The sequence below is a fragment of the Hemicordylus capensis genome, chromosome 4 (assembly GCF_027244095.1).
Source record: "Hemicordylus capensis ecotype Gifberg chromosome 4, rHemCap1.1.pri, whole genome shotgun sequence".
Classification (NCBI taxonomy): Eukaryota; Metazoa; Chordata; class Lepidosauria; order Squamata; family Cordylidae; genus Hemicordylus; species Hemicordylus capensis.
The window spans coordinates 301,155,070-301,226,998 of NC_069660.1; the positions used below are offsets into that span (position 1 = coordinate 301,155,070).

The 71,929-nt window shown below is 47.2% G+C and overlaps 1 protein-coding gene across 3 annotated transcripts; it reads right to left on the reverse strand.

Annotated features, from left to right (window-relative positions):
• Window positions 1-896: 896 nt before the first annotated feature.
• On the reverse strand, window positions 897-50,280 carry HAS2 (hyaluronan synthase 2). Of its 3 annotated transcripts, XM_053242645.1 has the most exons (5): window positions 49,638-50,280; window positions 21,117-21,743; window positions 6,692-6,793; window positions 2,275-2,608; window positions 897-1,013 (listed from the first exon to the last, which is right to left on the reverse strand). In XM_053242645.1, exons 2-5 carry the CDS (start codon window positions 21,741-21,743, stop codon window positions 991-993), a joined length of 1,086 nt encoding a protein of 361 aa, XP_053098620.1. In that variant the 5' UTR covers window positions 49,638-50,280; the 3' UTR covers window positions 897-990. The 3 variants fall into 3 exon arrangements, with proteins under 3 accessions (XP_053098620.1, XP_053098619.1, XP_053098618.1); XM_053242644.1 differs by having other exon boundaries at window positions 897-2,608; window positions 21,399-21,743; XM_053242643.1 differs by having other exon boundaries at window positions 897-2,608.
• Window positions 50,281-71,929: the final 21,649 nt, after the last annotated feature.

The window sequence follows — 71,929 nt, forward strand, 5'->3', positions numbered from 1 at the left end:
TGCCCATGTGCATGCCAAGTCAAGCGTCTATCACCACTGGCACAAAGAAAAATAAAGAGGAGGAGGTGAATGGATGTGCATGAATGAGTGTGGGGTGGCATTCAGTACCCTGCCTAAGGTACACTGAGGTCATGGGCCATTACAGGGTAGGCTAGATTCCTATATTCAGGGAGCTGCTTGCATAGGGAAGCATTAAAATGTGATCCTACACCTCTACTCTTAAGTGGTATGTACATTCAATCACCACAGAACTCTTCCATTCTGTGGCATTTTGTAGACTAAGTGCCTGTGAAGTAGCCCTTAAAGAGCATAAATGAAGCTTGTCCCAATTGTCCAGTGACTCCATATGCATTCAGGATTTTTCACCCAAGTTCACAGGATTTCAAAATCTAGCACTACTGTTCAAGTACTGGGGAGAAGTAAGAAAAATGATCAGTTAAAAAATGATCAGTTCTGGGCGATGTTTCATAAAAATAGGAAACATTGCATTAGGCACTCAAGTTCTTGCGGGGGTGGGGAAGGCTATTAAGGTACATTTTTGATGTGTGTAGTCTGCAAGAAGTTTATGTTCCCTTGTACAATTTTTTTTTAGGGGGGGGGATGGAGGTGGAAATTGCACGTATCTATCCCTTTGGCCTTCATGGGCACAATCCCCCAGGAAGTTCATGTATGCAAACCCAATGAAATGACTGGGAGCTATACATGAGCACTTATGCAGTTCCCATTCATTTCAATGGGGGTCTTCACAGCACAGCTTCCCATGGGATTGTGCTCCTCTTTTTGCACACACAAAGATTTTTGTCTCTGAAAACTGACAGTGATGCTGGTTTCTTCCAATAAAATCAAAATCAAAAGCGCACCTTTAAATACTTTCACAGAAATAACCATTCATCAGCTTAAAAGTACAGAGAGACATTTTATTCTTTCCATTGTGAAAAAAATAATATCAAATCAGCATCCATTTTCACATTGTGGGCAGGTTTTTGCTTTTTAAAGTAGGAGTTCTTCAAAACCTATTTAGAAAAGAAGAGAAAATGTAAGAGTGATGGGGAAGAATGTAGTGTACTTTTTGGCAGAAATATAAAATAAGAGATTTTTTTTTTTAAAAAAAAACTGATTTAAGAAGTAAACAAAGACAAATAATTACAATTATATAAAAATACAACTTGGTCATCAAGCCTCATAAAAATTTGACTTTGGAATTTCGTTTCACATACACAGACACACAGAGACATACACACCCTTCCTAGAAAAATCACAGAAAACACGCAGTTCATAAATTAGTTTGCAAGGGGCTAACAAATTCTTTGTTTGAGTCTCCAAAACTCCCTTTCTTCCATGTCCGTCCACATGAGCATGACCAGTGAGGTATATAGGACATTAACACTTTTGGGCGTACGCATGACAGAAGAAAGTGCATCATCAGAGACCACCCACAGGAATGGGTTGAATCCATGTAATTTTGTTCTCCCCCACCCCACAAAAAGGCACAACCACATTTTTTCCCTTGTTTTTGCTTTGGCTTGGTCATGAAATGATTTGTGTTCAAGTCCCAGCAGCAGTGATCCTTTTCCACGATGGTATCTAATTCAGTGCCACAAATGCTAGAAAGTCACTTAAAAAACTTTCCTTGGGTAGCAAAACAAAAAAACAAACAAACAAAGACACAGTGGTCAAATCATACATCAAGCACCATGTCGTAGTGTTGTTCTTTCTTCCGCCTGCCACATTTGGTGATGAGAACTAAGTACAAAGTCAAAAGCATCACCCAGTAGCACGCATAAAGTATCGTGCCAATGATCAGCACTGTCTGTTTCGAATCGGAAAATGGCTTTTTGGATTCCTTGTATATTGTGAAAATAACACCACCTAAGAGGATTGTAAACCAAATGGAGACTGGGATGAGTCCTATGAAATTCACCACAATGGTTTTTCTGCCCGACGTGCCCCACCCTGCCTTGTTTATTGTGGCGATTGCAAACATCTTGGCTGGAAGTAAACTTGACATGTACAACACTGAGTAAAGGGACATAAACACCATGACAACGTTCCCTCTAAGGCAGCTGGCGAAGGAAGACTTTATAAGGCCCACAAGCTGAACCGTCAACAAGAAAAGGAGAATGTTCCACAGTTTCCCCCGGTAAAAAAGCTGAATGACGGTGGCAATGAGAAAAAATGGGAAGAACCCAGTGATGACTGCCTCATAAGTCATCCACAAGTGATGCTTATGGAACCACATTGCATTGTACAGCCACTCTCTGAAGTAGGACTTACTCCAACGGGTCTGTTGGTTCAACCACCTGAGATATTCTATAGGCGTTTCTGTAAGGCACTTGGATCGAGCCGTGTATTTGGTTGCATAGCCAAGGCTCAGGACTCGGTTGGTGAGATGTCTGTCATCTCCAAAGCTACACTGAGATCCCATGAATTCTTGATTGTACCAATCTTCCACAAATTCGTGGAGCAAGGAGTTCCTGTACATCCCCAAAGGTCCACTGATGCACTGAACGCAGCCAAAGTAGGATTGGCAGGCTCTTTCGATATTGAAGGCCATCCAGTATCTAACGCTGCTCAGAAAGGAGATCCACGAATCGTACTTGTTCAAAATCTACAAGCAGAAAAAGGATGATTTAAAATTAGTTCCTAAGAAGAACATATGGTGCCTTTTAAAAAGCCATAAATTAAATGCTACCAAATCATGTTACCCACATCTTTGGAAAAATATTCTGACCGTTTTATGTTTCTTCCTTCCATTTTTTTTCATGCACTTTGTTTTTGGCTTTCGTATGCATTAGACCAATATTCCACATGCTTGGGAAAGTGCCACATATTTGTGGCAGTAGCTTTCACTGCTTTAACTCTAACATCCTTAGAGTTTGGGGTTCTCCAGGGAGAAGATCAATAATGGTAGACAAGTCTTAGAAGACAGGTTGCCTATCACCACTGATCTTCCCCTGCAATGGGCTGTCACAGCAAAGCATTACACAGGAACATAGGAAGCTGCCATATACTGAGTCAGACCACAGGTCCATCTAGCTCAGTATTGTCTACAGAGACTGGCAGTGGCTTCTCCAAGGTTGCAGGCAGGAATCTCTCTCAGCCCTATCTTGGAGAAGTCAGGGAGGGCACTTGGAACCTTCTGCTCTTCCCAGAGAGGCTCCATCCGTTAAAGGGAATAGCTTACAGTGCTCACACATCAAGTCTCCCATTCATACACAACCAGGGCAGACCCTGCTTAGCTAAGGGGACAAGTCATGCTTGCTACCACAAGACCAGCTCTCTTATGAATTCACATGACACTGATGTGACCCATTCAACCCAGTTAAAGATTTCTGTTCCTTTGATCAGAACTACAGCTTGCAGGGTTCCATGGGGAGAGGGAATGACTATTCAACTAGTTTAAGTATATGGTAAAGATAAGCAGTCTGTTAGGGATGTTGTCATTTGTTGCATCATTGATTGAGCTTTCCCTGGAAAAACTTCCCAAGTGTGCAGGTAATTCAAGTAAGTGACATAAGAACAGCCCTGCTGGATCAGGCCCAAGGCCCATCTAGTCCAGCATCCTGTTTTGCACAGTGGCCCACCAGATGCCACTGGAAGCCACAGGCAGGAGTTTAGGGCATGCCTTCTCTCCTGCTGTTACTCCCCTGCAACTGGTACTCAGAGGCATCCCACCTTTGAGGCTGGAGGTGACCCACATCTTGTGCACACAAGCACTCACTTCTTTAAAGTCACAAATCGGTGGCTGACATGCAGTGCACACGCGGAGTTGCATGATGGACGGCCATTATATCCAATGGCTGTCTACGCAACTCAGTTTGTGAAATTTATTTTATTTTATTTGTTTTATTTAACATATTTTTATACCACCCAAAACTTACATCCCTGGGCTGTTTACAACAAGATAAAAACAAAAGTAAAACATTAATTAAAAACAACAAGAAGAAATTTAAAGCACAACCATTTAAAATTTAAAAACAATATTCTAAAAACAACATTAAAACAATCAAAACAATATCAGTTAATAGCCTGGGCGAACAGATGCATCTTTAAAGACTTTTTAAAAGTTATCAGAGATGGGGAGGCTCTTATTTCACTAGGGAGCACATTCCAAAGCCTCGCATTTCACGCATTTGTGAAGGAGCACTTGTGCGATTAGGTGAAATTCTACACCCGCAGCACCACTTCATATATTCATGCTTTACATATTACCAATTACCACACAGAAAGACATAGCATGAAGCAGAACATCATTTCGGCAAAGAAATGAAGCATAACATCATGTAAGTGTTTTTCTTGTTTCAAGTATACAGATCAAGCAGCCTATGGCCTTATTAAGATGCAACACTGTCTGAGGCACACTCACTATGCTCTTGACGAGTCTCGTAGGCACCAGATAACAGCGCTGGCTGCAACATAAGGATTGGCTGAGGGAAGGCTTCTCTTGCCATTTCATTGGGAAGCACGAGGCCCATTGTGACGGGGTAAGTTCACCCAATAATGCAGGGCTGGCGGGCAGCAGAGCAGGTGAGAGGCAGTCGATTCGACCACTGAGCTGTTGTACAGCTCAAGAGGGGCAGGGAGTAAGTCAGAGGAGGTGCCATTAGACACCAGGAACTCAGATGCTAGTGGGGCTTAGCAGCATGGGCCACCAGGGATGATAGGTTAACCCTGCAGGAAGAGGAGGGATCGCAGACAGTGGAAGAGCAGGATGTGGAAGCTGTGATGCCTGCAGGGGCTATTTAAGGGGAGCTGTGCCATTGATGAGGAGGGCTGAAGTGCAATACCAAAGGGGACCCAGGCTTCCAGAGAGGGGCTCGGTTGGCGCACTGACCATTACCTGGAGGATTCAGGTGGTTTATCCCCCTTCCCAGGACTCTGAGGCATGAGCAAAGGCACTGCAGAAGCCAGACCTTGACAAACACTAAACCATGGGTTAGCATTACGAGCACAGGACTCAGGTTTGTGCATTCTCTCTTCCCTGAAGATGCAGCAATTGCATCTCAACCTTTACTGGTTTAGCAACAAACCATAGTCTGATGTTTTGACTAAACATCCTTCTCCCCAATCTCTCTTCCCCCTTTTAAAATTGAGGTCAGATGGGCATCTTCCTGCTTCTCTGGTGCCCCAGTAATCTGCTGCCTGAGGCAATTGCTTCCCCTTTCCTCATGGAAGGGCCGCCCTTGGAAGCTTCCGTTTTCGGATACGTTTATTTATTTCAAAGTCTTTTAATCCCATATTTCCATTTTAGAGAGGAGGGGAGGAGGGATGGTGTGAGCTTCAGGCTGTTCATGCTCACACTGCTAAAACATGGGCAGCCGTGTATCCAAATGCAGCCTGTATATCCATGTGCATTTGTGGTAGGAAAAAATCTGTATGCCACACTTTACATATTAATATGTACTCACTGACCGGGCACATAGCATCTGTGCCCCTAGTTTGACTCTTCACCACCACCCCCTTCAGCCCCTTCTTCTTGTCTTCCGGTGGGCGTCTCTGATGCCCGTCCGGCCCACTTCTCTTCCCCCTCTCCCCCGCTCATGGTTTCTCCTGCCTCCTGCCACCGCCTCCTCTTCCTGGCGGCCGAGCCGCCTCCTGACCCCGGTGGGCGCGCAAGCTGCTGCCTCACCGCGGCTGGGCCCGCCGCCACCGCCTCCTCGCCGTGGCCGCCACCATTTCCCCCGGCAGCAGCTCAATGGCCTCCTGCTGCATGTGAGCTCCTGCCACCTCAGCCTATCAGGTGCCTCCACCACCCAGCCAATCAGCTGGGCGCTGGGATGCACATTCTAAAGGCGCACCCAGGAGGATTAAATATATAGATATACTATTTCCTATATGAAGATTCATTTTTTGCCTAGCAAATCATATACACAAAGGGGCTTTGAGTGTATTGACGGTGGCAGATATCTATACATTTAAAAGATATTTAATTATCTTAAATGTACCCGTCGCTAATCCCATGTGTGGCAGCTCTTGCAAGAGTTTGCGAGCAGCTGCCTGGATAGCGTTGGGGACGGGACAGGGGAGAAAATAGTGGGGAGCAGGAGGTGGCGGCGGGCCAGCCTGGCCGTGAGAAGGAAGAGGAAGAGGCGGCGGCAACTGCCTGGAATGAGCGGGCAGGCGGGAGGGGGTGGCGGGCTGGCTTTCTGGCTGGCTCACCATCCAGAAAGTGTGGTGGGGGTGGGGGGAGAAGTGGACTGGGGGAGAAGAAGTGGAACAGCCAGAAAGCCAGGCATGGGAGAACAGGCAGTGGTGGGTGGGTGGGCTGGCTGGAGGCGCAGATGCTTTGCACCCAGCCCAGCTAGTTGTAATTAAAGCAGCATGGGTACACCAGGAAGATGCATCTGTGCTTCTCCTCTTGCACTACACCCATGCACATACATGCAGGTGAGTAATTTTCGGCAATCTTCTCTGCCTCCAGAAGTGCTCTGTGCCTTCCGGAAATATGTTCCTGAGGGCCACACCGTCCTCAGGGACTTATATTTTTGGAAGGCACAGGGCACTTACACCAAAAATCACATCTCCTCCACACGTGTGGGTGCAGTGGCAGTGGGGAAGCTCTCTGGCTGCATTAAGAACAGCTGCCCACTGTGGGGGATGCAGCTTCCATGCACATCCTCAGTGCATTAGTCAGGATGTCTGTCAGTCTTTACTGTGAAGTCCAAACATCAAAAAACATTTCTATATTTACCTGTACATCTCCCCCGACACCTCCAACCATTGGATCTTCTTCTAAAACTTTCACCATTTCTACTGATGATGCTGGATCTAGCATTGTATCAGAATCGCACACCTGTCCACAAGACAGACACATGGCATTAATAAGGATATCAGAGTTAGGCTTGTTGAAAAGCAAAGCTTTGAGGCAATTAAGTGGCCTAATATACTTATTGCCTGCTATTGCCTACTGCTGGTTTTTTTAAAAATACATATATCACTTTCAAAATTCTGAGTTTCACTAACAAATGTTGGATTTCAAATCAAATCTAATGAAATGGTGTTGAATTCTTTGAGAGCAAATAGCAAGTTGTGGGTGGCAGACCAGGCTGACTAAGCATTTTGGAAACTGGCAAAAGTGACCCAACCTGACCTGGAAGATTGAATTTTGTGGAAAATTAGAACTTTCTGAAAATCTCAAACTGTTGTTAAAAGAGTGCCTTCTTCTTCATGAACCCAGCCGCCTATTAAGAGGATTGGGGGAGGTCTGGTTGCGGTTGCCACCAGCTCGTTCGGCTGTGACCCCAAACGGGCCTTCTCTAGGGTTGTCCCAGGAGGATTTTGGAACATGCTCCCAAACAAAATTAGATTCTCCTCATCTCTGGTTGCTTTTAAGAAACACCTGAAGACGTACCTGCTCCTAGGTTTTAAAGTTTACTGATGGTTATTTTTAAACTGTTTTAATTGATTTAAAGTTTTAATTGCTGTTTGTGTTTTTAAATTCATAAATTGTCCAGAGATCTGTATAATGGGTGGTATTAAATATACTAAATAAATAAACAGAATAGAATAGTAGTAGTAGTAGTAGTAGTAATCTCAAAATTTGCACATTTTCACAGTGCAGAATTTGAACCCACTGCATCAAAATTCGGAGGGTTTTGTGACATTCATCTCAGCTTGCCATAAAAACTATCGCTTTGGAATCTTTCTCATTACTTCTTTTCAAAGGATATTTGTGTCAGACAAGCGGGCATATCATTCCATGAAACAGCAGTCAGGCGGCTATAAAGCCACATCTGTTCCCAGAATCGGCTGTATTTATTTTATTTATAAATTGGCTGTATTTATAAATCGATTTTCTTTGTACAAGGAAAGTGTTCTTGAGAATGTGGCACTGAGAATGACTGTGTGTGTGTGGAAACACAACCTTTGCGGGTGTTCTGCACTTTTCCTGATCCCGTTTGACAGAAGGAAACCGGATGTATTTGGTGCCCCCAGTTCAAAAGCTTCCCACTGTCCTAAGGGGGGAATGAATGATGAGTGAACCTGCAGATGCTTATAAAAATTGGCAGAGGGTCTGGGAAGAAATACGATAGCTCTTTTACTCACAGAAGGATTCGCCATTCATGTGCGATATATATGTTGGACTCCAGAAACTGATTCTGCCATCCAGGTCTCTTTGAACTTGCTTTTCATGGGGCTCTGCCGTTCAAAACACTCACACAGAACTGGTTCTCATAATCACTTACTCCTGTTTTGAACATTTAATATTGCTCTGTTTATTATTATTGTATTCTCATGTTGTTTAAAGGATTTTTTTAAAAAATTAAAAAGCTGATTTCTAGCATGTTTAACATGTATTACAGATAGAGCCTCCTTCTCCTTTGAAAGCAGTCTTTGTGAATATAAGTAAAAGTGGTCATAACAAATGACGGCTGCTTTGGTTATGGGCCAGAGCTCTCTGGGGCATTCACATGCCATGAGTGGAGGCGACTCCAATCTCTTATGCACCAGAGAAAGCTGTGAGAGTGTGAGTGTGTGTGTGTGTGTGTGTGTGTGCACTCACATTAGGACCACTAGCTTTTGAACCAGCCCCTATAGCTCTTGTTACGATTCTCAACTGCTAGTACACTGCTAGTGACGTACACGGATGGACTATTTCCACTCACATATATGGACTAGTAGCAGGAATTTTTGGAATGGTCCATAGCAGTGTTCTTCATTGTAAAGCCCAGGGGCCAGTGGCAGCTGCCATCAAACCTAAGTGTGGCTTCCTGATTAATTGTTCATTGAGCTTGTGTGATGCTTTGGCCAAAGCTGAATACTCTGCACAGTCCCCTGGCACCATGCAGAGATGACTTTGTGCGTGTGTGTGGCCAGGGGTGTAGCAAGGTCAGAGTGGCCCCAGAGACAAGATTTTAAAATGCCCCCCCGCTCACAGAAGCTCAGCTCATGAAGTTGAGAAATCTTAAAAGAGGCTGAAGAGTGGTAACAAAAAGCATAGTAAAATGTGCCACAATAGAACTTCATCCTAAATTATTTTTTAAAAGGTTTTGTAAATTGTGGACGATACAAGTCATTTAATGGTACTAGAGAAAGACATTCTGTACTGGTAGCTCCAGGACTTAACACTCACATCAATTTCGGAGGATGAATACAACTGAAGGAAGCCCAGGCAGGTGAGTGGCTGGGGGAGTCAGTCATGTGACTTGCCTCGGGGGGGGGGGCAAGGCAGTGGGCCCTCAGACAACTGTCTCCCCTTGCCCTATTATAGTTACGCCCCTATGTGTGGCGGAATTGTCAAACCACTGGTTCATGCTGAACATACACTTCCAGCGCAAGCTCCATGTTCCCTCCAGGTGCATCATCTGAACCCACCGACGTCGGATTCCCCAGCTGCTAGTACACTTCACTCAGGAACGCAACATCCGTAACCTGAATTTGAAGTTCATTACAGATGTTGGGTTCCAGGGAAGTGTGGCTGGGAAACTCGACATTGGTGGATCGGGGCGATACACTGGGAGTGGAATTCATGGCTTGCACTGGTAGTGCTCACTCGCTGGGAACCAGTGGTTGGCGAAATCTGACTTGCTGCCATGATGTGTGAAGCCATCTATAGAAAAAGGAATAAAAGGGAACACAAGAAGTGGCTTTACACTGAGTCAGACTAACGGTCCATCTAGTTCAGCATTTTTCACAGGCCTGCACAACATAAGCCAGCGTGGTGTAGTGGTTAGAGTGCTGGACTAGGACCGGGGAGACCCGAGTTCAAATCCCCATTCAGCCATGATACTAGCTGGGTGACTCTGGGCCAGTCACTTCTCTCTCAGCCTAGCCTACTTCACAGGGTTGTTGTGAGGAGAAACTCAAGTATGTAGTACACAGCTCTGGGCTCCTTGGAGGAAGAGCAGGATATAAATGAAAAATACATAGATACATACATACGTACATAAAATAATGCCCCGGAGCCATATCCAGCCTATTGGGATTTTTTTTTTTTTTTTTGCTGGCCTCAGAGGTGGCCCAAAGTTTTGTGGTACCTGAGGTGAGGTGCAAAATGCTGCCTTGCCCCATGGCCCTGGAGGGGGGTCAGGCCCCTTTCAGAATTAACCTTTGCAAGCTTTGACAGAGCTCAAGGGGCTGGGAGGAGGAAAGGTTGCTCTCAGCCTCCTCTTCTCTCCTCATGTTGCAGGTAACTAATAATTGCTTTCATTCATATTTTAATGAGTTATAATTGCTTCCATTTATATTTAATAATTAATGTTCATGTAATCATTATCATGCTCAACATTTTATCTTGGCCCCAAGTCATGGTTGGTTCCAGCCCACTGGGGTATTTGACTTGTGTACCCCTGGTTTAGTCCCCTTAAGTGGCACAGTGGGGAGATGCCTGACTAACAAGCAGAAAGTTGCTGGTTCGAATCCCCGCTGGTACTATATCAGGCAATATAGGAAGATGCTGAAAGGCATCATCTCATACTGCGCGGGAGGAGGCAATGGCAACCCCCTCCTGTATTCTACCAAAGAAAACCACAGGGCTCTGTGAGAGCCAGGAGTCGAAACTGACCTGACGGAACACTTTACCCTTACCCCTGGTTTACAGGGGTAACCCTGGTTTACACTGACTGGCAGCAGCTCTCCAAGGTTTCAGGTAGGAGTCTTTCCTTGCCCTGCCAGGGATTGAACCTGGGACCTTCTGTATGCAAAGCAGCTGCTGTACCACTGGGCTATGGCCCCATCCCCACATTCTTGAAATGCTGACAAGATTCATTTTATAATACTGGTACAAGTGAGCAGCCTAACTCCTGTATTTGCCACCAGCACTAGTTTTCAAACCAAAGGAATGAGTATTAAATGGGGGTAACTCACCTCCATGTATGCCACCCTGAGCTCATTGGAATAATAGTGGTATACAAGTGTGATTAGGGGCTTACATACTGCTCAATGCTCTGCCGATGCACGCTGGTTCTGTGTAAATCCAAACCCCATCGATGCTGCTAGCAAAACCAGAGAGGCTCAAGGCCTCCTAAGGATTGTGCCTGCACTATAGGACACTTCTCGCATAATTCCCGACAGGAATGATGTAGGAGAGGCATCCTACGGCACAGGAGCCATGGAGGGAGCCATGGAGGTTTTCCATGTTTGCTAATAGCATTTAGGGGTGTGCACAGAACCACTCCAGGTGGTTCAGTTCGAATTTGAACTGAATTTGAACCAAACTACCCGGTCTGTGAGCTGGTTCATTAGAACTGGCCGGCAGTCCGATTCGTGCACTAGAACCAGGTTGAACCAGTTAGGCCCGGTTCTGCATGCTTGCAAAGCAGTATCCGGCAAGGATTCCCCTTTACAAGTAAAGGGGGTACCCTATGGGGTTGGAAAAGGGCGGGCAGGAGGTCACCTTACGCACTGCGGTGGCAGGGCTTGTGGAGGCCACTAATGGCCTCTGCGCTTGTGTGGAGGCCCAAACCAGGCCCCCGATGGTCCATGCTGATGCGGGGTGGGGAGAGCCAGTGGAACTTAGGGGAGCTGCCACTGTCCCCTGCCATGTGGAAGGTGACCTCCCGCCCACCCTTGCCCAACCCCATAGTGTTCCCCCTATGCTCCAAACTGGATCAGCTTCAAGCTCAAACCAGTCAAAGCGGGCAAGTTTGAATCGAACCCAGTCCGATCCAAACTGGTTCTGCACATCCCTAGTAGCATTGACACAGTTTGGACTCACAAAGAACCAGTACACGCACCACACTCTTCCAATAACAAGGCACTGTGCAGTATGTAAGCCATTATTTATTATTATTATTATTATTATTATTATTATTATTATTATTATTAATGTGATTAATACAAGTAGCTGGCATGAGTGAAAAGTATTTCTTTGTGCAAGACATTTTGTTCAAAACGCAAACTTCAGGCCTAGTAGAATATGGCGGGGCGGGGTGGGGGACGGATGTCTGCCAGATACAGCACAGCTGGTGAATAATCCCTGCCTGCAGCTTGTATTTTGGAATTGGGGGAGTGGGCCCTGCCTAATTCATTTTTAAGTGAACGGTGTCACATAGGCTTTAAAGGCCAAGCTGCTTTTACCGTGAGTGAGGTAATGCAGCTGTAAACCATGAAGCCAGGACTACTTGGCTGAAGGATCTCGCTTGTTTGTATTTCTAAGCATTCCCCCACCCCCAGCCTGCTTTCCCTCCCTGCTTCTTAACAAGTTTTTATAGGGCTTTAAAATCTCTCCATTTTTGTGGACTCTGCCAATCCTTTGAGATACTCTTTGAGCAGTAATAGTGTACATTCACATGCAGGGGCCTCTGAGTTTCTCACAGGATGACGAATGGCCTTCAAGCCCTGCGTACATCTGGCCAGAAGGTTTTTTCAGAAGTCAAGGGTTTTTTGGAGAGGCTGTTTTTTTAATAAGAGATATCTATTATAAATATCAGGGATATGTCACCCCTTGGTGCATGTATATTAATGGGAACAGACAGGTCCTCTGGTACTGTGACTACCATGTTGCAATCCAGAGTTGTTAGGTATTCCTCCATACCTTGAACAATGCTGCTGAACTGGGACATCGTGTCTGCAATTTCTCCTGACCTTGTCCACCCTCCTGGTCCATTTGTCCAGGTCTTCCTCCCTACCTGCTATACAGCACAGCTGGAGTCTTGCTCATGACAGCAGAAAAGGAGGGGAAAGATACAAGAAGATTGGAGGAATCAAAAAAGGAGAAGCTTTGTGGTAGCAGGTGCTAGGAACATAGGGAGCTGCCTTATACCAAGTCAGACCATTGGTCCATCTAGCTCAGTATTGTCTACACTGACTGGCAGAGGTTCTCCCAAGTCTCAGCTAAGAGTCTTTCCCAGCCCTACCTGGAGATGCTGCCAGGGGTTGAACCTGGGACCTTCTGCATAACCTTTGTACAAGCATCTCTGTGGCCTCTCCTTTATTCATCTCCACACCACACTCTCAGACAACCTGTCAGTGTGTGCAGTGCTTCTGTCTTTCTCTCCCCCTTAGGAACATAGGAAGCTGCTTATACTGAGTCAGAGCATTGGTCCATCTAGCTTAGTATTGTCTACACAGACTGACAGCAGCTTCTCCAAGGTTGCAGGCAAGACTCTCTCTCTCAGCCCTTTCTTGGAGATGCTGCCAGGGAGGGAACTTGGAACCTTGATGCTCTTCCCAGGGAGGCTTCATCCTCTGAGGAGAATATCTTGCAGTGCTCACACATCAAGTCTCCCTTTCATATGCAGCCAGGGCAGACCCTGCTTAGCTAAGGGGACAAGTCATGCTCGCTACCACAAGACCAGCTCTCCTCTCCTCTCCCTTCTAGCCAACATCATACAAACTCTTGTCCTGTGAGGCTCTTCCCCAGCCAGCCCCTTGCACGGGTCTCCCTTCAGCCTCTCCTCACATGACCCTCTGCATGCAAAGCAGAATAGATGTTCTGCCACTGAGCTGTGGCTGATCTCTAATTCAGCAGCAATTTTAAAGGTAAGAAGAATGCCTACATATAATATAATATAATATAATATAATATAATATAATATAATATAATATAATATAATATAATACAATTTCTTTTTTACGCAGTCAGACAGATGTTAGTGACTGGTTTTGTTTTATCCAGACACCGAGTCCTATTTATTAATTTATTATTATTATTATTATTATTATTATTATTATTATTATTATTATTATTATTTCAACAAAAGTGTTCAAAGCAGTTTACATAGAAAAAATAAATAATAAATAACATGGTTCCCTGTTCCACAATCTAAAAATAAATATAAGGTGGACCAGTGGCACCCTTACCCCTGGGCTTCAGGGCCAAAGTGCACGGCCTACACCCCCCCGGGGGGCCCCCAAAGCCACCCTGGGCGGTGTGGTCACCGCTGGCCCACAACACTGCACTGGGCAGCCGAGTGTGATTATGACCTGTGCCAGGCGCTTTAGAGACAGAGGGGGAAGGGGGAAAGAAATATGTGGGATGGGAATATGTTAAGTTGCGTGTTGAAATGTTTCTGCTACTGCACATCTGCATAAATATACCTATTTTATATTCTTACATTCTTGTGAGTCCAGTTGCTGCTTGTACCCTCAAGTATGCATGTGTTAAAAATGCTACAGTACATGTCATGGTATGTGTGTGAGCATATGGGGATGATGCTTAACTTTCACCCGGGGGGGGTCCCTCGAGCATGGGGGGGCCCCTCCAAAGGCTTTAGGTCCAGGCTCCGAAATCACCTAAGTGTACCCCTGAAGTGGACAGCAGCAACCAACCTTTGGGACAGACTATGTGCTGTCTGCTGGGCATGTGCAGGGCATCACACTTCTTGAAAAGAAGGCATCAAAGTCATATTTCACTTAGGGTGCTGAAATCCTAGGGCAGGCCCTGTGTGAAGCTGCCCTAGATCTGCCCCTTGGATGACCAGGCGCTTTTTCAGATGGCAACTTTACCACGACTTTACTTTGGGAGGGTGTGTGTGTGTGTGCAGGGGCGGAGCTATAATTGGGCAAACGCGTTCAAAGAACCCGGGCCATGCCCAATCAGGAGCCGCCATGCGCAGCCCTGACACGCCGCCCCCCCCCGCGTCTGACATCAGATGCGGGGGCGGTAGTTTAGCTCCCAAGCGGGGGCCGCGCGGCCCCTTCGGGAACTAAACAAAGGCTGGTGCTGCGTTCGCAGCGCCAGCCTAACTAGCTCCTGAAGGGGCCGCATGGCCCCTTCGGGAGCTAAGAATGATGCTGTGTTCGCAGCGCAGCCCAGAAGCGGCTCCTCCCTGCAGGGAAGAGCCGCTCCTGGGCTGGGCTGCGAATGCAGCACCAGCCTTCGTCTAACTGCTGAAGGGGCCGCACGGCCCCTTCAGCAGTTAAGCTGCTTCTCAAGGCTCCGTTTGGGAGCCAGACCACGCCCCCCGCGTCTGACGTCAGACGTGGAGGCGTGGCTATTCCCTGCTTCTGACATCAAACGCAGGGGGCGGGGCCGCACACAGGCCGCCAGCGGGCTAGCTACACCCCTGTGTGTGTGTGTGTGTTCACATATCGGCCAGATTTGACCTGCAGTCCATGTGATATTTCAGAGCTATTTCAGAGCTTCACACATAATTCGGGTTTCCTCCTCCATACTGGAACCTTGCCTGATTTAAGGAAAAAAAACTCTCTTTTTGCATTGGAATATCCGTTATGTCCCAGACTCACAGTAAAGCCTTGTGGCAAACCTGCGGTCAAGCCTGCTGTCAAGCCTCCAGATGATATAATTCTCAACCCCATCCTCCTCTCCATCAGTCGATGGGTGGAAGGAACCTTTTATAGGAGGGACCTCTTTTGTGAGCAGAGGGAATGCAGTGCATTTGTACTTCTTCATACTGTGCATAGTTAATGTATGGTATTCTCTACCACAAGAGGTGATGATGGCCACCAGCGTAGCGTAGATGCTTTGAAAAGACATGGAGGACAAGTCTACCAGCGACTAGTAAAGATAATATGCCTCTGAATGTTTTACTGGAGAGCAATGCCAGAAAAGGGCTACCTACTGAAATGTCCCACTTCTGAACTCCCCTGAGGAATCTAGCTGGCCACTGTTGGAAACAGAGTACTAGACTTTTGGACAGAGGTATTTTTAGAAATGGGTAAAATTACACAACAGAGGTTAGATATGAGACCAGAGTTGGCTCTGTTAAATGTATTTTCGGGAGCTAAATTGGCATTATTGTCTCAGGATCTTATAGGTTTCATATTAACTGTGGCTAGATTATCCATTGCACAACACTGGAAGCATAAACCATGTCTCTGACTTCTTGGTATCAGTCTATGTGGCGTATTGCCATATCTGAAAAACTGACCCATATTATTCGCCTTCGAGTGGGTCAAGCTAATTCTAATGATTTTTTCATGACATGGTCAGATTTTATTCTGTTCACAAATCAAGATAATTTTAGTCATTCTCCTTCATCTAATTATTTACATATCTGGAAGGATGGTTAATGGATGTCATTATGTATCAGTTTTACTTTTCATGTTTATGTATTGTCTTATTAAATAAATTTATTCTTTAAAAATTCAGACATTTTTAAAGCCACTTGTGAAACTGCCCCTGATCTTACACTAGGGTTGCCAACTCTGACTGAAGCTATTCCTGGAGATCTCATACCCTGCCCCCGCCCCCGCCGCTCCCCACCAAGCCATTTAAATTTCCAGGATTGCTTTCAGGAGATAGATGCTGATTCCTGGATGGGGAGGAGAGCTTGCTGGTCTTGTGGCAGCGGGAACGAATTCTCTCTTTGCTAAGCAGCATCTGCCATGGTTTGCATTTGGATGGGTGCCTACATGTGAGCGCTGTCTGCTGTAAGATATTCCCCTTAGGGGATGAGCTGTAGCTCAGGGCTAGAGCATCAGCTTGCATGCAGAAGGTCCCAGGTTCACTCCCTGGCATCTCTAAGTAAGGTTGGGAAAGACTCCCACCTGAAGCCTTGGAGATCCTCTGCCAGTAACTGTAGACAATCTGGAGCTAGATAGACCAATGGTTTGACTTGGAATAAGGCTGCTTCCTTTGGTCCTCGAGACTCCAAGCCATTTCTGGTGGGCAGGCCGTTAGGCTGCTTAAATCCCACTGAATTGGTTACTCAGGTATCATTTCCTTTGAAGGTGGAAAAGCAGCTGGGGGAGGGATTTTGAGCAGAAAAATAGACAGGGGGGAGCTTAAGCTGCCTGTTTCTTCCCTGCCATTCCTCTTCCTAAAACTTGCAGCCTCATGAGGCTTCTTTCATTTTAAATGCACACAGAGAGAAATATACATGTGTCCACATCTCATATCTAGGTTGGTCCTAAAAGATCCCTAACAGATCCCTGCAGTCTCAGGTGTCAGGGTCTGGCTGACTGCCAGGGAAGATCACAGGACAAAACGGAGCTGCTGCAACAGGATACGGCTCGGAAAGTTCCTCTTGACCGGACTTGGCTGCACGCTGTCGACACGGAGGTTGACAAATGTTGCTTTTCAGCAGTGAGTAGAAAGCTGGTGACGTAATTTATAGTGCAAGCCGAGAGCTCCCAGCTGACAGGAAATCAAGGCTTATCAGCCCTCTGCAAGAGGCGTTTGCTCCTCCTAACAGTCTCTAGTTGAGTCCTGCGTCTCGTAAGACGCCGCTGTTGTGGAGTCAGTGGAGGTTGAATGCATAGCTCCTCTTCGGATTGGTCCTTCACGATTTCTGCTGTCTCAGGTTGTTGTGCCTGCTCTGAATCATTAGCTGGATCTGCCACAGCCGTTTCTTGGAAACTGACAGCCGGGCTCTGCCCCTCAGACACTCCTGCATCGGCTGGAAAGTTGACAGCTTCCCCTTCCTCCTCGCTGTCTGAGATTGAGGGCGTGACATCAGGAGGCTTCTTTCATTTTAAATGCACACAGAGGGAAATATACATGTGTCTGCATCTCATATCTAGGTTGGTCCTAAAAGATCCCTAACGCAGACCTGGATACAAAGGCAGGGAAGTTGAAGGAAAGGAGCACAAACAGCAATGTACTGAGAAATGGGTAAGTATATGAGGCACAGGCCTGAAGGGAAATGAAGGCAGAGTAGGCAGAGGATGTATTGGGAGATTAATATAGGGGGGAGTGGGGGATCTTGAAAATATAATATGAAACTGGTAGAATATAGCAAGGTCTACTAGTCTGACATTGCTAGGCCGAAGCTATAATGTTGGCTGGAGGTGGGAGAGAAAGATGGGAAGGATGTGGACAGGCAAGCGGGTTGTGGTGTGGGGTTGAATAAAGGAGAGGCCACAGAGAAGCTGGTGGAGAGGTAGAATCTCACACATGGACCAGGAACAGAAGGGTGGTTGTGAGGGGATAGCGGGATGGATGGACAAGGAAAAAGAAAGATGGGTTTTTATGGGCCAAGCAGTCCAGAGCCCACCAGTGTGCCAGGGCTTAGACGCTCCTGTGCCTTTAAAGGTTGCACACGAGGGGAAATTCTGTCAGGTGCAACTTTTCACAGCATTGCAACACAGTGTAGGGAAAACTTAACAGCTGATGAAGCTCCCCCTTCTATGCAACTGTTGAGCCCTATTCAGACACTCAGCTGTACAAATACACAGGTGTCTGTGCACTTCTACTTGTCTTTTTCTGAATGGCTGTATTTGCATTCATTTTAAACATGAACCTGGGTACAGGCACCCTCAAATGCAGGCTACAGATAAGAAGTGCAGTGCTGTACCCACGTTTAACACATGCGCATAACTGAATCTGTGTATAGATCTGTGCTTGGGTACACTGTAGGCAGATTGTCCGAGTGCTGAACAGAAATGTGTGAACAGGGCTTAGGGTTACTGGAAGGTATAAATGCAAATGGAAGAGAGCCCAAGAAGGAGGCAGAGGTGTTCGTGTGCATGTGGGTGCGTGCATGCACTAGGGGGGTGAAGTTTGCAAACTGATTTGATCTAACTAGCCACTACAAAGAAGGGGCGAGTTGCAAAACCCAGAGAAGGCTAGTGACTAGAGTCTAGCCAGTGTGAGAAAGATGTGAAACTGGAATGATGTTCAACAGTTTCCCCCTCTCTTTATCCTCACGAAAGTATTGTGAAGTAGGTGGCACTGGGTGACATTTCTCTTGCCTCTCACCACAACGACAACTTTGCCCCAGAAAAGACAGGGCTGCAGACTGCAGTGACAGCTGAAACAAGACCATGCAAACTGCAACCCACCCTCTTGGGTTCAGCCCCTTCAGGGCCCAGGCTTCCCTTCCTTCCATGGGCATTATTGCCCACTGAAAGCCTCAGATGCCAACCACACACACGTACCCCTTCATTTTCCAGATGCTTATGCCAGTGGCCATTATGGGGAATTGTGCATGGTGATAAATGCATAGATTTGCCTTTCAGCATCTTCCTATATCGCTGCAGCCTGAGACAGTCTGGGAAACACACCAGCGTGGAGTCAAACCAGCAACCTCCTGCAATATAAAGGAAAGCGTGCCTTCTAGTTGATTTCGACTCCTGGTGCCCACAGAGCCCTGTGGTTGTCTTTGGTAGAATACTGGAGGGGTTTACCATTGCCATCTCCTGTGCATTACGAGATGATGCCTTTCAGCGTCTTCCTATATCGCTGCTGCCCGATATAGGTGTTTCCCCTAGTCTGGGAAATGTACCAGCGGGGATTTGAACCAACAACCTCTGGCTTGCTATTCAAGTCATTTCCCGCTGCACCATTAATATACATGAGTATTAATAAAAGACTAAAAAGGAGGTGGGGTGGGCGTGAGGCAGAACATCAGGAGAAGGAAGAATGTGATTTTTTTTTAAAGGACAATCATATCCTGGTTTGTTTGTTCCAAGATGACATATAGCTGCCTCTGGAGCCTGATTCAGATACTATACTGTATGAGTGTACAGTATTTTTGCACTCATACATCTGTTTGTGTGAATGACTGTATCTGCCTTCATGTTAAAAGTGAACCTGGGTACAGGCCCCTCAAACGCATGGTACAGACAGGAAGTGCACTGCTGTATCTCTGTTCAACATAAAGTGAACACATAAAGTGAACACTTTATGCTATAAAGTGAGCACTGTACCAGTGTACAGATCTGTACCTGTGGACACTGTACACTCATTGTATGGGTGTTGAACATAACGTGTGAAGTCTGTACCAGTTTACAGATAGATGAAATCCAAGTAACCCATAGACCTCATTGGAAGATTTGGGGACACACTTTTGATCCCAATACATTTACTACTGGACCAGGACATAACAGTGTCCATTGGCATCAAAATGGTTCTGGGTGGCTCCTTGGCCTACTTTAGAATCACTAGTCTCTGTCATTCACACTAGGGCAGCATTTTTCAAATTTCTCACAACCCATTTGAAAGCAATCACTTATCCCCACGAACCAGAAGAATAATTTTTGCACAGAAGAGTTTTCATAAAATCAAAGTTGGGCTATGGCATTTAAACTACTTAATGTTAAGTGGTACATCAGACAAACGGCATTATTTATAAAAGAAGATCAGGCTGAGTTTCACTTACCTAATGTGATGGGCCATTAAAAAAATCATTTAGAAGGGGACCCAGTGCCTAATATCTTGTGATCCGGTACTGGGTCACGACATCTATTTCAAAAGCCACTGTGATGGGGCCGAGGGAATCTTGAGTAGCCCAAGCCTGGAAAGCATTTGGGCTTCCCTGACATCTCCACTGCCCAGGCAGAGTTATTCAGGGACAACGGGGGTCACAGGGAAGGTGTGTTGGGGCAGAGGTCATAGTGACAGAGGACGTGCTTTGTATGCGGAAGGTGTCAGAAGGTGCCTATCCTAGGCATTTCCAAGTAAGACTGGGAAGGGCCCTAATCTGAAAGCCTGGAGATCCACTGCCAGTGAGTATAGGTACCCTGAGCTAGCTGGATATTGTAATCTGGACCTAGCAGCCTCAGGCTACCACAATGGGCCGATGGTTTGACTTGGTATATAAGGCAACTTCATAAGTGATGGTAATATCATGTGTAAGGCAAGTGACAACAGGAAGGGGATGGGGGTGTCACTCAAAAAGGTAAAGCTTTCCATCTAGAACAGGGCTGTACAACTCTGGTCCTCGGTGCTGTTGGAATACGACTCCCAACATCCCTGACTACTGGCCACTACGTCTGTGGATGATGGGATTTGTAGCCCAACAACAGCTGAAAGGCCAAAGTTGTGCAGCCCTGATGCAGAAAGTCCTATGCTCAGTTCCTGGCATTTTTAGGTAGAAAGAAAGTTAGAGAGCTACTCCCAGTCAGTACAGCAAATACCCATTTGGGTGGAGCAATGGCTTGACTCAGTATGAAGCCGTTTCCTGTATTCATGAGTGCCAGAGAGACTATTTGCTGTGAATCTGGATCCTGCACTGGTGTCTAGGTTATTTAGGCTTTGGAAAGCATCATGAATTCAATAATTATGACAGAGCAGAAGCAGGTTCCACCCATGTCTGTTTAGGCTCTCCTTGCCCCAGTGTGACACGCCATTGTGTACCATCTCACGGTCTTAGCTGTTTAAGAAGTTAACACTTTTCAACAGCTCCGCTGTTTTCCACGGAGAGTGAAAGGGGCACTCTGTTCACAGAGGACTAGGATGGCCTATGCAGCATCCAGCACAAAATGTACAAGACTTGCTTTCTTTGGAGGCATGTTTGACTTGGCAGCGAATGAGGGCTTTTAATACCTACCTGCACATAATCCACACTTCTCCCCAGTGCTTTGAATGCTGTATACATTACTTCTCTTTTTCCGCCCCATTTCTGCATGATGCAAACACTTTTGTTGGACAGGACCAGTTGAGTGACATGCTGCATGCTCTCTTTATGGGAGTCTTCAGTCTCGTCTGGGCCTTTCTGGTGAAAGTTATTCCTCCAGATGTAAGTAGCAGACTTATCCCTGCCCATGATTTCACTAAAAATGTCCATCATGTAAACGTCATCTTCCGAATTCCCATCAATCACCATAATCACCTTAATTCCGGGGTAGGTGAGCCTTTTCACGGAAAGTAAACATTTCCTTAAGTAGTCGGGATCCTCTTGGTAGGCAGCAATGCAAAGGGCAACAGTTTTGTTCAGCTTGATTGGCGTCTCAAGAGACCGTTTCATTTTCCTGTGTTCGAGAAAGGCAAACAGGCTTTGGATGATGAGGTGCGATGCTAGAATAGCGCCATAAAGTCCAAATGAAAAATAATAGTTGTCTGTTTGGATAAACTGGTAGCCGACAATGTAAGCAGCTGAGATTCCGAGCAGGAGAGACACCCCAAACAGTGTGGTTCCAAGTATTCTCAGGATACATATAAACCTTTCGCAATGCATCTGCAATAGACCAGGAAAGAGCATTGTAACTTTAGTACTGTTTCTCAGCAAAATCAATCATCTCCTAATAGTCTAGGGGAGCAGGCTTATAAACAGCCAGTGTGGTGTAGTGGTTGGACTGGGACCAGGGAGATCTGAGTTCAAATCCCCACTCAGCCATGAAACTTACCGGGTGACTCTGGGCCAGTCGCTTCTCTCTCAGCCTAACCTGCCTCATAGGGTTGTTGTGAAGATAAACATAACCCTGCACACTGTGCTGGGCTCTTCAGAGGAAGAGCAGGATATAGATACAAAAATAAATAAATCAAAGTTGCAGCCTGAAACACAGTTACAAGCTGTAAATTTTGATTTGAGGAAAAGTGGTTATAAGGATGTGAAAAGGGAAGCAATCTATTATCTCATCCTCCTATCTGTTTTTCCTCATATCAGAACTTACAATCTGAAGTGCTTGTAAATATGCCTCAGGCTGCAACTTTTATTTATTTATTTTTACATTTCTGTCCCACTCTTCCTCCAAAGAGCAGACCAGATGGCATAAAGTGGCCACTGGGTTATACAATTATGCACAAAATTACTGCAAGCATTGATTGAGGATCTGGTTACAGTTCTGCCCAACTGATACAAAATGCCAGCACCTACTGACTGACTTTGGCAACAGCAACAGGACAATCCATAATATTTTGAACTAGAAATCTAGTTTTCCACCAGGGTTAATTCAGTTTGAAAAATGAACCAAGCATGGCTGCAAGAAGTCCTATCCTTGATTCAGTAGTTATCCTAACTTGGGTTTTGTCAATAAACTTCATTTTGCAATTACTACTTAGTGTGTTCAGTATCTATAGATTAAGTGCCACCCTTCTGCTGAGCTATGAATTTGGGCAATTATCACCAAATTTCAATCACAGCAGAGTTATGAAGTCATTCTACATGTTAGAAAGTGGCATAAATGTCTGTTTGCAGCCACATGTACAGTACCACAGTACATGTGGCAGGGAATCCATGAACAATCCCAGATCCTTTCATGTCTACCGAGGACTTGATACTCAAGTCATTGTCTCTCCCTGTCTGTTTCCCATCGGATGGTCTGCTCCCCAACGTCAGCCCCATGCAAGTGCATGGGCTCCAAATAACCAGAGTGCGTTTCTGGATCAGCATCATGTGCCCTGCATTTCATTGTTTTCCTAGGTCAGTGTAGCCTGAATCACATAGGGTACAACTGGTGGACAACTGAAAGCAGCTGCAGAGAAGACTCAAAGCAGGCGAAAGTTCTGGATGCAGTTCTTATCTCCAGAACAGATGTGTGTTCAAAGTTCTATTGAACACATACGTATTTTATGTTGCACAAGCCAGAAAATCAAAAGAGCAGAACAAATCAATTTAAAAAACAAAAGACAACGACATTTCAACTAGATAATTATGAATACTCAATTTCCTATTCCAGGAATAAATAGGAGAGACACCATTAACTATGAAAGTAGTGTGTGTGTTTTTAGTTAGAATCATAGAATTTTAGAGTTGGAAAGTATCTTCGAGATCTTCTAGTCCAACTGCCTGCTCAGTGCTGGAAACTACAACAGCATCCTGGACAGATCCAGGCTGCCCAGTCCTTGTTTGAAAACCTTAGAGAAGACGAGTCTATCCCTGCACAAGACAGACTGTTCCATTGTCAGAAAGCTCTTAAAATTAATTCCAGTGTTATACATCATGATCAGGTATCAATGTCCCCTTAATCATTGTTATGACACTCAAAGTTTTAGATCACTGCCCCTGTAAAATGTTGGCCTGTACCCCCAGAACTTCTTCACAATGATGAGCCCTCCGGTATCAATCTCGAACCAGGATGGTCTGTCCAGAAAGTCTTAGAATCTGTGAATCTGATAGAGGTAAGGAGTTTGAATTGGGAGACGGAACAGACCCATTCAATGGTGCCACAAAGCACAGCTTCCATCTAGGGTGCTGCTCCTTTGAATAACCTTTCAACTTCAGTTGAAGGGCATCCAGCAGGATGCTTCTTGCAGATAAAAGGACTCAGGCTCAAATTACACATGACACCAGCAGACCCATCTGTTTAAACTCAGGCCTGCTCCCTCTCGCCTGTGGCTGACTTGCCTTCCTGTGGTCTCTCTCGTGTCACATTTTAAGGCAGTTCACACACAGTCAAAAACTGGGTAGAATACTTGCTTCAGGAGCAATTTCCAGTTGTGTGTGAGCAAACAACTGGGTAGGAGGCAGGAGAGTGGTCATGTGAGTGACAGGAGCTGGGGAGGACAGATTTTTCTCCTGTCTCATTAAACAGCTGAGCACTGGAGCTGGATAGGACAGTGCCCCTCTACTCAGCTCCTCTTGCACATAATCCTGCCTCCCTCTTCCTGCCTAGTTGTTTGCTCCACATATGATAGAAAAATCAGGAGCGTGCAGAACTCCCAAAGTTTATGGTTATGAGAACAAGCTTTCTCTCCTGGTGAGGGTACAATACCAAAAACGAACTCACCTTGGAGAAAAGTGCCGAGGGAGAAGGACTGCAGTGAGGTAAGGAGTGGGCAGGGAAAGTTTAGCTCTGCCTGTGGACCCCTTGTTCTTATAAAAAGACCACACTCATCCACCCAGCTTTCTTTGTGATTGCAGCAAATCCAGGTTTAAATACATGGATCTGCCCCCATCATGTCAAATTTGGCCCTCCAATGGCCAAATATTTGGACTGTGTTGATGTCATCTCTTAGGAGCTTTCTCAGGTCTTGCAGACCCTGATCGCCCAGGGGTTCTCACACTTGGTCTCTCAGATATTGTTAGACTACAGGTCCTATCATCCCCAGCCATTTGACTGGGGATGTTGGGCACTGTGGTCCAACAACATATGGCCCAAGTTTGAGAACCCCTGCAACAGGCAGCTGCTTGTAACTGGCTCTGCTACTGAAGACTTGTTCTTACATCCTCATCCTAGAACTGGTGGGTCCCAATCCATCCACACTATTGCAAGTGCCGGGGTCGGGCGGGGGGATCACCATCTGTTTTTGACAGTCTTCACAACACTAATGCAAATTGCCTGTATAACTATTATTCAGAAGTGGCACGCACTGCGGACAGTCAGTCTTCCCTTTCCCATCCACCTGCTGCTGTCTGGGGATAATTGTAGTCTATCATGCAGGCTTGTTATAAGGATGATTGAGATAATATTCATGCAGAATATTTGCTGCTCCATTTTAGATATATTATATAAACATACTTGCCAACATGTCCCTATTTTCCCATTCACCTGGATGGGGAAGTAGGGACATGTTGGCAGGTATGTATAAATAATGGCTGACACAGGGACTGAAGTGGGTAGGAAGTCCCGCCCCCTCAGCCTCGCCACTCACAGTTACAGTGGCCTTTGTCTGCATAGGGAAACACCGTAACCATGGTGGCCTGCACTTCCGTGATTGGCAGCCTGGGGCGATCCAGGCTGCCGATCACAGAAGCATCACCATCGGGGTTGCAGCATTCCCTTATGCAACCACCACTGTAACCTGAGCGGCAAGGTCAAGGTGGGCGAGTGGCACACAGGGGTGGGACGTCCGGCCCATTTTGGTGACTGAGGAAATGTTTGGATGCTTCCCCCTGCCCAACAATGGCTGCATAGAGCTCTTATACTCTAGAGCATATATGGACTGGGGAAAGAGGTTTCATCACAGCAGAAGAGACACCACAGGTTGGGCGAGTGCATCCTGTGGTACCAGTGAAGCGCTAGTCTGCATGCAAGCTTCTGCCTTTTGCAGAACTAGCTCAATATCCTTACACTAGTGCAACGTTCATTTGGGTGTCAGCCATTGCATTATACACCTTCCCTTATGTGCTTTAAAGTACACTTCCGTGGTTTTTAGATAGAACTATCAAGAATAATATCTTTTTTAGATCATAGTGGGGACAGGAGTCCCCGAAACGTCACATTTTTGTAAAGATCTAAGAGCCATACAATTAGGGTAGCCATCTGTAGGCTTTTGACCTGGATTCTGGACTACTTTTAACCCCCTCCAACTATTTCCATGTTGGGGGGGTTGGGGTTGGGAGGCCAGGCCATCCTGATGCCAGCCAGCCTAGTTCTCCTCCCAGCATGGCAGTGGCTGCTGCTGAGCTACTCACATTTGTGATTTAATTTTGACTAGTGCTGGGCCACCAGCCAATTAGAGGCCCTCCAGTGCACATGGGAGCCCTGCTCCTCCTCCCACCCAACCCGAACCAGCAGCTTCAGGGCTGCGCTTGGTGCACCAAGCACTAGTGTGGCCCCTCCTCCCCCCTTCTCTGGTTAATAGCAGAACTTTCCCTCGGCAACCTCCTCCTCTACAGGCAACGCTCTCATGCACCCAAGGGGGAATTTGCTGCTCCATATATCCAGGCAATGCCTGGAGGCCAACTAGGGAAACACTGGAACAGGGAATAGATCCTGACTCAGGAAATAGATCCTCAGGCAGCAGGGCAAGTGCTCAGAGAGGTGGCCATCAAGAAGCATGGCAGGCATTGTGGTTCCTGGGTGGGTCTGGGCCACCCTCTCTATTATTGTGGTTCCAGAAACAGCACAAAACCATGGTTATGGCAGTGTCTGCATTCGTACGTAACGCTGCCACCCCCAAGCCTCAGGTTGTTGTGAAACTTATTACAAACTGAAGGTTCAAATTGGAGTTTGGCGAGGAAAACAGACCATGGTTTCACACATTTCGACGTACAGGAATTCCAGCCTCTGCCCCATTTAGCTGCTGGGCGAATGGGGCCACAATATTTTCCAGTTTCAAGCCTAAGTTTGCTAGTTAAAACTTGAAATGCAAAGCAACTTCATCAGTCACATCATTCCATGTTACTTATACAAATATTAGAAAGACTTTTTTTTTTTTTAAGGTGGTGACAGACTATATATAGTCTGAGTCCTTTCAGAACTTGAAATAGAATCTGACAACTTTTGGCATTCTGAGCTTGGCAGTCTCTGGAATCTGCACAATGCTAAACTCCAGGTTATGCATGATCTAACAAGAATGCAAGATTGAACAAGTGCACAAAATGCTAAGACACACAGCAATGAACAAAGTATAAAATAAAAGATGTGTTGGGGGGGGGGCTTTAAAGGCCAGAGAGATCTGCAGCCCAGTCCTATAGGTGGTGACTCAGAAATTAATCCAACTATGTTCATTGGTGCTTACTCCACTTAGTTCTGGTCCACACAATCAGTTTAATGTTAGTTTAATGCGAATCTAGTGATTCTCAAGAAGTGCAAGCTCCCACAGCGTGCTGTGTGAACTCAGGGGGAAATTGGTGATGTTGGCTTGCCGGTGTACAAATCTGACATAAAGCAAGATTGGTAATCTGGCACTTGACACTGGTTTGCCAATCTTGGTTTCAGGTTAGTTTCACATGCTGCCAAACCAAAATAGCTGATTTTTCCTGAGTTTACAGGACATGTTCTGTGCAGAGGCGACCATACCCACCACTCACATGCTGCATTTCCCCCAGCGCTTGTGGGGCTCCTTTACAGAAAACAGAGCTCTCTCAAGCCCCAGCACCATCTTGAAAGATGTGCACAGAGCACAGGGAAACACAGTCCCTCCCAACTCACTCCCCATATAGTTGTGGGGGTGGGGGGGAAGGCCGACACTTCCCAGCAGTCAATGTGCACCTTCTAATATGGCACGGGAGCCTGACAGGGCTGTTTCTCTTGAAGCCCCACCGACCACTGGCAAAAGCGTGGCACTCACATAGTGGGAATGGCTTTCATACTGAAAGGGGGGGGTTGCCAAAGGGCCCCCCGCTTAAAAATTGTGAAGATCATTGAGCTAACATATGCATCTCAAGATGAACATTGGGCTTGCGCTCATGTGCAGAGCTGCACAACTTTAAACAGAAGCCCCTGTTAATACAGCCAAACGGATCTCTACTCTTTCCCGACCTTTCCCCATGATTCATATTTTCCTTGCATTTATCAGTGCCTGCATATAGGCTGATAATATTCAGCACACCATCTGTTGGCCACATCTGATTTTGGAACTACACCCTCTGACATCATATGTGCTTCAGGACCATCCCTTTGAAAGGCTGGGAAAAAGAGATCCGACTTAACTATAGTCGTGCAGCACTCATCATCCAATGTTTACATTTCTGTCTGAAAACTTGGAGCCTTTGTGGGGGAAATGCATCCTTGTAACTTAGACATGCAAAAACAGCTGCCCACCAATGCAGGAAAACCATCACCCGGCCGATCACAGAGACAGGAATTATAAAGAGACAAGCTTCCTTTCAGAGACATGTGTGTGTTTTAAAACATTTATTGCTTGAGCGACAAAAGCTCATTCCAGATTCTGTAACTGAGAAATTCTTAAAGATCTAAACCTATGTCTGGCAGAATCTACAGTCACACCCTCAATTTGTGGCCAACAGTTTGATATTTCAAGGCTGTTGTTCCCACATCCAAATTTGTCCCCCAAATATGGAGAGCTGGTCTTGTGGCAGCAAGCATGACTTGTCACCTTAGCTAAGCAGGGTCCGCCCTGGTTGCATACAAATGGGAGACTTGATGTGTGAGCACTGTAAGCTGTTCCCCTCTGGGGATGGAGCTGCTCTGGGAAGAGCATCTAGGTTCCAAGTTCCCTCTCTGGTATCTCCAAGATAGGGCTGAGAGAGATCCCTGCCTGCAGCCTTGAAGAAACTGCTGCCAGTCTGTGCAGACAATACTGAGCTAGATGGACCAATGGTCTGACTCAGTATATGGCAGCTTCCTATGTTCCTACTCAGGCAAAACTAGATGTGACTGTGAGCACTTCCTTTGCTCATGGAATTTGCACACACAAAATCAAGCCAAAGTGGGATTGCAGCCCTGCTGCAGTCCTCATTTGGATCAGGGCCTCCCACGGCTGCTACTTGCCCCAAGAAAGAAGCTGCCCTTGTACCAAAACATTCCAAAAATGCTGAGCCACAGAGTGTGCTTTAAGTCAGATCTAGTGTCCCCCTCGGTGATCAGAGGAGGAGTACTGAATGTGTGAACTGATTCTGCAGAAGAGCCTTGTGTTTGAGGCAAAGGATAGGAAAAGCCTATCTTGGGTGTGGCATCTGTGGTCAGTACAATTTGTACATCACTTGATCTTGCAATCATGAAAGCCACTTGATCTTGCAGTCATGAAAGCCTATCTCACACACAGCCTGGAGAAGCTTGCCAGGTGCCAGCAGATAAGTTTATGGACTCACAAACCCATAATCTGATTCAGACTGTTTTGGAGGCCAGGCCAGCCGCATGGGACGGCAGCCTGACCCAACCCAGATTCAACTAATCTCCTATGAAGTGGGTGGGGGCGGGATTCAAAGCACAACGGAGGCAGACCCTGGTTGATAGCCTCCCCCCAAAAAACTGCTGTTTAAAGCACTGCATTCTCCCAGGCGTTTTCCAGATTAGACCCTACAGCAGGGTCACTGCTAAGCGTGCTTCCCATACTTCCTGTGCTGTGACACCACAGCCAGCAGGGTGCCGCTCACATTTCTGACAGAAACCTTGCATGTCTGTTGCAAAGAAGTCGCTGTATTTTCCCATTTCAGGGCGGTTACAATGCTGTTTCGGTGTTGTAAGTGCTGTGGTGTGGATGGGGTAATCTGCGCAGATATAACCGTTGCCACTGCACCCACCCTGGCCAGTGCCCATGCAGCTGCTCCTCCACCCCCGCAAGAAAAAGTGGCCACACGCCTGTGGTGGGGAGACCGCTCTGCCTGTGGTGACGAAGGTCCGGCGCTCCCTTCTCTGCCTGCCAGTTTGCCAGAGAAGCCCCGCCGAAGCTTGGTGGTGGTTGGGGGCACCAGGCAGGGGAGCTGGGCTCAGAGCCCAGCCCAGCCTGGCTCTCCTGAACGTCTCTGGAGAAAACACCCACCTCCTTCCTTTGAGTCCACAAGGGCACTTCACTGGGCAGCTGGAGGGCGAGTCTGCAGGTCTGCCTTTCGGGTCTGAGATGGCACCAAGATTGACTCGCAGGAGGGAGGAGGAAGAGGAGGCCATTGCCTCCCAGTTTCATGGGGCGTGTAAAAGGGAATGAGGGGACAGCTATGTCCAGATGGCTGCGAGAGGCGTAGGATGCTGGCGGCCGCTAGGAAACCCTCCCGCCTGCTGCGGAGACGCCTCCCGCTGGACAGTTAAGATGCACACCCCAAACAGGGTATGCGGGGGGAGGGCTTGTCCTCACCACTCCCCTCCTCCTCGCGAGGAGGAGCGATGTCTGGAGAAAGGCGGCAGCGCGTGGACTCCAGAAGCCGCTCAGTGTGGCAAGGGGTCAGCCACCTGCCTGGCAAGTGCCTGTGGGGCTGCTTGCCGGCCACCCATGCCTCACTGCCGGGGTGCCTCAAAGCTGCACACGTCTGGGACCTGGCAGGGGGGGCGAGGTAGAAGGTGGGCTCCCTATACACACACACACACACACACACACACACACACACACACACACACACACACACAGAGTCCCTCCAACTGCTTCAGGGGGAGTTTCCTCAGAATCCCTTTTTTTAATTGTTTGCTGGGGTTTGTGCAATTCTCAGCTTTCATTTGCTCCCTACATCACGTTCCCCGCCTCCTCTGCGACCTCATCGGGCCAAAATGGGGCACAGAGAGAACACAAGTATGGGCAGTTCCTGCTGGGGAAACACATCATTCCACGGACTACGCAACCAACGGCTTCCACCGCTTCCTTTACGTTCCGAATGCGATCCTGCCAAGCCGAAGCACTTTACACCGCCCCAATCGCTGTAGAGCGCCTGATCTGGAAAACACCCTAGTGGGGTTTACTTGCTTCCAGTCATGGAATCCCCTAGGAGCAAAGGAGCTAAACATGCAGTTGGGGAACAGATCAGGAGAAGGGCTGAGCACTCCTTCCTGCCAGCCCATGCTGTGCTTTAAACTCACCCCTTGAGCTCATTTGGGCAGAGGACCTGATTCTGCACACAGCAGTTCCATGACCACATCCGGTTTGGCCCTAGGAACCTCTGTAACTCTAGAGCAGGAAAAGACAATCCTGGCTCTCCAACAGTTGTTGAACTAGATCTCTCATCATCCCCAGACACAATATGTGGCTTGGAATGATGGAAGTTGTAGTTCAACAACAGCTGGAGAGCCAAGCTTAGGAACATAGGAAGCTGCCTTGCACTGAATCAGGCCATTAGGGAAGTGCACGAAACCGGCCAGGCCAGTTCGGTTCGAATTTGGGCTGGGTTCAAACTGACCCAGCCTGGCATGGTTTTGGCACCAGTTGAACCGGACCCGCGATCATGCAAATGGCTTTTGTGCATGCACGGAGGTAACTAAAATGGCTCCCACACATGCTCAGAGGCCCAAACTGGGAGAAAGACAGCCCAAACCAGACTGCTGCTGGCCCTGGCTACTCTGGGGGAGGCCAGTGGGGATGGAGGGGGGATTGGCTGCCCCTACTACCCTCCCACAACCACGGCTGCCACAGCTGCGGATTATACTTGTAAGCACTAAATTACTCCCCTCTAACCCCAGGGTGGTTTAGGAAGCCACCCTGCCCCTTTACTGGTAAAGGGAAATCCTCACTGGATTCCTCTTTACCAACAGAGCTCCAAGCTGGGCCTGGTTCAAACTCAGACTGACTGGGGCCAGTCCGGATCAACCACAAACTTGTCAAATTGGGCCGGTTCGACGTCAAGCCCGGCTCATTCCGAGCCGGTTTGAACACCCCTACAGACGATTGGTCCATCTCACTCAGTATTGTCTACACAGACCGGCAGTGGCTTCTCCAAGGCTGCAGACAGGAGTCTCAGCCCTATCTGGAGATGCCAGGGAGGGAACTTGGAACCTTCTGCATGCAAGCTTGCAGATGCTCTTCCCAGAGCGGCCGCATCCCCTAAGGGGAATATCTCAGCCTACCTCTGCTCGAGTAATTTTATTCTGCAAGCACGTGCGTGATCTACAAGAGCATTCATCTATTTCCAATTTTCTCCCCTGTGACTGAACTGAAGGTGGCATACCTAAGCTTCCTAGATGGTCTCCCACCCAGGCCCTGGACCTGCTTATCTTTGGCAAGGTGACTGCCTCACCTGCCTTATACACCTTCACCACACTACTGTGGCTGATTGTGTCAATGGGAAACGGTCAGCATGTCCTTTGACTATTATCTGATATTTGGCTCAGGTAATCTTGCTTATAAGCAGCTTCAACAGACCATGGAACAATAAGGAATGGCTTTTTGCTCGGTGGCAGAGAACATTCTTTCCACGCAGAAGGTTCCGTCCTGGGTATCTACACATACAAGGCTGGGGAAGGGTGCTCTGCCGGAAACCTCAAAGGCCTGCTGCGAGCCAGGACAGGTTCAACGGGCCGAGGATTTGGCAACTCCATGCACCCCCGGGGCAGCTGAACAGAGTCAAAACGTGTCTGCGTACAGGCAAATGAGATGAATGTGGCAAACAGCATAGTGTGAAGAGGCATTTTATAGATATGGAACAGAGGAAGCTGCCTTATGCCAAGTCAGGCCATGGGTCCATCTAATTCAGTGTTGCCTGCACCAGGAGGAGGCGGCCTTGGTGGTGCTAGGGGCGCACCAAGGTAACTTGGGCGGCCAGACCGCCCAGCCGTGAGCCCCCCTGCTCCGCGCGAGGCTTGCGGCGATCTCTAAACTGTGCAGGCACGCCTCACCGTTGCTTCAAGACGCTGGCCCGAACGGATGCTCTCAGCGCCGTTGCTCCTCTCACCTCGCCGCCGCTGGGGGAGGGGGGGAGAAGGGAGAAGGACTGCTCCGTTCCCCCCCCCCCGCCACCCTTCGGCTGCGGTAAGAGTTTTTAAACAAAAAAACCCCAGAGTTTTGGCGAGGTGGGCGCAGGGTGGCTCAGCTGCCAGAGGTTTCTGGCCCCGGCCATTTGGAGGCTCCCCCGGACCTTGGAGGACCGGACCGGGTCCCCAAGGTCCGGGGGTTAGCGCACCTCTGCTTGGCGCTCCAGCTCCTGTTGAACTACAACTCCCCCCATTCCCAGCCACATTAAACTGGCTCTCGAAGGTTTCAGCCTTTCCAAGCCGCACCTGGAGATGCCAAGGAGTGAACCTGGAACCTTCTGCATGTAAGCAGATGGCTGTTCTCACGTGCAGCCTAACCCAGGCTTGGGGTTGCGCAGACCGCGTTAAGCTGCGTGTAAGAACCACCAGGATCGGGCCCAATCCCGGTGGGGCAGCGCCACCTAGTCCAGCTTTTAAGCCCAGCTGTTAGCCAAGGTTAAGGGAGCGAATGCTCCCTTACCCCAGGGCTACCTGTTCATGTGCGAGCACGGGCTGCTTCCAGCCTGGCTGCACACTAGAGTCTCCATCCCTTGAGGGAATCCCCTGCTGCAGCGCACATGCATCGTGCATTGTGCGACTCAAGGAGGCGGGGCCTCAGATCAATCCGCCCTGCTCCACACTGCATGGAGCAGGACTGCCCGTGAGGGAGCGCGTTTCATGCTCCTACCAAGCAACTACTGATTGTCTGGGGGTGGGGGGAGACAAAGTTTGGGAAGGCTGCCCACCTGGTAGGTTGTGTGAATGGCCTTGCTCTGTCATACAGCAGAAAGCAGCCACTCACCCATCCAAATGCAAACCAGGATGGACCCTGCTTAGCAAAGAGGACAATTCGTGCTCACAGTCACATTTGTTATTTTCAAGATATCTGGGAGCAGGCCCTTGCACCCTTCTGAATTTCCTGCCCTCCAGAGTGTCTTAGCCCCTTTCCACCCTCCAGAGTGTCTTAACCCCTTTCCACTGAAATGGCATCCCTGGACAGAGAGAGAGACCCTAGACATGGGGGACATAATAGAGAGGTTTCAGATGCAAGACAGAAGGATGGAAAAATGAGAACACACTCCTGATTCCTCTTCTGGTGCTTCTTGGGTAATATCCAAAGCAGGACTTCACAACATAGTGAGATTTTGGGCTCCAGCTCACACATCTGCCCAGGGATGAGATACATGTTGGATGCAATTTCCAACGCTTCTTTAAGCTCAGTCCTTCTTGCATTAGTTTTAGATGTAAGGCTTTGAGAAAGGAGCTTTTCAAACTGAATTTTGCAAAGCACACAATACATTCTAATGGCATTCCACAGACTAGCAATGAAGATGGAGGGGAATCCAAAACCTGTGTGAGTCAAAAGGTTATTAGTTTGAGCCAAATGGTCATGTGAAAAGGCCCCTATAGTCGATTAAGCCCATAGTTTCAAATGAATCAAACCAGCATGACAGATGCAATTTTGGCTGCCTTGAACTCAGCGGGAGCTTTGCCACTTACTTAACACAGAGCGCAATCTGTGGGAAATCTTTTTTTCTTTAGTAGGTTTTTCATCCAAGTCCTCAAAACTGCGGGACTTGATAGGAGTTTAGCCAAAGACTATAGGCTTCCCAACAATGTGATAATTAAATCATTCCTGCCACTTTGGGCTGCCATGAAGTAACCATTGATTAGGACTTTTATGAAATGTAAATCAAATTGCATATAAAATGGCACGTGGAATTAGTTTGCACAAAATGTATGTTGAAAGCTCCCTCATGTTCAAGCACTTGATCTCACTCTAACTAACCATATGAAGGATGTGTAGAAGACTGTAGAAGTTGATTAGCAAGGATCCATTTAGCCCAGCCTTCTGTCTCCAACAGTAGACAAGCCAGATGCCTCTGGAAATGCACAAACAAGACAGGAAAATAATGGCCAGCCCATATTATTTATCCAAAACAGGATTAGTCATATCACCTTTCTGCATGGAGGTTTCATGCATACGTAAGAGAGCTATCCTACCAAAAAAAAAAGAAAAAAAGCTATTGAAGTTAGTGGTCATGAATTCCACTAATCAACTTCACTAGATGTCCTCAACTGGTAACATTAAGAGAAGAGTATGAATGTTCTCTGTGTATCTTTATAATGTCCACAATCCAGTTTACACGTGTGTGCACACACACACACACACACACACACACACAGTGCTCTCGCAATCATGGCAATCCCAGTTAAAGAGTTAACCAGGATTGCTGAGCCCTGTGGAGCAGATTGTGAGAACCCAGAATTTCTGGGCAATCATGGGCATACCACAGTCATTAAACCACTTTTAACCAAGATAAGAACATAACAGCCTTACTGGATCAGGCCCAAGGCCCACCTAGTCCAGCATCCTGTTTCCCGTAGTGGGAAGCCTGCAGACAAGAGATGAAGGCATGTCCCTTCTCTTGCTGTTGTGTTGCTCCCACAGCAGCTGGTGTTCAAAAGCATCTTGTGGTAGCAAGCATGACTTGCCCCCTTAGCTAAGCAGGGTCCACCCTGGTTGCATATGAAGAGACTAGAAGTGTGAGCACTGTAAGATACTCCCCCTCAGTGGATGGAGCTGCTCTGGGAAGAGCAGAAGGTTTCAAGTTCCCTCCCTGGCATCTCCAAGATAGGGCTGAGAGAGACTCCTGCCTGCAGACTTGGAGAAGCCACTGCCGGTCTGTGAAGACAATACTGAACTAGATAGACCAGTGGTCTGACTCAGTATATGGCAGCTTCCTATGTTCCTAAGATAGTCTATAGCCATCAAGACTAGTAGCCAGTGTCCTCCAGACTAGTAAGTATCTTGTCCCCCATGATAGATCCAGTCCTTCAGAATCTTATCCTGGTTATCTATCCTAGTTAAATGCAGTTTAACCACAGTGGTATGACCAGGATTGCCTGGCAAATGTGCGTTCTCACAACCATCTCTGTGGGACTCTTTATAACCAGGAACACCACGAGGCTGTTCTCATGCACAGCCAAGCCTGGCTGGGCTTGGCTGCGTGTGAGAACCGTTGGGATTGTGCCTGATCCCAGCGGTGCTTCGGCAACAAACCCACCTGCGGAACCAGCCTCTGAAACCCGATTAAGGGTGGGAGTGCTCCCTTAGCCCTGGTTTTTTAATCATGTGTAGCGCTGGCTGCTTTTAGTCAGCGGTGTAGTAGTGACAGGCACCCGCCCCTGGCTGCAGGGATCCTCACAATGCACTGTGCACTCATGCGGAACATTAAGGGATTTCCGGGGGCCGGGACGACGCATCCCAGCCCCTGACCCTCCGGCCTACCAGAGCCAGCAAACACAAAAGTCTGGGCGTGTGATTCACGCACCCAGCAATGGAGCACTGATCATCTGCAAGGACAGGAAGCACAAATCACTGGTAGTCCCAAGCTGTGCAACAGCATGAATAGATCATAGCAATATGCACTGAGCACCAGGGGCGTGACTATAACAGGGAAAGGGGAGACAGTTGTTTGGGGCCCACTGCCTTGGGGGGCCCCCAGAGGCAAGTCACATGACTGACTGCCCCAGCTGCGCACCTGCCCAGGCTTCCTTCAGTTGTATCCATCCTCCAAAACTGATGTGAGTGTTCAGACCTGGAGCTACCAGAACAGCATGTCTTTCTCTAGTACCATTAAATCACTTGCATCGTCCACTGTTTACAAAACCTTCAATTTTACTATGATTTTTGTTACCACTGTTCAGCCTCATTTAAGATTTTTTTACTTCATGAACTGAGCTTCAGTGAGGGGGGCGGCATTTTGAAATCTTGTCTCTGGGCCCACTACAACCTTGCTACGCCCCTGCTGAGCACATTCCAAATCTCTTAAGAATTCTGGAACTGAATGATCGGGCCAGAGGCACTCTTACCCCCAGACCTTGGGGCGCCAGTCTGTGGCCTCCTAGGTCTGGGGAGGGCTCCAAATGTCTCGGAGTGCTCCTGCTGCCACCCCGCACCCACTGTGCGCCCGCCCCACAGATTTTTGCCATAATGGCAGCCGCCATGTGCGCGGCTGGGGGTGCTGGGTGAGCCAAGCCAAGCAGGCCTACCCCACCCCATATGGCGGTGGCGGGGGGGCAGAGTGGCTGCTGGGCCTGTCCATCCGGCCCAGCGGTCCTTGAGAACCTGCAAGGCGCTCCAGTGCGTCTGCGCAGTAGGAATCGAGGGGCTTGCAATGCTCGATTCCTACTACACAGGCGCACTGGTGCGCTTCACAGTTCTCAAGGACCACTGGGCCAGACGGACAGGCCCAGTGGCCACTCCGCCCACTGCCATATGGTGGGGAGGCCTGCTCCGCTCGGCTCACCCTCTGCCCCCACCCCACCCCCGGCTGTGCACATGGCAGCTGCAATTATGCCAGAAATCGGCACATCGGGGAAGGTGTGGGGCAGCAGCGGGGCGGTGGCAGGCTTCTGAGGAGGCCCCCGTCCAGGACATTTCGAGGCCCCCCAAATTCAGGTTTCTTTTTTTCTTTTTAAAAAAAACTTTTTTAAAAACTAAAAAAATTAAGGAGGGCCTCACGGCAGGACAGGAGGTTCCAAAGCCCTTCAAGTCCGGGTGCCAAATTACAGGGGATAATTACATCCCTCAGGGGATGGAGCCGCTACTCTGGGAAGAGCAGAAGGTTCCCAGTTCCCTCCCTGGCATCTCCAAGATAGGGCTGAGAGAGACTCCTGCCTGCAGACTTGGAGAAGGCGCTGCCAGTCTGTGAAGACAATACTGAGCTGGACAGACCAATATACTCAGTATATGGCAGCTCCCTATGTACCTAGGTGTGCCACTGATCTGGGGTACAGTCCTGAACCCTGCTGAAATTCTCCTGAAGTCAATAGGATTTAAGCAACCTAACAAGCAAGATTGCAGCCCTATCTCAAGGTTCTCAGAACTGGGCTCAGATGCTGTGGGACTACAGTGCCCATCATCCATAGCCACCGTGCCCAATGTCATTGTGACTGGGGATGGTGGGAGTTGTAGTCCTGGAGACCTAGGTCTGAGAACTCCTGCCCGATCGAATAACACAGGGATGATGTGTGACATTTGGTACTGGAACAGGTTATTTGGTATTTGGTATCTTGACTTCCAGAATTCCATAATTAACAATCAATATGGAATCACTGTGGCTGCTACTGCTGCTGGTTGCTAAGGATGTGCATGGACCGGTTCGGAGGTCCTTTTCCGGACCCGTCCGACAAACGCGCACCAGCCACTTCCAGTCTGATGCTGGTCAGAGCAGCAAGAGGGTTCACTGCCGCCCCACACCAGCGATTTTGGACACAGTGCCAGCAGGGGAAACGCAGATGGGGAAGAGTAAGAGCACCCTCCCTCCGGCTTAAAAGTAACCTCCATCCACGGCCGAACTGGCCGTCTGCTCATTTGTCCACATCCCTACTGGTTGGGGTTATTCCAGCCGCCAGACTGCTTGTTTCAGATGCGATAAGCTTGCAAAAAGGAAGGACTGGCGGCTGGCACAGTCCCTGACAACAAAGAAATCCCAATTGAGGTCAGACACTGCAACAGCCAGCGAATTTCTCGTTCACTCGTCTAGCCAATACAAGGTATGACCTCTAACAAGTTGGTAAACTGATTTATTTATTTTTAAAGGAGTCTGTTCCGGTGCAATATGAATTGACAACTTGGGCTTTGTTTAGATTCGGGGAAGGGGGATTGGTTCTCATAGGAACATAGGTAGCCGCCTTATACTGAGTCAGATAAACCCTTGGCCCTTCTAGCTCAGTCCTGTCTACACTGACTGGCAGCCACTCTCCAAGGCTGCTGGCAGGCGTCTCTCTCAACTCTATCTGGAGATGCTGCCAGGGATTGAACCTGGGACCTACTGCATGCAAGCAGATGCTCCCTACGGGGGAATAGCTTACAGCGCTCACAGGTAGCCACCCATCCAAATGCAAACCAAGTCACATCCTGCTTAGCAAAAGGGACAATTCATGCTCACTACCACAAAACCAGCTCTTCTCCCCGAAATTCTCATTTTAGTTGAAGTTTAGATTCAGTTTCACTTCCTGCTCAGAACTCAGGCAGGGGGCGGGCGGGGGGTTAAATATGATAGTAGAGACCATTCACAGAGGTGGTGGGTGTGATGGTGGGGGGCTCCTTGACCAGGTCCAGGAAGCTGCATGTGCTGAAAGGGTCGCTTGGGGTCACAATATTCTCAAATCACTTACTCTGGAGCAATCCTATTGATTTCCTAGAATGAGCTGGAAGGGACTACCACAACCAAGTTAACAACCTCTTATGCCTGGAGCCCCTCCCAAAATGCTCACAGTGTGCTATTGCTTTTTTCTTCAGATCCATAGGAACAGAGGAAGCTGCCTCATACTGAGGCAGGCCATTGGTCCATCCAGCTCAGCACGGTCTACACTGACCGGCAGCCGCTCTCCAAGGTCCGAGGCAGGAGCTTCCCCTCAACCTGGCGTCTTCCCTACCTGGAGATGCTGCCAGGGATTGAGCTTGGGACCTTCTGCATGCCAAGCAGGCGCTCTGCCACTGGGCGGTGGCCTCACCCCCCTTTGTAACCAAAGCCAACTACTTCTCGAAGGCCTGTGGCTTCGCCTCTTCAAATTATGCCCCCTGCCAAGCCGAACGACATGGAGCTGAAGCGGCTCATAGAGTCTTCCCCGGTTTGGGTGGCCTCTGCCCTCCTCTGCTGAAACGGAGATGGCAAACTCATCAGAACACTCCTTGGGTTAGGTGACTCTGAAGTTCTATGTACATTGATGGCACCAGATAAATCATAAGCAGCAGCAGCAGCAGTGGAGAAGGGCCAACACTCAATGGTGGTGCACCCGGTTCGATCTCTGGCGTCTCCAGGTAGGGCTGGGAAAGATGCCTGTCTGAGTTGCTGCCAGTCAGTGTAGGCAAACCTTGTCTGAAACCCCGGAAAGCTGCTGCCAGTCAATGCAAGCAACTCTTGTCTGAAACCACAGAGAGCTGCTCAGGCCCGTGTACGGCCGTGGCGGGTGCCCCGATAGCCCCGCCCCCTGCGTCTGACGTCAGATCCAGGGGATAGCCACGCCCCCGTGTCTAACGTCAGATGCGGGGGCGTGGTCTGGCTCCCGGGGGCGTGGTCAGATGCGGGGGCGTGGTCTGGCTCCCGGGGGCATGGTCTGGCTCCCGAATAGAGCGAGGCTCCATTCGGGAGAAGCAGCTTAACTGCTGAAGGGCCACGCGGCCCCTTCGGCAGTTAAACAAAGGCTGGTGCTGCGTTCGCAGCGCAGCCCAGGAGCGGCTCTCTCCTGCAGGGAAGAGCCGCTTCTGGGCTGCGTTGCGACCGCAGCACCAGTCTTAGCTCCTGAAGGGGCCGCACGACCCCTGCAGGGAAGAGCCGCTCCTGGGCTGTGGTGCGAACGCAACACCGGCCTTTGTTTAGCTCCCGAAGGGGCCGCGCGGCCCTTGCTCGGGAGCTAAACTACCGCCCCTGCGTCTGACGTCAGATGCAGGGGGCGTGCCAGGGCCGCGAATGGCGGCTCCTGATTGGGTGTTCGCCCAATTATCGCTACGCTCCTGGAGCTGCTGCCACTCAGTGCAGGCAACCCCTGTCTGAAACTACAGAGAGCTGCTGCCAGTCAGTGCAGTCAACCCCTGTCTGAAACCCCGGAGAGCTGCTGCCAGTCAGTGCAAGCAACCCAACTGAAACCATAGAGAGCTGCTGCCAGTCAGTGCAGGCAACCCCTGTCTGAAACCATAGAGAGCTGCTGCCAGTCAGTGCAAGCAACCCATCTGAAACCCTGGAGAGCTGCTGCCAGTCAGTGAAGGCAATACTAACTTGGCCAGACTTGCTATAAGGCAGTTCCATATAGGCAATTTCACGGCCTAGAGATTTTTGATCGGGTGCTATCGAAATAAAATAAATAGATCATATGCAAGAATTCAACCCTTCCCCAAGACAAAATCTCCTCAAGTAGATGAAGCGTCTTCACCAGACCGACTCACAAGAGGGATGCAGGGAGTCCCAGAGGGTGGGGATCTTCCTCCACACGGACTGTATTTACACCCCTACAGCAGATCAGGCATTAGCCGGTGGCCATGTAATGGCATCCCCATTCCGGGAAACTGGCTAAGACTCCTTTTGGCAGCAGAATAAGTCAATCCATCTTTGAAGTACAAATGATTCCCAGCGTTCATTCATTACGGACATAAAATAGCTGTCAGCATCCCTCCCTTCCCAGTTTAACAGCCAACGGAGGGGGAACTCAACAGTTAGGTTACATCTGTACGGCTTTACGGCCGCAGCACAGTTGCCCGGCTCTGCTCCTCATTTATCACTTCCAGATTTTACATGCCATTGATCTTCACTGCAGGGATCAGACGGAGCCGACGTCAGGTCTCTGTTTTAAGTGCAAATTAAAGAACAGGAGAGCCCAGCCTTCAATAAGGACAAAAAAATTCAGGCCATTATAAACATGAAACCAGCTGTACCTTCTCATGTTCTAGAATAGGCCCTCTATGGGGCCTGGGAGCAGTGTGGGATTAAAGAACATGGGGGCCCCTGTGCCGAACTCTCTTGTGCCCTGCCCCGTTGCTCCTGCACCTTCCAACTGTGCTTTGGCTAAATAGAGAGGTCTTCCTTTATTTTGCTACGCTTATGAGCAAAAGCAGCGTTCTAGCCAATCTGGATTAGTGCAAAGCTGGCACCCCGGTGGTACTTACTCCAGATCAGAGCTGCACGACTTGGGCCCTCCAGCAACTGTTGGACTACAACTCCCATCATCCCTATTGACCGCGGTGGCTGGGGGCGAGTCTAAGAACAGCTGGCGGGCCAAAGTTGTGCAGCCCGGCTCCAGATGAATGATCAGAGAGAACAAGGTGTTTGTGGAGGTGGAGGAGGAGTCTCTTGAGGGTGGGGGATCCCTCACAAGGACATCCATATGGGTTAGAATTAATGTACACTTAAGTCACCTTAAGTGGCGCAGCGGGGAAATTGCTGGTTCGAATCCCGGTTCGAATGGATGAATGGTTGCCGGTTCGAATCCCCGCTGATACTATATCACACAGCAGTGATATAGGAAGATGCTGAAAGGCATATTTTCATACTGCGTGGGAGGAGGCAATGGAAAACCCTTCCTGTATTCTACCAAAAGAAAACCACAGGGCTCTGTGGGCGCCAGGAGTCAAAATCAGCTTGACGGCACACTTGACCTTGACCTTACACATCGACAGCAATGTATTACTATTTGCTGACATCATGAACAAAGTTCTGTATGCAGGTATATAAATCAAATAAATAAATAAATAAATATTAAATAAATAAATTTCAATGGAGCACACACACAGCTGTGCAAGAGCACTCTTGAACAAACGCACGGAACTGTGCAAACAGGAATAAAGGCCATCCATCCTGCAACTGCGTTAGCACAATTTTTTAATGTGTATGCAAGAGTGCTGTTGTGCAACCGTGTGCACCTCCCAAGTAAAACGAACTTTGCACAGTATGTCAGCCAGGTTTATTTTAAACAGGACAGGACAAGGAAGCGGAGAGGCTTTCCCCCCATACCTTAACTACCCCCACTTGGGAGTGAGAACAGCTGAGGCTGAGACGCTGTGGTTTGCCTAAGGCAGGGCTGCACAGCTCCAACCCTCCAGCTGTTACAGAGGAAGCTGCCTTACACCAAGTCAGACCAGGGGTCCATCTAGCTCAGTATTGCTGGCTCTCCAAGGCTGGAGGGTGGTCAGTGGCTCTCAATGGCTTCAGGCAGGAGTCTTTCCCAGCTCTGCCTGGAGATACCTCTCTCATGGTGAGTGTGTGTTCGACCTCCCTTCCTCCTCTCTCCCATCTAGGGGGGGAAAAAGGAAGAGATCTGGTCTTGCGGTAGCAAGCATGACTTGTCCCCTTAGCTAAGCAGGGTCCATCCTGGCTGCACACGAAAGGGAGACTAGAAGTGTGAGCACTGGAAGATATTCCCCTTAGGGGATGGAGCTGCTCTGGGAAGAGCATCTAGGCTCCAAGTTCCCTCCCTGGCATCTCCAAGATAGGGCTGAGAGACACTCCTGCCTGCAGCCTTGAAGCTGCTGCCAGTCTGTGCAGACAATACTGAGCCAGATGGACCTATGGTCTGACTCAGTATATGGCAGCTTCCTATGTTCCTGTGCCAGAGATTGAACCTGGGACTTTCTGCACACAAGCAGATGCTCTACATTTGAGCTACAGCCCCATCCCCTAAGAGGAATATTTTCCCACATACAGCGCTCACATGTAAGTCACCCATCCACATGCAAACCAAGATAAACCTTGCTTAGCAAAGGGGACAATTAATGCTTGCTACCAATGGTAAACCCCTCCTGTGTTCTACCCAAGGCAACCTGGCTCTGTGGTCACCAGGAGACTTGACGGCACACTACCTTTTACCCCAAAACTGGTTTCCCCCCCCCAAATAAACACCAACTAGATGGTTGTTGGGCTACAGCTCCTATCACTCCCAGCCACAGTGGCCAATAATCAGGGATAAGAGTTGGAGTCTAGCAACAACTGAAGGGCCAAAGTCGTGCCCTTTGCTTGGAGCAGAGGCAGGATTTGGCCCAGCAACCTCCAGGTCATAGTTCATTCCCTGAGCCATTACACAACACCATGTCATAGCCATGCAATTTGTCACTTAATGCTGTGGTCACTGCAATGAACACACATGCATTAATTCATCCAGAGCAGGCTTCCCCAGCCTGCGGCCCTCCAGATGTTGCTGAACTACAACTCCCAGCATCCCTAGCCACAATTTATTTTGCTGGGAGTTGTAGTTCAGCAACATCTGGAGGGCCGCAGGTTGGGGAAGCCTGACTAGAGAGCTCTGTAAGGAAGCTCTGAGCACTGAAGGCATGGACATTAATTTGCACAATCAACTGTTATTAGATACGTTAGCTTTAATCAGTTTAATCAGGTTTCCTAGTGTCATGGGTTAGACTCACCTTTGGCAATTCCAATATTCTAGCAGGGTTTCTCAACGTTGGGTCCTCAGATGATATTGGACTTCAACTCCCATAATCCCCAACCAAAGGCCACTGGGACTGGGGATTATGGGAGTTGAAGTCCAGTAACATCTGGGGACCCAACGTTGAGAATCCCTGTTCTAAAGAATATATTCTAAAGAATATTGGAATGTCTCTTGCCATTTTTGGAAGACTGGAATGGCCAAAGGGCAGCCGAACCTCTGGCACCAGGAAACCCCAGAATCTGGGTCCATAGGAGTGACTAATGAACATAAGAACAGCCCTGCTGGATCAGGCCCAAGGCCCATCTAGTCCAGCATCCTGTTTCACACAGTGGCCCACCAGATGCCTCTGAGAAACCCACAGGCAGGAGGTGAGGGCATACCCTCTCTCCTGCTGTTACTCCCCTGTAACAGGTATTCAGAGGCATCCTGCCTCTGAGGCTGGAGGTGGCCTGTAGCCCTCAGACTAGCAGCCGTTGCTAATATAGCTTATCACCATTCATTCTGCAAATGGATGAAACACTAAGAAAAGTCAATAGAACTTTGTCCTCTTAACAATGGCAGATAAAGGGTCTATAACGTATATGTATAGTTAAGAAAGATTGTTAACAATCCCAGCTCAAGAATACAGCTAAAAGTTGACGTTCTCAAACCAGTTACTCAGTATCGTAGCTGCGCAGCCTGATCCTATGTTTGCTCAAAAGTAAATCTAGCCACTTAACTCAGCCTGCAAAATAATGAATCTAGCTCCCTTGGACAAAAATGGAACTGAAGATCCCCCAAAGTCTCACGTTTCACAATATTATCCCTTCTATACTGGCCTTCACATGTACAGATGGAGAGGTTTTCACCTTTTTAAAAAAAAAAATTTTGGTGCCTTCTGTTCCAGCAGATAGCTCTTACTTAAAAATGTGTGAAAGGGTAGACATTACATCTGATTTCTGAGATAATTCAAGAGAATGCCAGTGAGGTCGACAGGACTGTCCTGGCCTTCAGTGCAGGAGACTGACCCTGCCATGGGCTCAAAGGGGTCTTGGGAATGAATTTCTCTAATGCACTGGTCCTGAGCTTACTCCCCCTTAAGCCCCACTGGTGCAATCTGAATGAGCTGTATTGATATCCCAGAGCTCAGGGAGATGGCATGCAAGGTTTGTCTGTGTATTTTATCTTCACACAAGGATAGGAAGTGTCACTAGAAAGAGAGTGACAAGCCCAAGAATACACAGCAAGTTTAATGGACAGAGAAATGAACCCAGGCATTTCTACCCATAGTCCAGCTAGCCAACCACTATACCACAATGGTTCTCTTCCAACCTAATGTCAAAGGTGCATGCAGAGAGCTGGTCTTGTGGTAGCAAGCATGAATTGCCCCCTTTGCTAAGCAGGGACTGCCCTGGTTGCATTTGAATCTGAGTCTACATGTGTAAGCACTGTAAGATATTCCCCTTAGGGGATGGGGCTGCTCTGGGAAGAGCACTTGCACGCTTGCATGCAGGAGTTCCAAGTTCCCTCCCTGACATCTCCAAGATAAGGCTGAGAGAGAGCTGCTGTCAGTCTGGGTAGACAATACTGAACTAGATGGACAAATGGTCTGACTCAGTATAAGGCAGCTGCCTATGTCCAGGCCCCTTATTTTCTCTGGTTTATTTTTAAACTGTTACATTGTTTTAAGTTTTTTATATATGTTTTTAACTTGTTTTATGCTATTGTTAACCACCCAGAGACGAAAGATTGGGGCAGTGTACAAATTTGATAAATAAATAAATGATAAATAAATAAATAGCATGGTGTAGAGTTAAAGTGATGGGCTAGGACTGGGGAGACCCAAATTCACATCCCTGTTCAGCCATGAAACTCACTGGGTGACTCTGGGTCAGTCACTTATTGCTCGGCCTAACCTACCTCACAAGGCTGTTGTGAGGATAAACATAATGCACACTGCTCTGGGCTCCTTGGGGGAAGAGTGGGATAGAGATGCAATAAGCAAACAAACATGCTTAACTAGAGTTGCCAACTGCGACTGAAGCTATTCCTGGAGCTCTCCCACCCCACATCATCTTTCACCCTATCAAGCCATTCAAATCCCCAGGACTGCTTTCAGTGGTCACCGGGAGACTGATGCCAGTTCCTGGAAGACTGGCAGCCCTATGCCCACCAAGGCCTTTTGATGCAGCCAAGGATCAGTTTCCCTTGTCCCACGCTAGCCAATGTGTTGAATTCACCTCATTGGTTTGCCTGGGACAAGAGAAAGAAAGCCATTGTGGGGGAATGCTTTCTTTCTTTTTTCTCTTTCTTTCTTTCTTACATTTTTTTTCAATTTTATTGAAACATAAGCAAAAGAAAAGAAAAACAGTGTCATGATATTTCTTTAAGCAAGTACTAGAAAGAAAACATTCTGAATATATTAACAGTTCTAAGAAAATTCAGCAGCAATGATCAACATTTGATCACATCTTGGTTGCATAAAGCTTGGTTGCATAAAGCTGGGTACATAAAGCTTCACAAATCAAATCCAGACAATGGGAACAAATGATGTCCTTGTTGGATATTAAAGTTTATAAAGGGATCCCAAGTTGACATACATGACTCAGTTGAGACCTCATTCATATAAACTGAAACTTTAGAAAACGAGGCATAATCCCATAATTTCAAAAACCAATTATTCAGCCTAACCTATTTCACAGGGTTGTTGTGAAAGAGAAACTCAAGTATGTAGTACACCGCTCTGGGCTCCTTGGAGGAAGAGCAGGATATAAATGTAATAACAACAACAACAACAACAACAATAATAATAATTTAAAGGGGTATGTGGATGCTTTCAACTCCCCACTGTCTCAAACCTTGGGAAGAAGAGAGACTAAATCTTAAAGACTTCTCCTTTTTGGAGAGAGAGAGACTAAATACCCAAGTCTCCAACACTTTTTTTAAAAAAGAGTACTTAAAACATTTGTTTTATTATATCCCTGTTTGTTGTTTTTTGCATATGGAACTGTGTTAGTGATGCCACTGAAAGGGCAACAAGATGCATACAATTCTGAGGGTGAACACAACCCCTTTCTCACCCTGCTACCATCCCCTAAACTCTGGCCCTGCGAATCGATTCATATTTCTCCTGCATTTACATGGCTGTGCTCGTTATGATTGCACTGTTTTCATTCGATTTTGTCCCTTTTGTGTGTTTTGAATAGGAACACAGTTAATACGTCTAAAGAGAACAATGCAGCTTGTAATCTCAAATAGGGAAGTCTCTCAAGATATGAATGCCTTGTACGGGATCTGTAGACACGGACCAACCAAAGTAGACACCTTACACCTCCTCAAGTGAACAACCAATAGTGTTGTGTTTTTTTTAAAGCTTTACCTTGGCTGGATCGTGTGCACTATGTGCACACTAGCCGCCCACCCCCACAACCACTTTGCCTCTGTGTGTAGATTTTGCTTTTCAAATGCCTCAAGCTACCACGCCCTCTCTAAGACTCAACCCGCGCCAGCAAGTATCCCCACGCACACGCCTCTTCTTGCAAACTTATCCGGCGATTTCTGCCGGGGAACCCCTTCCAGACGCCTCTAGCCAATCAGGAGAGGGTGCGGCGGCGCGTCACACTAGGGGGCGGCCGCTTCCACCACAGTGACGTCATCGGCATTCCCCGGTCGCTCTCGCTTGCCTGCCACGTGGGTCCGCAAACTTCTGCAGAAAAGGAGGGTGCGGAGGAGGCAATCAAAGGGGCGCAGACGTCTCCCACAGCCCCTCCCCGCCAGTTTGCTTGCAGGCGCGCGGGCGGCTTTGCAGGGCGCAAGCTGGGACTCGTTGGACGCTGGAGAACTAAGACTCTGGAGGATGGAGGACTCTTGCTTGCGCGCAGACACGGGCGCGCGCGCGCAATCTCTGCTGCCGCTCCAGAGGGAGCCCCTCCAGCTGACGACTCGCAGAGTCGTTTGTAACCGGACACTTTCGGGTCTCCACGGCTCAGGATCCCCTTCCATCGCGGGCCGCGTCTCTTCTTTGGAGCCGAAGCCAGTCCAGAGCAAAAGCGGGTGGAAAGCAAACAATGAAGTGGCTTCCATCCAGGGGATGGAGATAGTCATCTTGGAGCCCGGTGGCGGCCAAGCCGCTCCCAAGCTTCGCTCCCTGCATCCTCCTGCCCCAGGGGAAGAGGAGAGGACAGGAGAGCAGCTGAGCGCAGGGGCCCGTGCAGTGCAGCGTGGGTCTGAGCTGCTGCCGCCACGTAGGTCCTTTCATCCACGACGTGCTTCTCACCATCCCCATACCCGCCCCCGCCCCATCAATTGATCTGCCTCTTCGTTGCATGTTCTATCAATATACGATAGATAGATAAATAAATAAATATAATCCCCGCTCACACCTCCCCGGCCCCGTGTGGTCCTCCTAAGGTCAATTCCATTGTATGCACCTCGGGGCCAGCGTTCTCTCCCGCACAGCGCCTACAGGGCGCGTGGACACCACACAGAGGTCTTCAGACACAACTAGAGGAGGACCGCAGTGCTCGGCCCCCAGAGGAAGAGGCAGCCATTCTGAACAGACCAATGGTCGATCTAGGCCGGCCAGATCAATGCCTTCCGCCCGTGTTGGGTTTCCACCACTTAAGCATCTGATGTGCAGCACAGATATGCTGCCTCTGAAGATGGAGATTCCACTTAGCAACCGCGGACAGGATGAGGCAAAATGCATGGAGGACTGGTCTTTTTAAAAGACCATCTAAGCTAGCAGTCGTCACCGCAGCATTTGGCAGCGAATAAGGGAATGACGGATTCCTGCCTTCCTGAATCCATCGCCAAGCAGTTCTACTGGGCGCCTGTCCCCGTTTCGTATTCTAATTAAGACCTCCCTCCCTCCCTCCCAATAGCTGGCAATGTGACACCACGACCCGCTTCCCTTCCCCACTCCGCCCTCCTCTCCAGGTTCCGTCTCCCACCCATCTCCCGTGAAGAAGAGGGGAGGAGGGCGGGGCAAAGTCACGTTTCATGTTTTCACAAGTGTCTAAATAGCGACAGTGTCTGCAAGCCAAGAAGCGGGGTGGGGAAGCCCCGCCTTCCGGGATACTCGCGCCTCTGAAATCTGGAAGCAGATCAAGGGCTTTCGTCTCCAGATCACCTTTAGGATCTAGGTGGCTAGTTTAAAATAAAAACCAAACAAGCCTTGTACGCGGCGAGGAGAAAGATCAGGTCTCCACCCCTGTACCAAAGGGCAGAAGTCTAACGTGAGGCACCCTACTCGCGAGTAGACCTCTTGACTTTCATTTCATTTATTATGCCCCCCACTAGGGTTACGGCCATAAGGGAGGAGGAGGCTCAGCCTAGGCTTATTTACATTTCCACAAGTCCCTTTGATCATTTCAGTGGGGCTTCCTCGCGAGAAAATTTTTTTCCGAGGGCAGAACCCTGGCGCTCGATCCTCGAAAATCTTGGAAAAGACTCGCGGACTGCATCCATTACCAGATAGTCTGGGTCGAGCGGAGGAGAACCGGCAGGTATGCGATTATAGATCAGAATGGAAGAGACGGGCAGGATCCGACCAAAGTCAGTGCCATCTATTTTAGTAGAAGAGGCAGAGCCTCATTCCTTACCATGCTTAGTCAGCAATAAATCCCATTGAATTTTAATAGAGTTTACTTCCAAATAAATGTGCACAGGAATTGCAACACACTTTGGCTGGATCGGGCCCAGTATTAAAACAATAGTCCATCCATCTACCGCTGGTATTGTCAGGTCATTGTATTGCAAGATATACCAAGGTAATACGGTATAAAATTCAACAAGGTGCACACATTATATAGCTGTAATAAAGATATGTTATTATTTAGACAAATTATTATCCAATATCTGTCCAGATCTGTGAGGTTGGGTATTGACGGGAGAAAACGGGTCGCCATTAGCAGTCATCATTAAGAGTCATTAATTTTTAGATTGTATACTAGGTGGGGCAGGGGCCTGCCTGCCTTTCCCCTGGCTGCGGCGTCACTCTATACAGGGCCACGCACACGTGAAGGCGCTCTGGAAACAGACAGGATAATTGTATCATATTCCTCCCCACTTCAGAAAAACTGGAGATCACCCTTGCCCAAAGTTTTCCATTGATCTGAAAAAACAAAAACCCCTCCGATTTTGAAAATCCCGACAAGCGCCCCAAATAAACAGGGAAATCAAAGGAAACTCCCGACCCTAAAGCGACTCACCTTGCCGCCGTTCTGCCCCTTGACTCATCCAGGGTCTAAAAATGCCGACGGTGCGCTTCTGGAATTGGTAGCCCTTTCTCCAGCTTGAGGTAATAGATCAACTCACGCTTGCAGGAGGCTTTCTGGAGGGGCTGGCCTCAGATTGCCTCCAAATCATGGGAAAGGGGGATGCCCTCTCTCCCCACCTGGATCCCGGGTCCCTAATTTTCAAGATGTCCTGTCTTGCCTAAAAATATATATAAAAAACAAAAACCTGGCTTTCAGATCAATTAAACGGCGGACTTCTCCCAGGCGATGGACTCCAGGCGGATTCTGCAGAAGCCCGCAGAAGTTGCAATAAACTTGAGAGAGGCGCAGCATCGGTAGGAAAAGTCTTTTTGGTCGGGGCTCAATGAAGCTTCTATCTCAACGGCGGCAGCGTGGAGCGGCTGGTGGGTAATATTTTCCAGACGTCGCTCGCTTGCTTGCTTGTTTCCCCTCCTTCTCTCTCTTTCTGAGACGCTCTCTGGGTTCTCCCTACCTCCTCCTTCTCTTGCTTGCTGCTTTTCTGCCTCCTCCAAGTTAAGGGGTCTTTTAACAAGTGGGACTTGGAGGTTGTTTTAATAAGGGTGGAGAGGAGGAGGGGGGAGGAGGAGGGAAGGAACTCCTGTAAGTTGGGGGGAGGGAAGGGGGGGGAGAGGGAGAGAGAACTGCCCATTCAATGTAAGTTGGCTCCAGGACCAGTTCAAACTCGAGTGAATTCAATTAACTTAATTGCAAACATTTGCAAAAGAAACGCAATATACACACGCTTCCACCACCTGATTTCCTCTTCATGTAGAGGAAAGGAAAAGCTTGCCTTTTGAAATCCTTCCACTGCATTGTATGTTTGGGTAGTGAAGGATTTCTGGTCTACGTCGCATGGAATCCAGCCTCCTTTCTTTCTTTCTTTTTAAGTCGGGGGATTGTGTCTGATGATTTCTTAATTCAGTGGAATTGCTTTACACAAGTTGGCTTTGCTTCCTTGATCCAGCCGAGCTTTGCAAGATAATAACGGACACGGTTGGAAGTGACTTCAGGCGTTGGAAAGGAGGGGAAGAAAAAACCTATTGATGCTTCCCCAGTCCAGAAGGCTGACTTTGCAGAGGAAGCGGTTTTTAGGGGTGGGGAAAGAAAAATTTCAAGTTAGTTCTGAATCCCTCTTGCATGCATCCTAGCTGCCATCCAACAAGGGAGAGAAGCAGGCATGTGCTCTCCTGCAGTTGATGCAGAAGCAAAATGCACATCTGGATGAGCATCCATATTAGCAGAAGGACTGGCATCATCCAAGCCCCTTTGGAACATAGGAAGCTGTCTTGTACTGAATCAGACCATTGGTCCATCTAGCTCAGTATTGTCTACAGACGGGCAGCAACTTCTCCAAGGCTGCAGGCAGGAAGGAACTTGGAACCTTCTGCGTGCTTCCCAGAGCGGCCCCATCCTCTGAGGGGAATATATTACAGTGCTCACATGTAGTTTCCCATTCAAATTCAAACCAGGATGTACCCTGCTTAGCAAAGGGGCCCCTGGCCTCCCTTCCCCACTGAACTATCTGGTCTGATCTTTTGATACAGTTGAGAGTGTGCCTCCCCATCTGGAGGAACCAGCTGTTGCATATGACTAATTGTGCACAGCGAGATCTGGATCCAGGCCTCCTGGCTTATGCATGTAGAAAGCATTCAGTAACCCAAACAGACATATATGGATGGGAAATTAGAGAAATCCTATTGCAAACTTTGCTGCTGACTTCTGTGTACATGAGGGTCCTCTGAGTATTGTCAAGCACAATCAGTTGAAGTTTTATTATCTGTCCTAAAAGTTACTGCACATGGCATCTTAGCAGGGTGAGAGTAACTGGCCCTATCCACCCACAGCACAGTACCTCCAGTGACTGTTGCTGGTGTCTATTTTATGTTTCTTTTTAGATTGTGAGCCTTTTGGGAACAGGGATCCATCTTATTTATTTATTATTTCTCTATGTAAACCGCCCCGAGCCATTTTTGGAAGGGCAGTATAGAAACCAAATAAATAAATAAATAAAATCTTGGTTTCAGCAGATTAATATTTTCTGTCTAATTACTGCCCAATGGCTACTTCATTGTGCTTTTTTTCACATTTTGGGAAAAGTACTCTGCTGAAAGGCATCATCTCATACTGCACGGGAGATGGCAATGGTAAACCCCTCCTGTATTCTACCAAAGACAATCACAGGGCTCTGTGGGCGCCAGGATTCAACACCGACTTGACGGCAGAACTTTACCTTTACTCTGCATCATTTCCCCTAGGGTAGATTTTGAGGAAAACCTACCACCAGGTGGCACTGTTTAGAAAATAATAGGCCATGATGTTCCTCCAACCCAGCCAAAAGTGATACATCATCCAATATTCTGTTAATATCCAAGTGTGTGTAAGGTTTACACATAGTAAACCTGAGTGAAAATCATGTTTCAATCTGTCTTCCTTGCGGGCTGATCCAGCTCAAGTCAATTGCAAAAACTCTGCCTATAATAGGTCAGGAGGATTACCTCTCTTAACAGTTGTTCATATTCATCTAGCATCTGGATCTCTTAAATATGCATGAATCTCTTCCCTGACATTTCTTTTTAGTAGTAGGTGGGTGAACTCCCCATATCTACTCCAAAGAGATTCCGGAGTAAATAGTTCATTTCTCGGACATCTGCTAGTGGTAAAATTAATCCAGATTCTAGATTAAGGCTAGAACCCTGCAGCCCAAAAGTTGCCTGGTTTCAAATCAATAGGTTAAATTCATCCTCATTGCCCCTTTAGGACTGCCAGGTCATAATGCAGCAGTGGATAGGGATGTGCACGGAACCACAGCCGGGCAGTTCAAAGGAAGTGGGGGTGCCCTTTAAGAGCAGGGGAGGGTGCACTTACACCTCCCACCGCTTTCCCCCGCCGGCATCCTTCAGTAAGGCTCAGATCGGGGCGGCAGCATATGTCCCTGCTGCCCCGTTGCCCCCACAGCTGATTGGGGAAGCAGGATACGTCCTTGCTGCCCCGTTGCCCCTGTTCACATCCAGCCATATTGACTGATTGGTTGATTGTTAAATTTATACACTGCCTTGCATTAACAAAATCCCAAGGTGGCTCACAACAAAATTTAAAAACACGACTACAAAAAAAGACACATTAAAATACTGAGCTAAAAAGTATAAAAACAAATCTGATTTAAAAAAAAAATTAAAACGCAAGCATAAAAACAGCACAAAATACAATATCTGGCCAACAGGGGCAATGGGGCGGCAGGAAGGTACGCCGCCCCCCCGATCCGCTGTCTTACTGAAGGACACCAGTGGTGGAATAGCAGTGAGAAGGGTAAGTGCACCCTTCCCCATCTTAAAGCAGTACCATCGCCACCTTCAAACCAGTGGAATCGCCAGTTCTTTGAACTGGTTCAGAGAATCAGAGGCTCATACAGGGCCTCTGAACTGGTTCCATGCACATCCCTAGCAGTAGCCACAGAAGGTACAACTGGCAAAAACTGTGCGACCCTGACCCCTAACAACTGCTATGTCTTCCTAGAGAGCTGGTCTTGTGATAATGGCAGAGAGAGGAGAGCTGGTCTTGTGGTAGCAAGCATGCCTTGCCCCTTTGCTAAGCAGAGTCTGCCATGGTTGCATATGAATGGGAGACTAGAAGTGTGAGCACTGTAAGATATTCCCCTCAGGGTATGGGGCTACTCTGGGAAGAGCAGAAGATTTCAAGTTCCCTCCCTGGCTTCTCCAAGATATGGCTGAGAGAGATTCCTGCTTGCAACCTTGGATAAGATGCTGCCAGTCTGTGTAGACAATACTGAGCTAGATAGACCAATGGTCTGACTCAGTATATGGCAGCTTCCTATGTTCCTAGCCCACAGGCCCCAGCCTACTAAACCGGAAGCCCACTTCCTGCTCCCAAGTCGCCTCACCTCTTGGGATCAGGCTGCCCCATAAAGCTTCTTCTCTCCAAATCCTCAGGTTGCCCCATAAAGCTACTTCTCTTTCTAGGGCAAAAGCGATTTTTAATTCCAGCCAAAGTGAGAACTTCCCTTTCTCCCATAGCAGCTGAACTGCGAACATTCTGACAGAATTCAGAATGGGCACTTAAAACCCATTCATGTCAATTGGAGAGTTCAGCATATACCATGATTTCTACCTTTGATGTCAACGGGACATCAACATGCTACATTGGGATTGGAGTGTAAATTCCTTCTCTACTGAGGTCCCAGGTCATATTACAGTGTTCTTCAGAGAGGTATGTATGCTGCATTTGCACTATGTCAGACAGGTCAGCTCTCATTGACAGAAGATAGAAAAGTTCTCTCTGGATTGACACTAATCTGGGCCATGGAGAAAAGCTCGAATGCCTTATCTGGCTCTCCCAGCAACAGTTGCCTGACCGCTTTAGTTAAGTTGCGTAAGAAGTGACAAGCTAAAGTATTTAAGATGTTGTTAAATCAATTAAGGATATTCAGAGTGTCAAAGGAGGAAGGAGGTTTACGACATGAGATTGGTAAACAGGTGGAGAGGTCAGTCTGGTTGTGACAGCCTGGGTAAATAACCCCCCAGACTTTGATTTAATTCAGTTGATGTTATTTTCTAGTTTGACTTTACTGGGATTGATTCCCTGGAATGACTCAGGTTAGGAAAAGCTTGGGAACAGCAGATCTTTTATTTTGGGATCTGTTTGCTTAGGGCAAAATGTGTTCAGAGGGAGGATGCATCTTGCTCTCGGTAAGTCTGGGATAGTAACCAAGAACAAAAGACGGAGCTGCTTACGCCGGATTGGCAGAGGGAGAGGAAGTTCTCCAGGTAAATTCCTGTTTACATAATACCCGGATGCTCCTGGGTAGTTCAATGGTATATAGACTAAAGCTACCACACATCAGTCAGTATTCCTAAAAGGTGAATACATAACAACAATATGAATGGACAGAACAAAATGAATTCTGGCTTATGTTTTCTAAATTTGACCATTCCAAAATGTAGCCAGCCAGGAGGATAGTCTTAAATTTCTATTCTGACCAAATTTTAAGTTTTAGTTATCACTTAGGCTTCTATTTGCCAGTCTAATTTTTTTATAGCCCACCTTGTCCTTTACTTTCTTCTGTAACTGGCAGTATCTATCAAAGGTTTGAAGCACAGATCATATCCAGTGGAGGGTTTGGCGTTGTTGTTGGTTTTTTAAGTGGCCATAAGGACTCAGCATACGCTCTCCTACTGAGCTAATATGTCTCTGAACAGTCCTACTGGTGTTTCTCATTAATTCATTTATTCATTCAAAACATAAAAATAAAATAAAGCTTTCCTAACATGAAAGTATTTACTGAGGCTGTTCATCCAACTGAAAACTGGGAAGGACAAGTGTCCCAGGTTTGGGAGCTGAGCGTGCTCCCAATTTTAATTTGTGTGGGAGCACACAACGAGGTAACTGAGCAAAGGGGCACCATTAAAAGTGGTGATTCTCTTTACTGAGCGGGGGAGAGCAACTGGCCCTATCCAACCCCAGCACTGCGTCCGTCCAGTGGTCGTTGCTGGTGTCTTTCCTATGTTTCTTTTTTAGACGGTGAGCCCTTTGGCAACAGGGAGCCATTTTATTTATTTACTAATCCATCCATCCATCCATCCATCCATCCATCAATTAATTCTCTATGTAAACTGCTTTGGAAACTTTTGTTGAAAAGTGGTATATACATATTTGTAGTAGTTGTAGTGTCAGACTCCCAGGGGACAGGGTGGGCTCCTGGCCCTTCGTAAACTCCAGAATGACTGGGTAGGCACAGAAAAGGTCAGCCTCAGGAACAGCCGGGGAGGAGGCTACTTTGACCTGAGTCCTCCTCCTGGCTTGCTGCATTCAGCCAGTTCCCTTTTCTGGAGAACTCCTGGCTCCCATACTCAGAAGCAGACCCTCATCATCGGCTGCCTTGTCTTTAAATACCCCCGTGCAGAGCTGACAGGGCACTTCCTGCCCCACCCCCTTTCTGACCTTGCTTCCTGTTTCCTGCCCCGCCCAACCCAGCTGTTTCCCTGCAGCTCTCCCTGCCTTGCTGTCTCAACCCCACCGGGAGCTGGCCAGCCTGAACCCTTCTCACCGCTGTCGCCTCCTTATGGGAATGGACGCCCCACAGGAGGGATGCCACACCCTCCTCCGGACTCCATACAGGCCCAGGCAGGCAACCAGGTAACATGGCATCCTGACATGTAGAAGTAGCAGTAGGTAGAAGGAGGGAGAAGTGATTATGTGCGACACAGGAGCTGCTGGGTAGGACAGTGCTATCCTACCCGGCTTTCATACCCAGCATTGGACCAAGGTAGGAGGAAAAGCTCTCCTTCCCAGCTCCTCCTGATGCCTCTTTTAAACATTGGCTCCTGCCTATGTTAGAGAGGAGAGCTGGTCTTGTGGTAGCAAGCATGACTTGTCCCCATAGCTAAGCAAGGTCTGCCCTGGTTGCATATGAATGGGAGACTTGATGTGTGAGCACTGCAAGATATTCCCCTTAGAGCATGGAGCTGCTCTGGGAAGAGCAGAAGGTTTTGAGCTCCCTCCCTGGCTTCTCCAAGATAGGGCTGAGAGAGATTCCTGCCTGCAACCCTGGAGAAGCCGCTGCCAGTCAATGTAGGACAATACTGAACTAGATAGCTCAATGGTCTGACTCAGTATATGGCAGCTTCCTAGGTCCCTCCATAGTCCTTTCTCCCTCCTCTGAGGCTGAGAAAGCAATAATCTCCTTCCCTCCCTCTGTAATAGTTCGCTGTTTGCTTTCTAGGTAGAAATAATACGCTGCTCTTGGTATTCCCGCAGTTTGTTACATCACTGAATATTGTACTGCAGTACAAATGCTTTTATTGCCGTGCTTCCTGTCTTCTGTGGCAAGGAGGATCTGCCACCCACTGTGGTTGACAATCCAGACTGCTTTTCTGGGTGAATAACCACACGAGGTTTAAGCTCTGTAGCATTAGGAACTATCTTTGACTTCTTGTAACAGACAAGCCCCACCCTGCCCATTATTGTGTCTATCCGTGTGAGGTACGTGACTATTGGTGTGGTGGGTGGCTATGGGGGCTGTCATGGAGACTGCCTGCACTTCTGAATTTGCAACAACACCACTGCTCCCTGGTGAGCACTTAAACTGCTTTAGTGTCGAACACAGCAGACCACACTCAGGCCTCTTTTTCACAAATGTGCTTTGTCAGAATATTGGTGACTGTTTGTGATTATTGTTTTAGATGATGGTTTTTAGTTGCCAGGGTCCCATGAGGTTCACCAAATAGTCTACCGTTTTATCAGTTTCAAGAAAGGGTCCTATGAGGGACAGAAAGTCAGGGTATACATATTTTTAATGCATTTGTTATTATTTCTTGTTTACACAGTCAGACAGCTGTTATTGACTGGTTTGTTTTATCCAGACATCGAGTCCTTCCCAAGGACCTGGGATGGCTGAATTTTATTATCAATGTTGTTGCTGTTATTATTATAGATATCGTTGCAGAATATAGGAAGGAAGATTATTATTATTGTTTTTATTATTATTATTATTTATTTTAATTAATCATGGTTGCATTTTAAATTGTTTGTTCTCTGCTTTGAGTTCAGTTGAAACAAGGCAGGATATAGATGCTTAAACAAGCAAAGAAAGCTTTATTTAAATGCCTCCATAGGGTAACTAGCCACCTAATGGCTCAGTGGGGAAGTAACTTGCCTAGGGAGCAAGAGGTTGCTGGTTCGAATCCCTGCTGGTATGTTTCCCAGACTATGGAAACACCTATATCGGGCAGTAGCAATATAGGAAGATGCTGAAAGGCATCATCTCATTCTGCACGGGAGAAGGCAATGGCAAATCCCTCCTGTATTCTACCAAAGAAAACTACAGGGCCCTGTGGGTGCCAGGAGCTGACACCGATTCGACGGCACAACTTTACCTTTACCTTTTATAGGGTAACTGGCTAGCAAGAGTGATATTATGTTAGATACATAGACACATAAATGAGTGCCCCTGCTAACTGAGCAAAGAGGCACCTTTTAAAGGCTGTTGCTCTTCTATTTTAACTGGCCCTATCCAACCCCAGCACGCCGTCCCTCCAATGGCTGTTGCTGGTGTCTACCTGATGTTGCTTTTAGGCTTGTGAACCCTTTTGGGAGAAGGAACCATCGTATTTATTATTTATTTAATTTTCTGTGCAAACCACTTTGAGAAAAACAGCCTATAAATATTAGTAGGAGCAGCAGTTGTAGCTGTACAGATGTACATCTGATGCTTCAAGTACTAATGAGTTGGCAAAGAGGAGCCCAGAGCTCACCTTCTTTGCAGAAAAGCTGCCCACGCCAGCCTCTCTGCTAAGCTTTTACCAAGTCTCATTTCCAGATGAAGCATTATCTCTGTCACTTGGGTAGCATCTTGCTCACCTTCATATAATGGATGTCCCGCTATTCAGCTGTTCCAGCCACAATGTGAAGAAGGAAGTGCACCCTGTCATTGGCAGAAGAAACCTGGAGCGGATGCCTTGTGTTTCTAGCACTGGGTGGTCAATGTTGTTGTTTTTTAAGTGTTAAAAAGAGTGGAAGTGCCCTTCCAATCCAATCTCTAATCTCCAAAAATTTGTCTTTATGGGTGCTTGAAAGGTAGCTAGGTAGGTAATAGCAAGCAGTAGCAGAATGCCAGAAGATGACACTAATAACATTCCATGGCCCTCTGAAACATGAGGTGTCACTGGCTTAGCCAACATAGCCGAAAGCTGAATTAACAGGACAGTGATGGCCACATTTGCGCAGCTAACAGTATTTTGACAACAACATACATGGCACTTTCCAGAGTGACGTAAGGAATAGGCAGATCCCCACCCAAAGCGGTTTGCAAGCTACAATTAGTCATTGTTAATGGGAATCTGTTGTCTCTGGTGAATCCCTGATATCACAGACCTCTAACGTGTTCTTTTAAGATTAGTTCTATAAATGATTATTTGTTTATGTATTTATAGTTCAATTTCATACCACCTTTCATAAAACTCATCCTAGGGTGGTATAAGTTTATTTAACTCAATTACATCCTATATGGGATAAATATAATCCTATATAGTCATGCCAGCATAGTTAAGGAGAGTAGTTTCAACATTCCACCATTATAAGTGCGAAACATTCTATAAAATCAATACCATTTGTCCAATCTGCCTGTCCATCAGCACTACATCCACTAGGTGATGAGAGACACCTCCCCTGCAAATCTGGTGAAGCTCCATACAAAAATGGCTTAGATAGAGCAGTTTAAAGTATTTCTCTTTTGAACAGGGGTTTAAAAGGTTGGCAGTGTTCTTTTGGAGTAAGGAAGTTGTGTGTGTGTGTGTGTGTGTGTGTGTGTGTGTGTCTGTCTGTCTGTCTGTCTGTCTGTCTGTCTGTCTGTAGTGTGTATGAGAGAATGGCTGCTCTGTGTGTGTGGTCATTATCACGGGTGGCGGGAACTGCTGCAGAAGCCCACCTTCCCCACAGAAGATTGGCAGGACTGTCTATGCACACTCATCGTGCACTCAGATGGTCCGCTGTTGTCCCAGGAAGCGTGGAGGCATGGGGACTGGGATGCATCACCCCAGCCCCTGGAAATCCCACAATGCTCCATGCCAGTGTGTCGTGCATTCTGGGTAGAGTTGCCATGCCCCCCAAAATTCCGGGTTTCACCCAGATTTTAAGCATCTCACCCAGATTGCTTAGCCCACCCAGATTCGCCTGGATTTCAGCTTTATTTTTAAAAAAAGCTAAGCTCCAGCCCTTGTAGAAGTGGAGTTATGGAACAAAACGTGAAGTCACTATTCTGCTCAGAAAATATTTTCAAGCAAATTTATGTAATATGCAAATTAGCAGGGCCGTCATTAGGTCAGGGCGACTGGGGCAATTGCCCCAAGCCCTGCAATGGCACAGGCTCCACTCTGGGCACATTGCAGTGCAGCCTGCCTTCCTCTCTCCCCCAGTTCCAGCCACTCATCCTTCCCCACAGCCCAGCTGGAGCCAATCTTTTGTGTCTGTGTGTAGCTTGAAAGGCTCCCAGGCGAACAGCTAGAGCTCTGCCTCTCACGTCTCTCAGCTGTTCGGCAGGTGGACGGGGCTTCCATGTAGGCCTCCCTGAAGCTCAGAAAAGAAGCAAGCAGGTAGGCAGAGAATGTCCAGCATCAGAGCTCTCTGCAGACCCTCTGCCCTGCCCAGCCTAGCCTTAGTAATGGAGGTATGATGTGATTTCCTATTTGTGGTTATCTTCCCCCCACTTGAATATTTAGGGATTGGCTTGCCATAGAGCTTTGGCATTGAGCAGAGATGTAGGGCACGGTGGCAGGAATATTATTATTATTATTATTATTATTAATTCAATTTCTATACCGCCCTTCCAAAAATGGCTCAGGGCGGTTTACAAAGAGAAATAAAACAAATAAGATGGCTCCCTGTCCCCAAAGGGCTCACATTCTAAAAAGAAACATAAGACACACACCAGCAACAGTCACTGGAAGTACTGTGCTGGGGGTGGATAGGGCCAGTTACTCTCCCCCTGCTAAATAAAGAGAATCACCACGGTAAAAGGTGCCTCTTTGCCCAGTTAGCAGGGGTGATGTATGTATATATGTAATATGTAATATGTATATTTAAATTGAAGTGGATTGGACAAATTATTGGTTTTTAATTTTTCGCTTTAATTAAAAAACCCCATCCAAAAAGTCCTATAAGTGGCTTGTTTCATGGCAGAAAATTACAAAACCTTCTGGAACAAACAATATATAATTTGTTTGTTTGTTTGTTTGTTTATGTATTTATTTATGAATGCACTATGCTCAAGTTGATTTGCCACCCAGGAGGTCTGAGAACTGTGAAGCATGTGTTGTGCTTTTTGTGTTTTTCCCCCTTTAGAAATGCATGATATGTCCAAGCTGGTTGGACATGTCCAAAAACCTCACTCATACTGTTTACACTGTATGTCATCCATCAGTATGATTCTGTAATGATATGAAATGTTAAGGAGGCCCCGCACATGCTGATTCACCCCCGGCCCTGCACCCCCCTAGGGACGGCCCTGCAAATTAGGCACCCGGATTTGGAAAGCCAGAATATGGGAACCCTGATTGTGAGGATCGCTCCCCCACGCAGGGATGGGCGGATGCCCGTCATTGCTTCAGCACTGGCAGACGATCAGGGAAATGTTGTTAAGGGAGCAGCACTGGCTCCTTTAACCTCATTTGCAAGGTGGGCTCCCTAGGCAGGTTTGCCTCCAAGGCAAATTCAGCTCCCAGCCATTCGGCTCCCAGCAGTTCTTGCAGGCAGCCAAGCAATGGCTTGGCTTCCTTAGCCCAGTCTTGCTTGCTCGTGAGAAGTGAGTGTGTGTGTGTGTGTGTGTGTGTGTGTGTGTATGTATAGAGAGAGAAGGGGAGGGGAGAGAATGGCTGGTGTGTGTGTGTGTGTGTGTGTGTGTGTGTGTAGATGGTTATGTCACTTGTGTACAACATTTTACACCATTTTGCTAACACCATCCTGAAGGATATTACTACTACTGCTATGAATATTTATTTATACACCACTTTTCAACAAAAGTTCCCAAAGCGGTTTACACAGAGAAATAAATAAGTAAAGATGGATCCCTGTCCCCAAAGGAGCCATTTTATTTCTTTTATGTTTCTTTTTAGAGCTCTTTGTTTCTTTTATGTTTCTTTTTAGATTTTTTTCACAATCTAAAAAGAAACATAAGATTGACACCATCAACAGCCACCGCTGGGATGCTAATGCTTTGCTCAGGCTGCGTTGGACCTGTTTGCTGCTCTCCCCTGTTCAGCAAAGAAAATCACCACTTTAAAGAAGTGCCTCTTTGCGCAGTTATCAGGGGAAATTAAATTAAGCAAGAGAACTGTGAGGTTTATGGGAAATTTCTGGGAAGATAATCTGTAGTTTTGGACATGGTTGTTAAAGCATTTGTTATTTTTAATTATCATTGTTTATGTGTGTGTCTTTTTAAGAAAAAGAAAAAATGAAGTACAGATTTAAAGTGAAGACAAATTACCTGCTTCTTATGTCCTTATTCACTGCTGAATAATCATGAGGTGGGATCACACTGTCACTATTACTGAATCCACTAATTTCATTTAATTGTGTGTTTTCTGCGTGTGTGGGGAGGAGTGTGACTTTATCTTAGCTGAAGTTTTTGTTGTTCAGCATCAGGAAGTTCTACCTTGTGGTTTGCATAAGCTCTTCCCCATACAATCAGATTTTTCTTTTAAAAACGCCTGGAAATTCAGTAATCCAAAAACCTTTGGTTTAAGATGAGTGTTAAGATGCTTTACATTTTCACTCGTGCTCTAAAAATAATGGAAATTGCATGCTAAGATGCCCAACTTAACTTCTGTGCCATATAAGCTGTAAAGACTGTGTACCGTCTGGTATATGATGATGGCTTCAGAAATTAGGCTCCGTGCACCCACACTTTGCCTTGGTCTTTCAGTTGGACACTGGGTTGCAGAAGGATGCATTCAGGCAGGCATTTAACTGGTGCAGTTTTCCTAATCACTTCCTAGAGATGCCACTGATGAATTTCTGCTTGGTGCATCTCTGATAAAGGCAAAGTGTGGACGCAGGGGCGTAACTATAATAGGGCAAGGGGAGACAGTTGTTTGGGGCCCACTGCCTTGGGGGCCCCCCAGAGGCAAGTCACATGACTGACTCCCCCAGCTGCGCACCCGCCCGGGCTTCCTTCAGTTGTATTCATCCTCCAGAATTGATGTGTGTGTGTTAAGACCTGGAGCTACCAGGACAGCATGTCTTTCTCTAGTACCATTAAATGACTTGCATCGTCCACAATTTACAAAAACTTTTAAAAAATAATTTAGGATGGTGTTCTATTGTGGCACATAGGATACACACACACACACACACACCAGCCATTCTCTCCCCTCCCCCCCCCTCTCTCTACACACACAGATTTCTGTACTTCATGAGCTGAATTTCAGTAAGGGGGAGCCGATTTTAAAATCTTGTCTCTGGGCCCAGCCCCACTCCAACCTTGCTACGGCCCTGTGTGGATGCCATTTCTGGCAGTGAGCTGGGGAGTGGGTTCCCTGGGATGCAGGAGGGGGGAAACCCTCCCGCTTCCCGCATTTCCCTTTGAATCTCCTTTGAATCAACACTCGTGTGGGTGCGTGGTGCAGCGGAGGGGAGGAGGTGGATGATGGTTGTTCGTCTGTCAGGGAAGTCAGGAGTTCACCTGCCTTCCCCGGGGCCCACCCACCTTCCCCAGCGAGGTTGTGTGCACGATCGCCAAGACAGGCTTAGCTTCAGCAAGGTGGCTGCATAGGAACATAGGAAGCTGCCATATACAGAGTCAGACCATTGGTCTATCTAGCTCAGTATTGTCTACACAGACTGGCAATGGCTTCTCCAAGGTTGCAGGCAGGAATCTCTCTCAGCCCTATCTTGGAGAAGCCAGGGAGGGAACTTGGAACCCTCTTGCCCCCACCGGCGGCCAGGTGAGTGGCAGAGGCGATTCCCCGCCGCGGAGGCTGCTGGGCGGCACGGAGCACCAGCTCCGTTTACACTTAAAGTAGGCCGCCCGCCACACCTCCGGAGGCACGTTCATGGCCCGCACCTGCTCAAACTTCTAGTCTCCCATTCAAATGCAACCAGGCCGGACCCTGCTTAGCTAAGGGGACAAGTCATGCTTGCTACCACAAGACCTGCTCTCCTCTCCTAAAGGCATCATGTGCCCTTAGACCATGCTCTTGGACCCGAAAGCATCTGGCTGGAAAGTAATTCTCCAGTTAACGTCAGCCTGTGTGAATGTCTTTCTGCAGCCATCTCAGCCGACTTAATTGCACCCAAGGTCCAATATTATTCATATCACTAAAAAATAAATGAGGGATGTTTAGCCAAAGGAATTTTACTGGTGATAATTGAACTGCCTTGTTCCCCAACAAATGATTTACATGGGGGGGAAATCTATTGCCCATATTGATGGTTCAGTTTCTTGCCTCCACCCCCGCCCCCGCCTGCCGCAGTACTTCAATTAAGATTGTTGCTTTTAGGCATGTTAAATATGTTGCCTATGACTTCATTTTAGTAAATTTCAATGTGTTGTTTATGAATTGTTCGGTGCATTTTTCTCAGCCCCTGCGTGGGTTGAGCATTGTGGGGTAAAAAGTAAATAAACTCCCATGATGCAGTATTCACGTGGGTCAAATGCATGACTATGTGTTTATGGGGTGTGATGCAATGTATTTAGCCAGTTGCTGTTTTCATCTAAGCAAGGCCAGTTTGGTTTTTGTTTATAGGACCGTCTTTCAGATTTTAATGTTTTATAGCTGGTTGAGTTGCTGTTCTGTGTTGTTTTAACTGTATGCTGCTCTGAGTGCTACTTAGCAGAGAAAACAGCCTATGATGGCCAGAAAGAAAGAAAATGAGCTAGGATTACAGAACCCATGATGCATTGCAATCCCAAGCAAAAATTGCATGTGCAAATATCCCTTCAAATTCATTGAAGAGAGTTTTAGATAGGGGAAGTGACTGTCTGCAAGGATCAAGTTGGGTAGGAGGGATTTTTCATCCCCAACCTTATTAAACTGCTGGATACAGCAGCTGGGTAGGACACAGCTCTCCTACCCAACAGGAGCCTTGCACACAATCACTTTCCCTGCCTCCTATCTTGCTTTTTACAAACTGGGAGCATACACAACTCCAAAACTTGGATAGGATGCCTAGGATATCCTATTGCTGGTTATGATGTAAGGACCAGACTATTGTGTGCAAGCAGTGGCAGCTGGCGTGGGCACCACTGGCGGGGGGGGCACCTTTAAGTGTAAATTAGTAAGTGCTTATCTCCTGTACTGCCACACCTGAAAGCTCTTCCTAGTAGCAGCGTGCCACCCAGGACCTGCTCCGGTAGAGGATCGACTCTGCCACTCAGCTGGCCTCCGCCCATGGCCCCCACGAGCTGAGTGGTATAGTCAGTCCTCTGCCGCAGCAGGTGCTGGGTGGTGCGCCATGACTGGGAAGAGCTTTACACTTAAATTGCTGCCAATACGTTATTTGGTGGCTACACAGAGACGGGCCTTCTCGGTTGCTGCCCAGAGATTGTGGAATGTGCTCCCTACTAAGATACGAGCCTCCCCATCTCTGGCAATTTGGAAAAAAAAACTTCTGAAAACCCATCTCTTCAATCAAGCTTTCTCAACTTTTTAAAATTTGTTTTTAAATGGTTCTGGCTATTTAACTGTTTTATGATGTTTTAATTGTTAATTATTGTTGTTTTATACTGTTTTGAAATTTCTGTTTTAATTGTTAACTGTTTTTAATGGTTTTGTTTTAATGTAAGCCACCCTGAGCCTTTTGGAAGGGCAGTATAAAAATTCAAATAAACAAATAAATAAATAGCTCATTCTTACAACCAAGTCCCCCCCTTGATGCTTCACTTATTAATGTGCATATGTGAAATGGGGGGGGGGAGACTAGGAATATGACAGTTCCATCAGTCATTCAGTTCTACCCAACTTTGTTCAATTTGTGTACAGCCAAGGCAGATCACACAAACCAATAAAATAACCATAAAATCAATACAAGGCATAAAATCAATGCCAAGTCAATACCTAAAAACATGATGGCTTGCATCCAAAGGTGCCATTCATGAGCAAAAGACACTTCCACTCATGCAAAAGAGTCACTGACTGGCATTCAGAGCAAGGATACACCAGTGAGGCAAGGGAGCAGTCTAACAGAATTTCCCAACTAACTGCACCAATGCAGAAGTGATGGTGGTGATTTTTGACACCCTCACCTTCCCAAAAAGCCCTCTGTGCCACCCAAAATATGTCCCCAAGGGCTGTACAACCCTCAGGGATGTATTTTCAGAGGGCTTCCTGAGTAAGGGGTGTCAAAAATTGCCACTTCCCCACTGCCCTGGCGCAGTTAGTTGGGAGGTTCTATTAGGCTGCTCTCTCGCTGCATGGGTGAATCTTTGTTCTGCATGTTAGTGTCAGCCAATGATCCCTCCACAAAGGGACTGGCTGTTTCAAGCATTTGGCTGTTTCAGCCATGGCTCTTTGGAAAGAACAACAGTGTCTGGAAAGACCTATTCTTCGGAACAGAGGGGCAGGATTTCACAACCAATTTGACAACGGAAGTTATTTTTCAGTTCCAGCAAATCAGTGTTGCGACCCCTTTTATTTTTGCACACACTGATCGTGTGTGGCCTCTTCGTGACCCACCAGATCTACTTAGACATACCTTCCTACTGAATGTGATCCTCTTTCGCAGAAAACAGTCAATCTTCTTTCTGTGGTTTCTTTGTAGGACTCTTGATCTGGTCACAGCAGGGAAGACTCATCTCTTTGAGGGGCCCTTTCCTCCTTATCTGCTGTAGGAAGTTTTTCTTTCTTTCTTTCTTTCTTTCTTTCTTTCTTTCTTTCTTATAGTTTGTCCCTCCATTCATGAAGATAGTTCTATTGTAAAAGCATTGCTAATTGCTTAGTCAACAGTACACTGATCAATTATGGCAATGGAATAATGGAATAAAGCCTTTGTGGGTTGCAGAGAAATGTTAGAAGGCTCTGAGAGTCAAACTGCATGTGGGATAGAGGAGACCCATGATCAAGCCTTTTTTTTTTTTTTAGAGGGCTCTGAACTGGAGGGGTTAGTCCTTTCCCCTTGCACTTTCCTAGTTTAAATTGCCCTCCTAGCTGCTGTTTGTTTCACGTCACCAAAAACAAGAAAACCAGACATAATACAGGCACATCTGTTTTTTATCCTCATGGAGCATACAGCAGCTTGAGTGGGTTAATGATGATAAACCAGTAGGCAAGGTTTTGTATAAGGGCATTATAATATTAGCAGTTTTATTTTCAGTCCCCTGCCTAATGATCCCTAGCATGGAATTGGCCTTTTTCACAGCTGCCGCACATTGAGTCGACACTTTCAATGAGCTGTCCACCATAACCCCAAGCTCTGGGAGCACACAAGGCCTCCCAGTTCCCTAGTGATGCATGTCTGTGTGTGAATCAACCTAAATTAACACAATTGAATTTGGGTCAAATAGAATCCTAGAATTTTAGAATCGGGAGCATTCTTGAAGTTGTTCCAGACCAGGGATTCTCAACGTTGGGTCCCCAGATGTTATTGGACTTCAACTCCCATAATCCCCAACCAAAGGCTACTGGGGCAGGGGATTATGGGAACTGAAGTCTAATAACATCTGGAGACCCAACGTTGAGAACCCCTGTTCCAGAGCAACCTCCTGCGTAGTTCAGGAAACTGCTACAGCATCCCTGACAGACTGATATTTAGCCCCTGCTAACTTGGCAACCCCCTGCTGACTTGGCAAAGAGGCACCTTTTAACATGGTGATTCTCTTTATTTAGCAGGGGGAGAGTAACTGGCCCTATCCACCCCCAGCACAGGACCTCCAGTGACTATTGCTGGTGTCTATCTTATGTTTCTTTTTAGATTGTGAGCCCTTTGGGGACAGGGATCCATCTTATTTGTTTATTTCTCTGTGTAAACCACCCTGAGCCATTTTTGGAAGGACGGTATAGAAATCGAATAAATAAAATAAAATAATAATATTTATTTTTAATTGTATATCCCGCTCTTCCTCCAAGGAGCCCAGAATGGTATACATGGTTATGTTTATCCCTCCCAACAACCCTGTGAGGTAGGTTAGGCTGAGAGAGAAGTGGCTGGCCCAGAGCCACCAAATGAGTTTAATGGTTGAGTGGGGCTTTGAACTCGGGTCTCCCCGGTCCTAGTCCAACATTCTAACCACTTGAAAACCTGTAGAAGCCCAACATTGCACAAAGCAGACAAATTGTTTGACACCATCACCTCCCACATCTTGTTGCATGCAATGCTTTTGTTTGTTTCCACACTCCAAAATGTCATTTTCCTTTTGTGAAACAGACTCATGTGGTTGGCCGAGGGTCAAACTTGATGTGAGTTCTGGAACTGGGAGTCCCAGTGTCCTTTAATTTTTCAAAAAGCAGCTGTTTGGAGGGAGGAATTTGGGTAGGGACTGAGGTGTGGGTGGAGATGTTCTTTAGCTTTTGACCCCAGTGCCAGCTTTCCAGTTTAAATTACTCCCCTGAAACAGCTATTAGATGCTGAGAAGACAAATGACAGGCAGAATTGTTGTGCTTCTAAGCTTTCACCCTGTGCAGTTATTAGCAGTTTGGTGGGGGGGGGGGAGAATTGCAATTATGGCCATTCTGCAGGGGGAAAGGGTTACCACCACCTCTCCTCATCTCTCAGGCCAAAGCTTCAATCCAAATCCTATCATGGCTGCCTGTTCAAAAAACAAACAAGATATTGGGAGTTCTCGTCATGGAGACACACATCACATTTGGTTTGTTATTCAGCCGTCAGCCCACCTTACAGGGCAGAATCCTTGCCCACACTGATCCTTGGGTGTCTGAGGGAGGGGGTCAAGAGGGGGTCAAGGTAAAGTGTGCCATTGAGTCAGTGTTGACTCCTGGTGACCACAGAGCCCTGAGGTTGTCTTTGGTTGTCTTTGGTAGAATACAGGAGGGGTTTACCATTGCCATCTCCCACGCAGTGTGAGATGATGCTTTTCATCATCTTCCTATATCGCCGCTGCCCAATATAGGTATTTCTGGGAAACATACCAGCAGGGATTCGAACCGGCAACCTCTGGCTTGATAATCAAGTCATTTCCCTGCTCTATCATTAGGTGTACTCCCCCCACCATGAGGCAGTTCAATTGAATTCAGTGGGACTTACTCAGGTAAGTGGGTATAGGATTGCAACCTTTGCCTCCCCTGTAAAAGGTCCTGCAGATGCCCATGAATCTACAACTAGCAATTTCTATTAACTGGTTCATGGGGTGTCTGAATCATTTGCCATGAGAAGAAAATAGTGCACACTCCTGCTCAATGTATATGAGGGTAGTCTTGGGATTTTCTTATTTTTTATTTCAAACTTTAGGTAGGCTTGGAACGATGCCCACTTCACTCCTGACAAGGATTTTGGAAACATGGTTGGCTGTGATCAGGGGTGTAGCTCTAATTGAACAAGAAGAAGTGAAATGTCCCTAGGTCTCTGAGGGAGTGGGGTGGGGTCCACTGTCTGGGAGACAGCTCTCTCTTCATTCTTCCCTTCCCCCACCAACTCACCTCCCCGAATCACTGGCAAGCTTTTGGCTCCTGATTGGAGGACTCACCTTGGCTTCAAGAAAGACGTCCTCTCCAGGAGGTATATGTAATATGTTGGTAGCAGGTACATGTTTTTTACAAAAAGATCTGGGCAAGGGGAATGCACATGTGCAAGTGTGTGTGTGTGTGTGTGTGTGTGTGTGTGTGTGAGAGAGAGAGAGAGCGAGAGAGAGAGAATGTCCACATGCATGGGGAGTGTGTGATATTATTTGCACAGGAGTAAGAAAGAGCATGCTGAGAATGTTTTGTTTTTCACTATGTCCTACACTTCTTCAGTAGCAAAGACGTGGGGGTGGGGGGAGGAAAAGAAAGGAGAGGGAGGGGCCCATCCTCACTTTCCTCCCAGGGCCCACTCCAACTTTGCTATGCCCCTGGCTGTGAGCTGCACACAAAGTGGTCCTGTGAATCACCTTCTCAGAGCAGACAATGGTCTGGATGATCTATCCTAACAGAAGGGAAAGAGAGTGAATTTGCATGTTGATTAGACTTTGGTAACAAAGGCATAAAAGAATCAACAAGGGCTGTTCTGTTTTGTTTTAAAATCATTTATTTTCGAATATATATTCGTGCGCGCAGATGCGCGCACACACACACACACCCCATGTATATAACAAAAACAATGGGGGGGGGGAAATAAAACAATAAACAGGAAGAAAAAGATATTACAATTCAATTTAAGAAAACTCAGCTGATGAATCCTATGAGTTGTAATTGATTAAATCTGCACATATTTGCATATGAAAAAGCTATCGTTCTAAAGATGAAGCACACACTCTTTGTTTCTAGGTCATGTATGATTGATAATGCATAAACTAAGCTAGAGCTTAGCTTATGCATAATGTATGCATAAGGGGCGTCTACCCCCAAAAGAGACATTTTCCGTCCGTTCTTCCCCATGAGGGGGTGCCTCTTAAGATGGTGCTTGAGACCTTGTTTTTAATGCATATATATAGGTATAGATAGATATTTTAAAAACTGCTTTCTGATTAATTGAAGGCACCTTTTGAGCAAAATGTTTTAAATTGATTAATCCAGGGGTTCCAAACAGGGGTTAAGAGAACCCTGGGGTACTTGAAGGGCTCCCATGGGGTACTCAGAGCTCTCCTTCCACCCCACGATGCAGCTGCACTATAATGTTAAAGTATGAGATGAGCTACTCCCATCACTGCCTTAACGGTTTGGGCCTGGGATACCTGAGGGACCACCTGCTCCCAAGGGTTACTGCCCGCTTGACGAGGTCATCTGAGGGGGCTCTGCTCTGGGTGCCGACAATGAGGGAGGCTCAGTTGTCGTGCACGCGGGACAGGGCCTTCTCTGTTGCTGCCCCCAGACTCTGGAATGCTTCCAGGTGGCTATTTGCTCCTCGGTCTCCATCACAGCTTTTAGAAAGAGTGTAAAATCTTGGCTTTTTGCCCAGGCATTTATTTGATTCTCTGCTGCTGCTCTTTATACTCTGTATTGCTTTTATGCTTTTGTTTTAAATTTTAAATAAGACTTGTTTAATATTTTTCACTTAATTTTTTAATTGTGTCTTTTTTACCATCTTGTGTTTAAATTTTTGCTGTAAACCGCCTTGGGATTGTTTTAATGAAAGGCGGTATATAAATTTAACGATAAATAAATAAATAAATAAATAAAATACATCCAGATGCAGTTACTCATAAGCAGTCTGACTGAATTAAGTTGTCCCATTAATTTCAATGGGAGTACTCATGAGTAACTTCATCTGGAAGTAAGCCAGTGATGGGAGTAGCTCATCTAGGGTTGCCATGTTCTGGCTTTCCAAATCCAGGTGCCTAATTTGGATATTTGGATTATTTGGATATCGTCCGGACCATGGTTTTTCTCATGACACTCTCTGGATGCAAAAGCTGGACTTTGAAGAAGCAAGATAGAAAAAGCATTGATGCTTTTGAACTTTGGTGCTGGAGAAGACTTTTGAGAATACCATGGACAACCAGGAAAACAAACAAATGGATCATAGAACAAATCAATCCAGAATTTTCACTCGAGGCACAAATGACCAGGCTCAGACTATCATACTTTGGACACATTATGTGAAAACCCAGCTCCCTTGAGAAGTCCATAATGCTGGGAAAAGTTGAAGGCAAGAGAAGAAGACGACAACCAGCAGTTAGGTGGATGGACTCGATTACGACAGCAATGAATGCACCTCTGAGAGACCTTAAAGGCCAAGTTGAAGACAGATCACCCTGGAGAGAATCTATCTATGTGGTCGCTAAGAGTCAACACTGACTTGACGGCCCTTAATCAATCAATCAGTTAATTTGGATATTATTAAATTGGCTTGAAAATAATTTTTGAGCAGAATAGTGACTGCATGTTTTGCTCCATAACTCCACTTCTACAAGGGCTAGAGCTTGGCTTTAAAAAAGAAAAGAAAAAAAGAAAGCTGAAATCTGGGCAAATCTGGGTGGGCTAAGAAATCTGGGTGTTGCAGCTGTAGTTATCAACCTAGATTTTAAAGTCACAGGACAGGACACAATCCAGCTGGTTGTGGCTAAATCCTGTTGAAAGCAATGGGACTTGTGTGACTTAACAGTTGTTGCATTCATTTCAGTGGCTCCATTGATTTTCAGCCGCCTATCAGGATCAAAGCCAACAGAGGTGGCAAATACTTACTGAGTCTCTCTCTCTCTCTCTCTCTCTCTCTCCTTCAGTTCATTGGTTACTGGCATTTCCCCAACCTGGTAGCATCTTTTGCCTTTGTTGTTGAGTTCCAAGGAGAAAAAAGAAATTGCTGAAATCTGAGCCATGTGCCTGGGATAGAGAAGACGAGGACACAGCCAAGATGAGGTGGTAATTTGACCCTCCCCCATATTTATTCATCTGACGGAAGTGTCTTTGAACAGCACTTCGGCCTGGGAGTTTTCCAAAGTTCAAAGCAAACCCAAAGGAGAGTGATGCCACTCTGGGGCCTTAATCTAATCACAATGTCCTCTTTGATTTAAAAATCCACTTGGGAGGTAGGGAATACCTCTCTAGAGCTTCTGAAAGCTTCTGCTTGCTCCCACTTATCAAGCTCTTACTTGCAGCACATCAACCCAATTAAATAATCATTGCTCATTTAGTAGAACTGAGTGGGCC

Bases quoted from the DNA above. Each gene is read 5' to 3' on its own strand.
- HAS2 (XM_053242643.1), bottom strand. From the start codon at position 21,743: ATGCATTGCGAAAGGTTTATATGTATCCTGAGAATACTTGGAACCACA. The intron at 6,794-21,116 runs GTAGGTATTAAA...TCTTGTGGACAG, and splicing joins GAAGTGTGGATTATGTGCAG to GTGTGCGATTCTGATACAAT. The intron at 2,609-6,691 runs GTAAATATAGAA...TTCTGCTTGTAG, and splicing joins GTGTCGGGGGAGATGTACAG to ATTTTGAACAAGTACGATTC.